This window comes from Vicugna pacos, chromosome 13, assembly GCF_048564905.1.
Source record: "Vicugna pacos chromosome 13, VicPac4, whole genome shotgun sequence".
Classification (NCBI taxonomy): Eukaryota; Metazoa; Chordata; class Mammalia; order Artiodactyla; family Camelidae; genus Vicugna; species Vicugna pacos.
In genome coordinates, this window is record NC_132999.1 from 2,351,513 (window position 1) to 2,423,601 (window position 72,089).

The 72,089-nt window shown below is 41.3% G+C and overlaps 1 long non-coding RNA gene and 1 other non-coding gene across 2 annotated transcripts; one reads left to right on the forward strand and one right to left on the reverse strand.

Annotated features, from left to right (window-relative positions):
* Window positions 1–5,640: 5,640 nt before the first annotated feature.
* LOC116281238 (U6 spliceosomal RNA) lies at window positions 5,641–5,746 on the forward strand. Its single transcript, XR_004190659.1, has one exon. It is a non-coding gene; the product is annotated as a U6 spliceosomal RNA (small nuclear RNA).
* Window positions 5,747–30,624: 24,878 nt separating this feature from the next.
* Window positions 30,625–34,979, reverse strand: LOC140700859 (uncharacterized). Its single transcript, XR_012079573.1, has 3 exons — window positions 34,914–34,979; window positions 33,942–34,101; window positions 30,625–30,750 (listed from the first exon to the last, which is right to left on the reverse strand). It is a non-coding gene; the product is annotated as an uncharacterized lncRNA (long non-coding RNA).
* Between the last annotated feature and the right edge of the window lie 37,110 nt (window positions 34,980–72,089).

Sequence of the window (72,089 nt, forward strand, 5' to 3'; positions counted from 1 at the left end):
GAAACCATAGAACTCAAAGGCATTAACTGACAAATTAAGCAAAGAGTAATGAAAACTCCGATGTGTTTGAATCATCATTCATTGAACTGTAACTGCCTTAGCAGCAGAAAATTAAATTGTAACAAGGAAGGGTCTTGACACTTCCCGCAATCTCTAAAAAAAAAACTTCGTGGATGCCACGGAGGACAAACCGCAGTCACATGAGATACTGGATGTGAGTCTTTTAATTAATTACTTTTATTTATTTGTTTTTTTGGAATCAACCATTCAATAAGATATACAAGGTTACTGCAACAGTCTGCTCTTTTGGATTCTTTAACATGGAAAAATTTTGGTCTGTCGCAGATAATGCAGTTTGTAAAAAGGTCAAGTTCAAGGCATGGGGCCTGTTGGTTTATGGAAACAAGTAGAAATGACTTCCCAATTATATACTCTCCTTCTCCCATATCCTGGGGGAGGCAGAAAAATCAGGAATAGGAGGAGATAATTGGTCAGATTTTGCCTTTACGGGTGTTATTTGGGGCTCTAATCAAAAGCATGTTAGTTTATTTGTGACTGGGCAAAGGAAGTAATGTCCACGTAGGAGGTTTTCCTTCTAAGTAAAACCATATCTTTATTTGTCATTATTTTTGTTGCTTTTAGGTGATATGAATATGGAAAAGAGTACAGGATACTCAAAGAAAATCTTTTTTTTTTTTTGTGGATATCCTATAAGAATAAAAACAGAATACACAAAATCCTTTAAAGCAAAATTTCGGATTAATTGAAAGTTACAGTTACAGTTACGGAACCCACAAGGACCGCCTGACCAACCTTTCCGTGGACTTGAGAGATTGTGAATCTCCTAGCAGATAATGCTTCAGCTCTGGGTGGGAAGCTGTGATGAACGTTTGAGTGAGAAAATATGTGTCTGAGCTAGAGCATCTGCTTTCATTACTTAGTTTTCAAGAGGACATTGCGAGTCAAGGAAATGAGTGGGTTTTATCCTGGAAAGCATCCAGGGGAAGCTAGATCTTCTTCAGAAGACAAAGGAAGAGCAGATTTCAGCAGCTCCGAGGAGGGAGCTGTGGGCGAGCTGCAGTGGGTAGACGGCTGGCTGTGCTGGTCAGGGATGAGCTCTGCTCATCTGGGGCTCTGCCTCCTTCATCAGTGGCGTGCAGATTTGTTCAAGGTGCAGGGTTTACCCATTCAAAACCTTCCCATTAAAATCATCCAGATGCCCTAAGAGAAGGTCTTTGGCTCAGAGAGCTGTGCTTAGCGCGGATTGCCTGGGGAGGTCTCTGCAGGACGTTCACAAAAGCTTGGAAAGAGGAGCGGGCGTGGAGAACAAAAAGGGGCTGTGCAGGTTCAAGTTCAGGGAAGAGTCTCCAAGTGGTGACTAAATCTCAGTGTCAAGTGCTGAGCGAGTCATAAACCATCCATGTCCAGAGAGACAGGAGGGGATTTGTTCATCATTCAAACAGTCTACATATTTCTATAGCATGAGAAACGAAATGGAGGACTCGGGGCCACAGTGATGACTGGGGTGTGTGTTAGTCTGCACATGAAACCCTGTCCCAGCGGCAGGGATAATCAGGCTAGTTTCTATCCCCTCTTCATCAGGGGCTACAGCTAAGGGTGGAGGGGTGGGTGGAGTGGAGATGAGCCAGAGAAAAGACTTTGACCTTGAATGCCTGGGACAGGATCTGGGGACTGCACACCTTCAGGAGCTTCTGGTATTGGTGACAGGTAGTGTCCTCTCTGGACAAGACCTCCTTCCCTAGGTGTCTTTGTCTCTTTAGCCAGCAGCATCTGCACAGCCAGGTTTAGACCTCCCAGCTTTCTGCTTACGATTTCCTTCAAACTCCAACGCTTGAGTTCTGTCACCATGGCCACCATAAGGCTAAAGTGTAAAGTGGACACAGTGGAATTCAAGGTTCTTTCATCCCATTTTACTGGATCTTTCTTCCTGATGAGCCTCCCCCCCATCACCTCCTTCAGGGAGCCTGATTGCAGCTGTCCTTTCCTGACTTCCCTCCCCCCTCAACCATCTTCTTCTTGGCCTCATCTAAATGTACAGGTTCTGTGCCCTGTGCTGTCAGTCCTTTGCTTTGTTTATTTACTCTTATCTTGTAAATAAAATTAAGTAAGATGCTATTAACTGATAAAGATTTTTGGACAACATTTGCTGTTGATAGAAGTTTTCATTTATTTGGGCCAAGAGACCCTGTGTTAAGACCAATAGGACAGGAGCATCCTTTGCTTTCTTTCTGTCGTAAGTTTAACTACTTTGCTTATAAGGATCTCTGGCCTTCTATTTAAAGTCCATGAGATTATGTGAGGACCCCAAACCTGTGCCTTCCTTAAAAAAAAAAAGGTGAAATAAATATCAATCTTTTAGCACATTCTCCCAAATAATGCTTGTTCAGAATCTGTGGGCTTACACAAGCCTAGTATGTTTCATAGAAATTAAATAGTAAGTCTAAGTAAAATTACCCTATAAAGTATCCAGCTCTACAGAAAAGCATAAACTCTCCTTGACTTCATGTTTCTGGCATTTATTTTAAGTTTTTAATGGATTCTGCTTTCAAAGACCCTGACTGTATTTGTTATAATATGCTCTCTGAAGACTTGACTTGAGAGAAACTCCATGCAAAAAGCTTTGTTTCATGGGGGAGGGAGTACATAATCTAATAATTTGCAAAATACTATACATGCTACTAAAATTTTGAAGATTTGCAGTGTGCATTGGTGTAGTAAAGGCTCTGAGAAGTCCTGTAGTAAAAAAGCCTCTTTGAACTTGTTTAACTCAGCATTTCCTAAATGTGTAATTCTTTTGTGCATGGCATTCTGGGGAACTTGTTTGCCAATTAACACAGTTGTGAAGGATGGGGCAGGGCACGATGCTGTAGACATCTGCCTATGCTCTAATTACTTTAGCAGAAAAAAAGGGAGAAAATGTTGTGTTGCAAGCTAATGCAGGCAGCAACGTAAACACACCCATTTTAAATTCACTCATCTGTGCGCTAAGGATATACTAAACACCAGCCATGCAAACCAAGACGGAATCAGGAACTGGGGACCCCCTCTCAGAAAACTTAGTCCTTTTTCGAGGTGTTTGTAGGATGCAGGGAAACACTTGGATGTTAAAGGCATCCCAGACTGCATGTACGTGACTAACTCAGCCATCAGTGGTGAGAAGATCTCTTCTGGTCTCCGAGTCTTGACGTTTTGGGATTTGCAGGGAGTATTCTGTGCTGGTGATCACCGCCTCTTCTAAACCACATTCTAAGCAGACATCCAGACTTAGGGAACAGACACCCAAACACAACATATCACTTCAAAGATCTTTCATCCCGTTAAAACCTTGTGCTCAAAGGAAGATATTCTTTCCCTGATATTGAAGAGAGCACAGAGCTTGGACTCAGAGGACTTCAGTTTGAATCTGCCTCTGCTATCATAGTCTTGTGGTTGGATGCATCCTTGACACTGAGGATCCAGTTCTGAACATATTATGAGGGGATCCTATAAGGATCTAATGAAAACAATTATGTTCTTTATAAAGTATAAAATTCTACACAAATGTTAGGTATGGTTTCTATTCTTGATTTTTATAATTCTTGGACTAATCAAAATAATAAATATGTGAATCATTGTCTAAAATGCTTCCATTTATTTTCTCCCTTAATCTTTACAACAAACCTAAGTGTTAAATAATATAATTATTCCATTTTATAGATGAGAAAACTGAGGCTGAAGAACTTAAATCATAACTTTAAGCAAAACACCCACACATTTTCAGTGTGCTAGATCTTTGCCACATTCCACAACTTTGGAATTCATTCTTTTATTCAACTAATATTAGTAAGCATGAGTTTACTATGTGCTGAGCATTGTTTCAAGTTCTGGGCATACAGAGATGAACAAAATGGACTAAAGTTTCTGTCCTTGTGGAGTTTAAATTGTAGTGAGAGAGAAAGACAGTAAACATGATAAATATGTAAACTGTGCAGAATGTGAGAAGGTGAGGAGAGCTACGGAGGGCAAACAGAACAGGACAAAGGGTACTGGAAGCGGGCGGAGGGGGTTGGACAAGGTTGCCTGTTGGGATGGTGACTGTGAAGAAGGGGAGGGGATGCGTCACGTGGCATCAGAGGGAAGAGAGCTCTGGTCAGAGGGGGCAAGCCGTGCGGAGGTCTTGAGGTGCGAACATGTTGGGTTTGGGTGTGTTTGGGAAGCAGTGTGTCCAGTGGGACTGGGGTGACATGAGCGGCGGCAGGGGTGGGGATGAAGTAGACCAGAGAGCCCGACTGTATAGACCGCAGACCGCTGCCGGGGCTCTGGCTCGCCCTGTTCTTAGGGAGACGTGGGGGTGTTTGGGGTAGAGGAGTCACGTGATCTGGTGTATAGTTTAAAAGGATCACTTTGTTGAGAATAGACTGTAGGGGTTAAAGGTGGAAGCAGGGAAATCAAAAACTGCTCATTCCTGGTACAGAAAGAAGTGAATTAGAACGTGATTCCAAATCTCATTTGGTGTACATTAAACTCGGTTAGTTCATTTTCCATATAGCAAAATGAGTAAACTGAGGAGGCCTGTTTGAACACCTATTTGTCTTGGCCAAATACTTTCTTCTTGCATCTAGAAGTCATTTATTTGGCCATGTTGGTGCTATAACCAAAATGAGTTTTTCTATAATAGAGACATAAATCCTGGAATTCCAATAGAAGACTGGATTAAATAGGACTTTTTTTTTTTTGGTGGGTGGTGTATTCCAACTGCTTCTTATCAAAACTGGTATAATTTCCAGTGTAGACTGGGTCGTGATTTGAAAACACTATCTATCCAGATTCTGTCTAAAAGCAAAATATCGATTAACAATGAAGTATCTGTAGAAGTCATGTTCTACCATGCATGTTAGGGTCAGAGCCATGACCTTTCAAAACCAAAACATGGAAAATGGACACGAAGGAAAGCTGAATTCATTTAACAACACTGCTATCCAGTCCCTAGCCTTCAGATCCACACAACTGAACACAGAGAAGGAATTTGATGCTGATAGAACTGGAAACCCCATAAACAGCCGTAAGCTCGTTTATGGATATTCAAGTAACTCTATGGACCATGCTTGGGTTAATGATAGGGCAGAAATGCCGTTAAAGCAGAACACTGCTAATCCACTGGTGCCATGCATTAGTGATACTTGAAAAGTTACATGGTAATGGGGGACTTTTGAAGTTTTAGCTCATCCCTCTATTAAGATTTTTAGGTCTTTTATATGAACGTATGATTCTTCCAAGCACCCTCAGCGTATGACCGGGGTCCCTTTAACCTGCCAGAAGACATGCTCAAGAAGGCTGTCTGTCAATGGAAAGTGACTACTTTGTTTTCTTTCAAAATGCAATGCAGTTTACAAGTCTACTGTGTGACCAGGAAGCATCCTCGGTTGAAATACAGATTTGCACCATTTACTGGGGATGTGAATTGTATTTTCTTTATTTACTCGAGTGTTTGGGATTGGGAGTAGAAGTGTGGCAAAGAGTAATCTGAGATTCTTCCTCATCACATCTGATTTATTTTTTGCCAAGAATTGACCAAAGCTCTCATGAAAGGTACGTTATGATGGCAATCACAGTCAGTTACCCATTAGACGTATCCGTGACGCTCACCTCAACAGCTCATGCACTAAAAACTGGAACCATACTGAGGAGACTAACAAGGCCCCTGTGCAAAGAAAACATGCAAATTCAAGAAGCATTCCCTATTTTTAAGCCAAACTTATTGTGATAATCATTTTGTAATAGATACATATATCAAATCATTAAACTTGTACAGTGTTATGTATCCATTACATTTCAATAAAACTGAAAACATTAGAAATATTTGTGTCCGGAGGCTGAAGGGAGAGCCAGAGTAAGGTAAGGAAGGCACACTCATCTTTGGAGGCTATGGTTAGGACTTTAGCAAGAAATTGAAAATGCAGAATGCTCTACTAAGCACATACGTGGTTACTGGAATCCGGCATTATTTTAAAGTGAAGTGGTTAAGAGGGTGTAAATGTTAGTATTCCGTTGCCATCCCTGCCACCACAAATCTACAGCCTACTATTTTCCTACCATACGTTTCCTAATGATGCTTCTGTTGATAGAAAGCCCCAGTCATTTTTTATTAATGGACGCTGTGACTTCTCCCCACTCTCTTTCCATTGGCACGGCATTTACTGATTAAAGATGCTGGGTGAGTCAGAATATTCCTTGCATAATGATTGGCTAGTTGGAATGGGTACCGGCTCTTCCTTTGTGATAAAGATAAAGAACAGTGTATATAAATAAGGGTAAGAGATTTTCTTGATGTTCAAGGTCTTTGGTCTCTGAGTTACAGACTATAAATTTCCTGGGCAACATTCTAGATGCAGAACTTCCACTGAAGTCAACAGAAGTTTTGTGACAAAATTAATGGCAGGAAAATGCACTATTGTTATTTATTATTATTTTTTGACTGCTCTGAAGATAATTTGATGCATAAAGTATTGAAGAAGTTTTGAGTTCTTCCTGTGACTCATTTTCATGCAAATATTTGTCACATTTCTGGATATTGTTTTCCTCTACCGTATATATTTCCATCTTCCATGGGCAAATTGACATCTTCATCCGTATTGCACATTCAGTGGATGTAAATTCAGCCTGTATTCTCATTAAACGTTATGAATATGTGATTTTCATTTATGATTTTAGCGGGTGTTCATGAAATTTCCACGGCAGCATCTGGCCAGGAAATGGTGTCTGTGAATCAGAATTACTACACCTAATTTTATTTTTCTTCCGTGTACTCATCTCTCTAAGTCTTTCCCAGCGAACAGGAGGCAATTTGGATTCTTTTCTACACTGATTCTCGGGTACCTCCCTCACGTTACAGACTTTAGGCTTGGTTTTGCTTTTCCTTTTATGCATGGTTCAGGGAACAACGGAAGCAACCCTTGAGTCCCCTCCCCTTCTCTCTGCCAACACTTACATCTAAGCCACCACCATGGTTTAACCTGAGCAGCATAGGAGCCTCCTAAGAGGTTTTTCACCATGTTCAATTTCAGTTCTTATTAACCTCTCCATGCTGTTGTCAGAATGATCTTTTAAGATGCAGAGATGGTTCTGTCTCTCCCTGCTTAAAACTCTTTTTATCGCCCTTAGCATGAAGACCAAATTCTTGAACACAGCTCGTGGGGCTCTACATCCTCTGGTCCCTCCTTGCCTCTCCAGACAACTGCTCCACCCTCTCCCTCACTCTACGCTCTGACCACAAGGACCTGCTTTCAGATCCCGCGTCATCACTATCTTTCATCTCCAGGTCTTTGAAATCTATCGCTGGGCTCCCTGCTCCACTCCACTTCACATGCCCCTGAGTATATCCTACTCGTCATTCAAGTCTCAGATTGAACTCCCCTCTTCTGAGTGGCTGTTCCTACTGCCATCGATAGACTTTGCCTTCCCACAGGACCCTGCACTTGACCTTCAAAAGAGCCATCACATCTGTGACTTTCTGTTTAACTTTTGTTTGCTAGCATGTCTCTTCCTCACTAGATTGCTATCTTTGTGAGGCTGGTGACCATATCTGTGGGTTTTTTTTTTTTTTTGTAACTTAATTTTGTAAGGATGAAAAATGAAACAGCTCAATAAATTTCCAAACTTTAGGAGTTATTTAAATTCCATGTAGCCTTTTAAATAATGTTTAGAATATTGGATGACACGAGGAAACACGGATGATTTTTTTTCAGTGAAAAATGGAGTATATGAAACAGTATATACAATATAATTTTAATTTGAAATACACAAACACACAGAGAATATATGTATAAGTTCAGAGCTATATAGCAAAAATGCCAACTATGGTCTTCCCCAGGCAGCTGGATTTCTAGTGGATGGAGGACACTGTGAGCGACTGACTCCGCAGCATCCATCCCATTACCTCCCCTGCCTCCACACCGTGTGCAGCAGCCAAGCAATTTGATAAGGCTGACCTTCACCTTTAGTTCTGCAGGTGGTCCACCACTGAGTGGGGCCAATCTGCACGATCCTTTTCCTCTAGTTACGGTTACTAGGTCAGAGGTAGACACATAATCCAGGCTCTAGCCATTTGGCACAAGTATTATCTTGACGCTAATGTCTGATTCGGTGACAGGCATATAATTTTATTTGATCCAACTAAAAAGAGTTGGAAGATTTCTTAGTTGGGTGGGAGATATCCATTCTCTCTCCCTTACTGTGACTAAGAAAACATAAAGTCCCAGGAGATACTAGAAGAAATTTTGTGACTCTAGGAGGAAGTTGGCCTTAATGTGAACTGACTCACAGAAGATGAAGCAGATATGTCATGAGACCTTGTATCTGGTGGCATTGTCACACTTCTGAATCAAAACAGGACTGAAGTCTGTCCTGATTTTAGAATGAGCTAGTATATTGCCTAATCATTTAAGCTAGATGGCACTGAGGTTTTCATTACATGAAAAAATTTTTAAAAAGTCAAAATTAAAGTGGCTTTTATTTTATTCTTTATGCTTTCCAGTATTTTAAAGATTTTCTGCACTGAACACATATTGCTTTTATAATTTAAAAAGGTTATCTATTTAAAAAAATGGTTATTAGCTAAAAATTGGCAAAGACCTATTAAATCAGTGTGTATTTTTCTCTCCTTACTCACTCTCCCCTTCTCTTGAACCTCCTAAGGTTCTCTTCCCCCAATTTCCGCAAGAGCCAGAGAAGCCAACAAACTGTCAAAATTTTGTCACTTCATTAATTAGGAGACTTGAATTGGGTAAGGCACAACCTACATTCTGTGAAATTGATTGGCAAGTGACTGGCAGAGCTACCCTCTTGCTAAAGGGGCCATGGCAGAAACAGGATTGATCACCGTTTATCACCATGTGGCTCATTCCAAACACATAGAAACCTGGGAAGATTCAGACACGGGTTGCCGCGTGCTGACCTGAAGCTCCAAAGCCAGGATCTGAAACGCCCTTGTCTAATTCAGCATTATGCTCAAAGGGAGAAACCCCACGAGCAATGTGAATTGCAAAGTTAGAAGTCAATTTAACCAAGCACATATTGACATCTAATGACTTAAGAGTCGTATCAGATTGGTGAGGCCTGATGAATGAGAGAGCATGTTTTTGAGGGAGGTGAGTCTGCAGCCTATGGTGAGGGTAGAGAGACATAGTTCAGAATTCTATTGAGAATGTGATTCAGAAATGGAACTAGAGAGGAGCCAGGGAGCCAGTGGCCACGCATCTTTACGATATCAAGTAGACAGCTGTCGTAAATACTGCCTTGGGGAAGAAGAATGCTTGCTGGCAAAATCTAATGATGGCACCCCATCTCCACGTCCCCACACCCAGTTGCTCCTGGTTCCAGATTATATGCACTGGGACTGCCGTTAACTAGACGTGAAATCTTAGGCCAGCCACTTCACCTCTCTGTCCTTGAATTTTCTCATCTGTAAAAGGGCTGAGAGTCAGACTCGAGGACCTCAAAGACGCTGTCCGCTTTGAAACTGTACAGCTCTGCAATTGGCCCACCCACCTGCCCGTCTGCCCCAGTCAGCCAATGAGGAGAGTCCCGGAAGCCGTGCGCCCCGGAGCGCAGTGCGGATCCCCTGCTGGGGAGGAAGGCAGCCTCTCAACTTGGTGCTCTGGGGCGCGGCGGCGGGGTGTGAAGTCGGCGCTGCTCGCCTTGCAGCTGCTCTGCGGAGGGGAGCAAACCTGGATTTTAAAGAAGCAAATGGTCTTTTTTTTTTTTTTTTTAAAACAAAATTAACTCACAGCTGCAAGCAGTACAATGAAAGCACATTTTAAAATAATCAGATGCTTTCGGGGCCTCCTTCAGCGGCGGGAGTGACTTCAGTCCGAGCTGCTGCCCGCTGCCTGTCAGGGCTGCAGCCTCCAGCGCCAGCGGTCCGGGGGCGAAGTGGAGCTGCAAGCTGCAGGTGTCAGAAAGGAGGCCGAAAGTTTTAAGATCTCGTGACCCTACAGGCCTCAGCTGTTTGTTTGTTTGTTCTGTTTTCATTAGGATGTTACATATTTTTGAAGGACATCTGACAACTAATAGGTTGTTTTTAAAGGGCCATTTCATTAAACACTTTAAAAAATGCTCAGCTATGTTCTAAATTCCATCTAATCAACTAATCTCTATTTTATTAACAGTAACAAAATGTGAGCCCAGGCGGTCGCTGAAGGGTGCTAGAGATGACCAAGGTCTGAAACCACGCTAGTGTCTGAATTTCTACCTACACGTAGATGAGGATGCTGTATACTTCGAGGGTTGTGTGAAATATTCTGTTCCACCACGAGGTATCTGCGTGTGAATTTCTGCATGTTGTTCAGGCTGCTGAGGTGACCTTAGAAGAAAAAGACATGTTGGAGTTGAATATTTTGAGAAAAGTCTCATAAAATACTTAACACGTTGGAGAGGCCAACTTTGTCTAAGAGAATTAAGACTCTTCACCTTGAGGAACTGAGGGCCAAGAAACACCTTGACCTCTGGGGCTGGTCATAGGGCCTTACAGTCAGGTGACCTCAAGGCAGAGCCCTTCGGGGCCACCTGTTAATGGTGTGACCCCGGGCAAGGCTGTGGGTTTCCCGATGCTTGCCTGCACAGCGGATATCATCACTGTGACCTGACCTAATGTCCTGAGGGCCACAGGGGAGCACGTATACAGTGAGCATCGTTCCGCTCCTGTCAAGCGTCCAGCCTGACAAACATTCATTGAGCACCTTCTGTGCTTTTGATAAATGTTTCTTTTTCTTTATTTTAAAGCACAGATTTAGCTATCAGATCTCAGGAGGACAAATGGGTTTAAAATCTTCTGAAGATTGAAAAAAATAGACATAGGACAAATGAAAAGCAATACTGGGTAGAAAAAGAAATGGATCTTTTCACCTCAAGATTGAAAGTAAAACTAAGTTCAAAAAAGTTTTTATATGTGAAAGGATGCTCTATATTTACTAGGCTTTAAAGGAAAACTGGGAAGCAAAGTTTGAAACAGGTCCAGCATTTTGAGATTACTGTTCTCAAAGTCAACCACATCTTAACATCAGAGTCAGGAACCTGGCTGTGATAGAGAGACACTTCCTTTGGCCTCATTGTAATCAATAGTGATAATTCTATATATTATTGTTATAATTAAGAGTATTGGATAGAACCACATCATGTTGTTAAGGCCTGAGCCTTTCTCTCTTTACGCTAACAATTGTAACAACAATGATAATAATAACGTCAAGGTTGTTCTAAACTCTGTGTGTATAATAACTCATTAGTACTCAGAACAACCTTTGTAGTAGTTACTGCTTCTTGCCCCCTTTTACAGATGAGGAAACTGAGACACAAAGAGGTTAAATGACTTGTCCAAGGTCCCACAGCTTAATGGTAGAGGCAGAATTTGAAGAAAAGCTATTGGCTCCAGAATCTGCACTTGATCCATTTATTATACATTTTCTTAACTGTGAGTTAAGTCTTGTCACAGCCGTCTTGAAACACAATAAGCCGTCTTAAATACCTAAAGTCTGGGCTATCTGTTATAGTTTGGAACAAATGTTTTCCTTGAAGTCTGAAGTGTTGTTTGCAATTGGTATCAAGAGGAAGATGCACTTAAGGACTTTAATACATTCTTCCATTAAGCATATGGGTTTATGGGCACAGTGTCTTTTATTTTGATGTAGCTGCTTGACTTCTTTCTTTGTAAGTTGGAGGAAAGTCCATGTCACAACATGTCAACCAATCATAAGTCAAAAATCCTTATCCCTAAGTATACCTGTTACATTGTGAACCCTGTGCAAGGTGCAATTTCAAGAGAATAACAAGAATTTCCATTTGACAAACATTCATTCCTGTCTTCTAGAAGCTTAAGGGCTAATCAGGTCATGTCATCTAAACATTGAAGGAAAAAAGAAACAGAAGACAGGAAAATTTGCCTGTGTATACCACAAATATAACCATTCTATTCCTAAATATCCTTTAAATCCACTTTCCCTAAGCAGCTGCTGCCCTTTGCTTCCCCAGTTCTGACTCAGATCCTTACCACTTGCCCGCACAGCCCTGCAGCAGCTTTCTACTTGGTCTCTCTTCCTCCCATGTCTCTCTTTCCAATCCATTTTCCACACCCCCTCCAGGTGACCTTGCTGAAACAGAAAACTGGCCTCAGTGCTGTTCTGCTGAGAACCCTCCCCTGACTCTTCATCACCACGGAATAAGCCTGAGCTCCTTAAGGTGACATATAAGGCCCTCCACAGAATCTTCGGCTTGTTTTATCCAGCCTCATCTTCCCTGATGCATTGTGCCCTTCATGCTTTGCTCTTTCAACCATTTGGAATGCCTTTGCTGCTCTTGTCTGCTAGAAGAAATCCAGTGAACTCTTTCAGACACAATTTAACCATCACCTCATTGGAGAATCTTCCTTTGACCTCTTTCTCACCAATCCCTTAGTCAGAAATAATTCTCTCACCTCTGTGCTCTCATAACACCTTATTTAAACCTTTATTATAGCCCTTCCCATGGTGTTGTGCAATTCTTGAACCACATGTTCATCTTCCTCAGCAGAGGGAGGGTCCTGTAAGCTAAGAATTGTGTCTGCACATTCTATCTGCAGTATCTAACACAGTATCTGACATAGAAAATGTGTTCTATAAAATGATTGTAGATTGAGGAATGAATGGACAAATGGGTGATGGAACAAATCATCTTACTCAAGTAAAGGGAGAATTTTGGAAGTTTTCTCTAAGCTTCTTTAATGAGCTCATGTAAATATAAGTTCAGTTGGTTTAGGGAGTATAACATGGACTAGATGGCACAGAGTCTCGGTCTAGTCCCAGACCATCACAACTTAGCCGCCCTGCGGCCTTGGACAGAACACCTAACCTATCAGTGCCTCAGTGTTTTCATCCAGAAGATGAGGGTACAGATACTTAAAGCACCCCCCACCCCCGCAAAGTTTCCATTAGAATTGAATAAAAATAATTCAAGGTCAAAATGCTTTTGAAAAATAAAAATAAGAAGGCATTTCAGCAAAGAATCTCATGCCCACGACTTTTATATCTAATCCTGTGTGAGCGAGGCATCACATACATGTCTCTCTGCTGCTCATCATCTCAGGGTCATCTGCTTGTCCTTCTTTTAATTGCTCTGGGTCATAAAGGAGGCTCTAGAAGGTTATTTTTAGTAGATCAGTATGTTCATAAGCAGACCCCGGAACTGCAAAGCGATTCTTGGAAAATATAAAAGATATTCAGCACAAGAAGAGCATGCCTGTATTATACCATCAAAAGTCAAAGGCATAATTTGAAGTGATGAACGTATCCATTTTAAGTTACACATCACTTCGCATAGTTAATATCACTGTAATTAGTCATAGTTCCTATAATTTATTGAAAAGATGCTCATCCCCTCCAGTGTACTACAGTGATGAATGTTGGGAGAGCAACTTTGGAGGCTGGAATCAAGAAAATGAGTAACAGTTGGAGAATTAGTATGTAAATCAATAAGACCCTTTCTTTTTACATTTTGAAACCAGGATTTTCATGACACACTGCGAAATCAGAGAGCTCCCACAAGTTAGAGCTGTCACCACACCTCACAGAACTAGGCAGTCTGCTTCAACCGTAGGAGATGTTTAAAATCCTCTCAAACATTTGAGTAAATCTCTAGTAAATATTTAAACTCCGTATAACTAGTCACAAATAAATTAAGCTGATTTTATGCAGTCTCTCTAATTAGAAGGGCACAGCATTTGTTGAAACGTGATTAGTATTATTCATTAAGCAAAAAATTCTCATTTGTATCTTATTATCACTATTCTGCATAAACCAACACAATTTGTCATGAACTCCCTCATTTGCTGTATCCTCAAAAAGCAGATTATGCTTATTTTTCATTTGGACAGTGGAAAATCAAGCCAGGTGTTTGGCAGCACCGGAGTGTTCAGGTGTAACTGTGCCAGTGATGGAACATTACGAGCAGCGTGGATGAAGAATGAGGCATGGAGGATCTTGGGACTGAGGTGCCTTGAGGCCCATCCCTTCTGAGTGACCCTGCTGATGAGACAGGTGTTGCACCGGGCTGCTGGGAGAGGAGAGGGAAACGGAAAAGAAACTTTTCTGTAATGTCAGATCTTTCCCCTCCCATCAGAGCCTGAATGCGCTTGCTCAGATTCCTGCGGCAGCGGAGCTACCGACATGTGTGATGTAAAACCACCACAGTGGTACCTCTGTTTAAAATATTTCCAAAGCATAAAAATTCAGCTCTGTGATTTGTCTAGGACCGTCTGTCTGTCTAGACACATAAGCACTGTATACAGCTTTCCGGACTTACAGATATTGACAGATAAGACAAAGCTGATATTATCTGGACGAAAGGGGATTGGGGCTGCTTTTCCTCCTTTGCAATCTGTTCGTTTTGTCTTTAAAATCTTCTTTGTTCTCTAGCTCAGGTTAGAGACTCCATTAGGGTATCTGACTGCAGCTGCTTTATAGTTCTGGCAGAAATAGGGATGCCAATGCAGTAGGGTCATTAAAATAGTGGCAAGACAATAGGAAATTATTTTTTGTTGTTAAGGTGGCTGGGGGCTTCAATATCCTACTGAGGATCCCGTGAATTCTTTTGAAAATTGAGAGCTGTGAAGGCCTGGATACCAACCATTGGGCTTGCGTGTCAGTTTCTTTTTTGTCTCTCTGTTCCCCTTTGTTACTTCACTGTCACCTCCTATTTTTGTAAACACTCTGCCTTTCCCATATGGGCCTTTCTTCCTACTACTTCTGATGCGGTTGGTTTTCTGAGAGGCTGATCATGTGGGGTAGTGTGGGGAAAACATCCAACAAGACAGTATTGGAGAGAATGGGGGTGTTTACCTAAAGACACACACAGCAAAGCGATGAGGTATGAGGGTGGCCTTCAAACGCCCACAGGTTGCTCAAGGTCAGAGCAGTATAATGGAGTGGCTGTAAAGCCAGCAGGTGGAAGTCACAGGGAGGAGGGTCAGGGCTTGACCTGAAGGAGCACCCTCTAACTGAGCTGTCCAGACATGGAATAGGCTGGCTTGTAAGGTGGTGAGTTCCCCATCACCAGGAGTAGTGAAGCAGAGTTTGGCCCGGGAGCTTGAACTACATGCGTTCCAAGTACTCGTCCACACTAATATGGATGATTTTCTCTTTTGGAAAGTGTGCTCAATTGTCTCCATAAGCAAGCTGGAGAATTCCCTTGATGATAGAATTTCACCATATTCAGGAATCTCAAGTCCTTGCTCTCCTGTATCTCACATTTTCCAAAGTCTGCAAAGCAGGCTTCCTGCTACTGCATGTAACCTGGCAAATGGTGGTGGTCATACTGGGAGACCAGTGTAATGCAAGGCACCTGCAAGTCTAGGTTCGGGTTCCTTGTCAAGGTTTCCTACAGACCCTGAGCAGAACCCTGGCCAGCAGACCGAGGGACTCCTGCTACTGCTACGGAGCCAGCGCTCGGCTGCAGAGAAGTGAAGGCCTGTCTGGAAGTGATCCTCAGCGTTCACGGCATTTCTGTGAACCAGGACTTATTCAGACACAGACTTTGGGTATCACATTTTGGATGTAAATATTTTATCTACTTTGGAGAATTTTACAAAGTTAAAAGATGTAGAGCGTGTATCTGTGTGAGGTGGAGTCCGTTACACATTAAAGGGACAATTACATTGTCTTCCCAAGTGGGACATCAGGGGTGAGCCTCGGCTACTGAACAGACGAAACGAAAATGATAAAAGTTTTCAAGGAAGTTTCTTAACTGTGGTCAGGGACCACCCACTTGTTGAAACACAGACTCCTGGGCCCAGCCCTGTATCTATTATGTTAGGTTTTTTTTTTTTTTTTATTGCTATGTAACAGATCACCACCAACTTAGCAGTGTAAAATGACAAGTCTCAAGTCCGGGCAGTGTGGCTGGGTTCTTTGCATAAGGTGTCACTAGTCCAGGTTCTTTACTGAAGGCTCTGGCGGAAAATCGAACCTAAGCTCCCCTGGGGTTCTGGCAAAATTCAGGTCCTTGTTGGCTGTCAGCTGGGGGCAGCTCTCTGCTCCTCGAGGCCACCTGCATTCCTTCCCACATGGCTCTTTCCATTTTCAAACCAGCAAAGGCATGCAGAGTCCTTCTCATGCTTTGAATATTTCTGACTTCTTTTGCTGTTACATGCCAGACAAAACTCTGCTTCTAAAGGGCTCAGATGATTAGAGTAGACCCAACGAGATAATTTTAAGGTGTACCTACTTGAGACCTTAATTACATCTACAAAATCCCTTCATAACCATACTTGGATTAGTGTTTGATTGAATAAACAGGGTACAGAGTTCTTGGGTTGGGGGCAGCTTTAGAATTCTGCCTACCACACTTGCTAAATCAGAATCTCTTCAGGGGAGCCAAAGAAATCTTTTTAACACCATTCCAAGCGATTCCAATGAATAATAAACTCTGAGAACTACTGGCTTAGAAGGATGATACAAAAGCAGTGGATGTTAGGTGTTATGTGAGTGATGTAGAAAACAGCTGTTTTAGGCGTTCCCCATGAGGGACCGACCACCGAAGACTGAAGATGCCAGTGATTGCAGGGATGCTCATGGAGAAGCTGGGCATTCAGAAAGGAACAGTGCAGGCTTTCCAGATGGGGCAGAGGTATGTGAGCAGGGATTTGAACATGGGAAACATACAGTTGACCTTTAAGAGTACAATTAAGTTGAATCTGATTGGAGTGGAGGTATGTAATTTTGATTTGGGGGAAAAGGTGTGGGATTTGGATTATATTAGCGTGTGGGGCCTTGATTGGGTCAAGGAGCTGAAATAAAGGGAAGCCACTGACAGTTTTTAAGAATATTTACAGTTAAAAAGCAATTCGATTTTATCCCCTTTACCCCATTTACTCACTGAATTTGTCTGCAGTTGAGGGTTATATTTTAATTCACTTTTAACAAAATCAAAGTCTTGATTGGATTCTTATGATAGCCAAACATTTTTATTATTTTTATTCTTGGGGATGAAGAAGGAAAAAATTTTCAAATTGTAAGAAGTGGGTTGGCATACGGGAAAGGGTGAAATGACGCAGGGTTCAGACTCTGTGGTTGAAGGAGCATGAATATGACAATCAGAGTCTCTTTTATAAGCACCTTTCTGTGTATTCTGACCTCCAAAATGTTTTCCACTTAACCATCCTCGAGGTGTAAATGTACCCCAAAGACTCAAAACCCTTAGTGGGGAGTACTTGTTGGGGGGACTATTAGTCACTACCCGTTGTTAGAGTTGAAAGATGAGAGTCAGCTCTGTAGCTAGGAACAGAAGGTGGGCTATCTTAGAGCCAGGCTCAATAGCTTAGAATACCAGACGAAGACTGCAGATACAGGAGGGTATCGCCTGGCAAGCATCTTAAGCGGATGGATGACAGAGTGGGTGCGCTGGAGAGTGTTGTTAATTTAATGACTCCAGATAATGCTTCTTTAAAATTGAAAGCAAGCCACTGGGAAACAGCCAACAAAGGTGTAACTGGTGACTTTCTGGTCCCCTGGTAGGTTTATATGAGGAAAAGCAGAGGGACATATGCAGTCTGGGCTCTGAAAAACTCAAATTGCTTCTCAAATTTAAATCAAATGTTCTTCCCAGCAAGGTGGGGGAATCACTGTATTTTAGTGGCAATTATAAATGCTGTGTTTAAAATATTAAGTGAATTATATAAAAAGCATACTCGGGCTCCTCCTTCCCTATCACTGATGTGGAAAATTTTTCCTAAATTCCTGCATCACTGAACCACACAATTTGGCCTTCAGTGATGCTTTACTTAGAATTGTGGACTATTGAGCCCCAGGAACTCTGACCCTTTAAAGCTCATTTAATCCCAACTTTTAAATTCATTATTTCACTTATTTATTTAATGATCAAAAATAGCTGCATCATGTTTTGTGAGGTTCTAGGAATATAAAGGTGAACTAAACACATCCCTGTCTTCATGGAGCTCATACTCCATTCCAGGAAACAACAAAAAGTGGGGTCCTGCTGCATGTGGAGCCTCCCAACCCCACTTGGAGTCAGTGAGGCTGAAGAAGGTGGCATGAGCTGGTATTAGCCAGCCCTAAGCTGCTGATCTCCTCGCTACCAGCTGGGCACAGTGGGGAGCTGAACTGAGCTTGCACCCCTACACAAAGGCAATGAGATGGTGTGAATCATGGCCCCACTTTAAGTAAGAAGGTGTCTTAGAGGCTGAAGAGGTAGCTAAACTTCCACTCCATCTATCTGCAATGAGGCAGCGTAAGTCGTTTTTTGCCTGGGGGATGTCAGGAGGCCCAGTAGGAAGTTGGACATGCACACTTACCTAGCCTTTATTCTATACGTCAACAGGGGGACTATCTACCAAAAAGATCAAATAGGATCTAAAGTTCATTAATACAATATTACAAAATGCCTAGATACAAATAAAAATTGCTTATTATCAAGAACCAAAAAATTATAACTTAAAAAAGAAATGATAATCAGCAGACATCAACACCAAGATGAATCAGATGTTGGAATTATCTGATAAGAATTCCAAGGCAGCCATTGAAAGAAAACTTCAACCACAATAACAAATCCTCTTGAATCAAATTATAAAAATTGAAAATCTCAGCAAAGAAATAGAAGTTATGAAAAACAACCAAATGAAAATTATAAAATTGAAAAATCATTAAAAACAAAATAAAATACTGAATGGGCTCAGAAGTAGAGTGAAGGTGACAGAGGACAGAATTGGTAAACTTCAGGACAGAGCAATAGAATTTACACAATTTGAGCAATAGAGAAAATATACTTAAAAAGGGAGAGGAAAGGGCAAGACAGATGGGATAAAAAATTTGAAGAAATTATGTTCAAAAACTTTCTAAATTTGATGAAATATTTAAATCTACATATTTAAGAATCTGAGCAAACCCTAAATGGGATAAACTCCCCTCAAATCTACTTCAAAATACAATAAATTAGACTTTGATAACTAAATACAAGGAAAAAAGTGAAAGTAGCTGGGGAGAAATGACACATTACTTATTAACTGAGATGAACACCAATATGAATTTAAAATCAATTCAGCTGACGGTGAATTTCTCATCTGAAACACAGAGAGCCAGGAAAAAGTGGCACAGAATTTTTGAAGTACTGAAAGAAAAGCAACAGTTAACCCAGACTTTTATGTCCAGCAAAAATATCCTTCAGGAAGGAAGACAAAATCAAGAGAATCTCAGACAAAGTAAAACTAAGACTGTGCTACTAAAAATAAAGCTACCCTTAAGGATGACTAAAGAACGCTCTCTAAATAGAAAGAAAATAACAACAGAGGAAGGTTTGGAACTTTAGAAAGGAAAGAACACCAGAATGGTGAAAAACCAGGGTAAATATAATAGACTCTTCTCAGGAATTTCTTAAATTAAATTTGATGGCTAAAGCAAAAACCAATACAACTTCTAATACAGTGCTTAATTAATATATGCAGAAGAAATATTTAGTAAATTATATTTAAAATGGGGAAAGTTAAGGGATCTAAATGGAAATAACATTCCTACACTTCACCTGAAGTGATAAAACTCTGAAACAAGTAAACTGTAATAAGCTTCGGTATGGAAGAAGAAAATATGTTTTCTTGAAACTAGAAATCTACTCATCAACCAGAACACCCTGGTGGACTGTACATTGCTAAGAAATACAGTTTTGCTGTGTTCACACACATGAAAGAGTCATTGTGGTACTTACTAGATTGCATTGGATCGGAGAGAGCTCCTTTGGCAATGCAAGTTGGAGATGGGAGTGGAAGCAATGGGGCTTGAAAAAATTGGATGAGTTCCAATGTCTGAATTCCTTCTTAAGTTTCGTGACAAACAGACTTCCAGCTCAAGTTTGAATTCATCTAAGGAGGACTGTCTCTGTCTTCCCTCAGCATTTTTGCTTTGGATTTGCTTTAGTAATATCCTTGAGGCATTCAAATCCAAGCGTAGTGTGGGTTCAGCACCACCAGGAGGCAGAAGCAGGAACCGATTTTGCTGCCATTGGATTGGTGTCTGGTTTCCAAATTGTAAGTCATAAATAAATACACCTCTAATAGATGGAAGCTTTCCATATTCCTTTGCCATGTTGTGTAATTACATATATCTGAATCCAGCCCACGGTAGCCAAGAGCCTAAATCCAGCCCAGGCATCCACTGTAACCCCATCAACTGGGTGCAATTTAAAACACAGTGTCACTTGAACAAACAAGTTTTTTTTTTTTTAATTGAAGTATAGTTGATTTACAGTGTTATATTAGTTTCAGGTATACAGCACAGTGATTCAATATGTTTATAGATTATACTCCATTTAAAGTTACCACAAAATATTGGCCTTATTTCCCTGTGTTGCACAATATATACTTATTGCTTACTTATTTTATACATAGTAATTTGTACCTCTTAATCCCATACCCCAACTTGCTCCTTACCCCTTCTGTCTCCCCACTGGTATCCACTAGTTTCTTCCTATATCTGTGAGTCCCTTTCAATTTTGTTATATGCATTCATTTGTTTTATTTTTTAGAGTTCCAGATACAAGTGATAACACACTATTTGTCTTTTTGTATCTATTTCACTAGTGTAATACTCTCTAGGTCCATCCATGTTGCTGCAAATGGCAGAATTTCATTCCTTTTTATGGATGAGCAATGTTCCAGTGTTTGTCTTCTTTATCCTTTCATCTGTTGATGGACACACTTTGGTTGCTCCACACCTTGGCTGTTGTAAATAATGCCTCTATGAACATTGCAGTGCTTGTATATTTTTGAGTTTGTGTTTTCATTTTATTGGATATATATCCAGGATGGAATTGCCAGATCGTATGGTAGTTTTATTTTTTTGTGGAACCTGCATACTGTTTTCAATAGTAGAGGCATCAATATACATTCCTACCAACAGTGAACAAGGATTCTCTTTTCTCCACATCCTCACCAACATTTTTTATGTGTGCACTTTTTGATGTTAGCCATTCTGACAGGTGTGAAGTGATACCTCATTGTGGTTTTCATTGGCATTTCTCTGAAGATTAATGATGTTGAGCATCTTATCATTTGTCTGTTGTCCATCTGTATGTCTTTGGCAAAATGTCTATTAATGCCTTCTTCCCATTTTTTGATTGGGTTTTTTTTGGTATTGAGTTATATGAGTTGTTTATATATTTTGGATATTAACCCCTTGTTGGTCATTCTATTTGCAAATATTTTCTCCCATTGTCTTTTTGCTTGATTCAGTTTCCTTTGCTGTGCAACACTTACATTTGATTAGGTCCTATTTGTTTATTTTTGTTGTAATTTCTTTTGCCTTAGGAAACATCCAAAAATACATTGCTACCATATATGTCAGTGAGTGCTGCCTATGCTCTCTTCTAGGAGTTTTATGGTTTCAGGTCTTACATTTAGGTCTTTACTCCTTTTTGAGTTTATTTTTGTTTATGAGGTGAGGAAATATTCTAATTTCATTCTTCTACATGTAGCTGTCCAGTTTTCCCAGTACCACTTATTGAAGAAGCTCTCCTTTCTCCATTGTATATTCTTGCCTCCTTTGCTGTAGATTAATTGACCATAAGCACATAACTTTATTTCTGAGCTCTCAGTTATGTTCCACTGATCTATGTGTCTGTTTTTGTATCAGTACCATGCTGTTTTCATTACTGTAGCTTTGTAGTATAGTCTGAAGTCAGGGAGTGCTATACCTTCAGCTTTATTCTTTTTTCTCAAGATTTCTTCAGCAATTTGGGGTCTTGTGTTTTCCATATAAATTTTAGGATTATTTGTTCTAGTCTCTGAAAAATGTCTTGGGTATTTTGATATTTTGATAAGGATCACATTAAATTTGTAGATTGCTTGGGGTAGTTGGGACATTTTAACAATATTAATTCTCCCAATCCAAGAGCTAAGGACATTTTTCCATTTCTTTGAATCATCTTCAATTTCCTTCATCAGTGTTTTATGGTTTTCAGAGTACAGATTGGTTAAGTTTACTCCTAGGTATTTTATTTTTTATAGTGTGATTTTAAATGGAATTTGTTTTGCATTCTCTTTCTGATAGTTCATTACTATGTGTATGGAAAAGCAACAGATTTCTGTATGTTAATCTTGTATTCTGTAACTTTACTGATTTCATTTATTCTAATAGTTTTTGGTGGAGACTTTTGGATATTCTTTGTATAGTATCATATCAGCTGCAAATAGTGGCAGTTTTACTTTTTCCCTCCTAATTTAGATGCTTTTTATTTATTTTTTCTTATCTGATTGCTGTGGCTAAGACTTTCAATACTATGTAAAACAGAAATGACAAGAGTGGACATCCTTGTCTTGTTCCTGAATTTAGAAGACAGGCTTTCAGCCTTTCACTGTTGAGTAGTATGTTAGCTGTGGGTTTGTCATAAATGCCATTTATTATTTTGAGTTATGTTCCCTCTACAGCAAATATAATTTGAATTTTTATCAAGAATTGATATTAAATTGTGTCAAATGCTTTTTCTGCATGTGTTGAGATAATCATGTGATCTTTATCTTTCCTTTGGTTGATGTGGTATATCACATTGATTGATTTGCGTATATTGAACCATCCTTGCATCCCTGGACAAAAACCCATTTGATTATGGTGCATGATCTTTTTATATATTTTGGGGTTCAATTTGCTAATATTTTATTGAGGATTTTTGCATATATACTCATTCAATATATTAGCTTGTAATTTTCTGTTTTTGGTAATGTCTTTGGTTTTAGTTTCAGTGTAGTGGTGGCCTCTTAGAATGAATTTGGGAATATTCTATCCTCTTCAATTTTTCAGAATAATTTGAGAAGAATAGATATTAGCTCATCTTTATATGTTTGGTAGGATCACCCTTTGAAGCCATCTAGTCCTGGACTTCTGTTTGCTGGGAGTTTTTTAAGTTACAAATTCAATTTCACTGTTAGTGATCAGTCTGTTCAGATTGTTCCATTCTGATTCAGTCTGGCATGTTGTATGTTTCTGAAAATTTGTTCTTTTCTTCTAGGTTGTCCAATTGGTTGGCATATTACTCTTTGCAGCAGTCTTATAATTTTTTGTGTCTCTGTGATATTGGTTGTTATTTCTCCGCTTTCATTTCTTATATTGTTTATTTGGGTCCGTTCTCTTTTCTTCTTGATAAGTGTGGCTAAAAGTTCATCAATTTTGATTATCTTTTCAAAAAAATAGCTCTTATTTTTATTAATATTTTTTATTTTTTGTCTCTATTTTATTTACTTCTTCTCTATCTTTATTATTTCCTTCCTTCTGCTGACTTTTGGTTTTGTTTGTTTTTCTTTTTATAATTTCTCTAGTTGGTAGATTAGGTTGTTTGAGATTTTCCTTGCTTATTGAAGAAGGCTTGTATTGCTATAAACTTCCCTCCCAGAACTGCTTTTGCTGAATTCCATAGTTTTTGAAAGTTGTATTTCCATTTTCGTTTGTCTTTGGGTATTTTCTGATTTCCTATTAAATTTCTTCACTGAAATTAAATGCCTTTAAAAAAATGCCCCCCCCCCCTTTTAGTAGCATGTTATTTAGTCTTCATGTGTTTGTGCTTTTCTCTTTTTTATTTCCATAGTTGATTTCTGCTTTCATACCGTTGTGGTCTGAAAAAAAATGCTTGATGTAATTTCTATCCTTTTAAATTTGTTAAAACTTGTTTTGTGACCTAGCATGTGATCTATCCTGAAGAATGTTTCATGTGAACTGGAAAAGAAAGTTTATTCTGCTGTTATTTGGTGGAATATCTTATAGGTATTTATTAAGTCCAGCTGTTCTATTGTGTCACTTAAGACCACTGTTGACTTACTGATTTTCTATCTGGATCATATGTCCATTGATACAAGTGAAGTGTTATGTCCTCAACTATTATTATGTTATTTTCAGTCTCTCCCTTTATGTATGTTAAATTTTGCTTTACATATTTAGGTGCTCCTGTATCAGGTACATGTATGTTAACAAGTGTAACATTCTTTACTTGTATTGATCCTTTCATCATTGTATAATGCCTTTCTTCATCTTTGTTATAGCCTTTGTTTTAAAGTCTTTTATGTCTGTTATGAGTATTACTAACCCTGCCATCTTGTCATGTAGTTTGCTTAAAATATCTTTTTTCATTTTCTTACTTTCAGCCTGTTTGCCTTCTAGCTCTTGTAAGCAGCATATGAATGGGTCTTGTTTTTTTAATCCAGTCTGTCACCCTGTGTCTTTTGACTGGAGCATTTAGTTCATTGGCATTTAAAGCAATTACTGATAGCTATGCACTTATCACCACTTTATCACTTGTTTTCCGGTTCTTTCTGTAATTCTTCTCTATTTGTTTGTTTGTTTCTTTCTTCTTTTGTTTCTTCCCTTGTGTTATTTTGATGACTTTCTTAGTAGTTCATTTTGTTCATCTCTTTCTAGTTTTTGTGTATTTATATGTAGTTTTTGATTTGTCATTTCCATGGGGTTTATATACGTTGATCCATAACTATATCTAGTTGTTTTAAGCCAGTAGTCATTTAAGTTCAAACACATTCTGAAAAGTTTGACTTTTTTACTTCCCCTCCACCACATTTTGTGCTTTTGACGTCATATTTTACATCTTTATGTTTATCCCTTAAGTGTTTATTGTAATTAGAACTTTTTTTTGCAATTTTTTTGTCTTAATCTTCCCACTAGCTTATGTAAGTGATTGATCCTCAGCTCTTACTATCTACTTGTCTTTTCTAGTGGAATTTTCCTTTTCCTATAGATTCTTAGTTCTTGCTGTAGCCTTTTCTTTTCAACTTGGAGAAGACTGTTTAACATTTCTTTTAGAATTGGTTTATTATTAATAACCTCCTTTAGTTTTTGCTTCTCTGAGAAGTTCTTATCTCTTCTTCAAGTCTAAATGATAATCTTGCTGTGTATCTGTGCTGTAGAGTATCCTAAGCTGCAAGTTTTTCCCCTTCCAGTACTTTGAATATATCATGCCAGTCCTTTCTGGCCTGTAAAGCTTCTGCAGAAAAATCAGCTGATAACTTTATGGGGATTCCTTCTTCTAGGCTCTTTCTTTTTCTTTTGCTGCCTTTAAAATTCTCTCTTTATCTTTAACCTTTGCCATTTTAATTATGATATATCTCTTTGTGGGTCTGTTTGAGTTCATCTTGTTTGGAACCCTCTGTACTTCTTATACTTGGACATCTGTTTCCTTCCTCAGCCATAATTTCATCAAATACATTTTTGACCCTCTCTCCTCCCTTCTCCTTCTGGAATCCTATAATGTAAGTGTTGGTACATTTGATGTAATTTCAGGATCTCTTAAACTGTTCTCATTTTTTAAAATTTGTTTTTCTTTTTCTTGCTCTGATTGGGTGATTTTCATTATTCTATCTTCCAGACCATTATGTATTCTTTTTTATCTCTTAATCTACTATTCATTCTTTCTGGTATGTTTTTCATTTCAATAATTGTATTCTCAGTTCTGACTGATTCTTTTTTATATTTTCTAGTTTTTTGGTCAAAATTCTCACTATGTTCACATATTCTTTTCCCCAATTTAGTTAGCATTGTATTATTAATGCTTTGAATTCTTTATTTTAAAATTTTGTTTCAATATTTATTTTTTCAGGGGTTTTTTCTTGCTCATTCAAATGAGACAAGTTCATTTATTTTTTAAAATTTTGCTTAGCTTTCTTTGTCTGTATGAATTTAGGTTTAACAGTTACCTATTGCAGTCTTGAAGGGCTGTCCTCATGTGGGAGTGTCTCTATAAAGTCTGTGTTCCTATTGATTTTGGTGGGAAAGCTGGCATTGACATGAATAAAAGTTACATCTTTCCTCAGGGTGTGCTAGTAACTGTCACCTTGAGAGGAGGTGGGAGCTGGAGATAGAGGGCTAGGACCAGAGCCATGTGTGAATCAAGGCTTCCCCTCTGTTATGTGGTCATCACCACCCTACCAGGGTTGGGGCTGGATCTCAAGTTGGTGGAGCAGAAGCCCTGAAGGTCAAGTCCAAGCTGGCTTTGTTTCCTTTAAGTATGTAGTCTCCTTTCTCCCAGCACTGTACCCTTGCCCCAGAAGGTAGCAGTCTTGGAGCAGAGGGGCCTGTGCAAGCTCATGGCTTGTGATGGGATGTAGGCTGCAATGGGCTGGCCACAGATACAGGTCTTGGCTGCCTAGATTTGCTGTCTGTGCTAGCACCAGCAATGACAGCCCCACTGCATCTAAGACTCCTTTGTCCCTTTTAGCAGTTCACCCCTCCCAGCCTCTGCTGTCTCAGCACTGTTGTGGAGCTGCATGGACTTTTGGCATGCATCTGTGCATCTGGGTGGGAGCTGTAGTGGCTTAGTCTTCCTCAGAGATTGGGACCATCCCTGATGCACTGCCTGTGTAAATGCAAGCAGTGGCCACCCCTGTTGTGCTAAGATACCACCCAGGTGCAAGTCATCTGTGTGTCCCATGGCTGATCTCTCTCTCTGGTTGTGGCAGTCCTTGTAGCAGTGGGGAGCTGTAAGGTGAAGTAAGAATGGCTGGAGCATTTGCTTGGCTCAGGCTGAGGTGTGCTGCCAAGGTGGTCGTAGGAAACCACCTCAGTCTACCCTCTCCACCCTACCTGGGGGAAAGCCAGTGCATGCTTGCTCCTCACGAGCAGAGTCCAGGCTTCCCACAGCTCTCCTGCTAGTCCTCATGGCCCTCCAACCAGCCAAAGGGGTATGTCTTCCCTGTGTTGGTCTCCAGGATGGGGCACCCAATATGTGGCTTGAACCACTCACTACACAGTGTGAATCTCAACCTGTGCATTTTCCCTTTTCCTCAGGGTTCCCTCCTGGAGTATAGGTTCCAACCTGATCCATTCTTTTCCCTGTGTATTCTATCCCATTTGGATCTTTCTTACAGCCTTGGTTGTACAAAGGCCTTTCTGTCAGCTTCCTGTTAGTTTTCAGTGAGGTTTGTTCCACACGTAGATGTGCTTTTGATGTGTTTGTTGGGGGGACTTTCATGTCCTCCTACTCTGACATCTTGATCAATCAAGCTGAGCAAACAAGTTTTAACTTTGGCCTTGGCTCTAAGGTCTGATTTGTCCTGTGTTTGTCAACCAGGCTACACTGCACATGGGCTACAAGGACTGCTTTTACTTTTCTGATCTGAAGTCCTTTACCCCCAAGTCACATATTATCATTATGGTCTTCAGGAGCTTGCCATTTTCAGAGTGAGAGAAGGATGAGATGGCAGCCTCCTAGGGTTTGAAACAGAACTGGCTAAAGGAATGTTTCCACTTTCCTAGGCCTTCCTGGTCCTTCTAGGCTTTGCAATTAGAACCAGCAAAGCAGGAACATTGAGGAAAATGGAAAAGAAGAGACGGATGTCAATTCATCCAAACAGGGACTCGGAGACATGGCAGAGAGACAGGGATGGCTCTTTAATTTTGGCTGTTCATACCCAAAGCTCATCCTCTGGTTATTGTGGTGCAACTGTGCATTTAGGGGGGACTTCATTATGTCCTTGGATTTTCTTTCTTGAAGGGGTGGAATGAGATGCAAAGGGCTAAAAACGATTACATGGCTGTGGTTTTCAAACTTCAGTGGAGCACTGTGCTGGGCATTCTGCTTGGAGTCAAGGAGGCTGACATTTCTTCAAAGAAATCTTACATAAATAAAACAAATAAGAAGCTACTCTTTGAACAAGGGATCTCAGATTCTTAATTTCTCAGCTTTCTCCTCATCAGTGTTCCAAGGAGATAACTACTTAGACCACCAGGGCTTCATAACGCAGCTGGAAGCCACTAAGTTAGAAGTAAGACAATATGGCGAACACAAAGGCCGTGTGTTCTGCCTTCTTCCCCGATAAGCTTTGTGAGCTGCCCTCCAGCTCCGGGCAGGACTGACTGCACCTCCGTTTTTGTTATTCTGCTGTGGACTGGAGTCCTGCTCCCGGTGACTGATCATTTGAGGGTGTGTAGTTGTTAACCTGACCTGTGTCATATTTCCACTGCTGTGCTCACCACCCTTGGATCTGAGTTGGCGTTTTGGCCTCCAGTTCTCAGTCCTGAAGGCTGCTAGTCAGTTTCTCCAGGTGTTAACCCAGTGGGTGCCCATGTCATTCTCTGCTCGGAGTGGTTTAGGCACGCTTTGTGTGTTTGAAACAGCCCATGTTGTAATAGCCCCTTTCATCCACAGACAGCTCTGATTTGGTAATTTATTCGTAATATTGAGGGAGAGCTTACAACCCAGTGGTCCTAATTCTGCTCCTTGAGGGTATCATAGGACAAGATTAATTTCTCTTCCACATGACAAACTTCATCTCTTCAAGTGTCTAAAGACAGAACTCATGTCTTCTCTGGTCTTTTCTTTTTCATATTATATATTATCTTTACAGGATGCATTTATTATTTCATTTTTAGTACTAAATAGTAAAACTTGTTTATCTGATCACCTGCAGAAATTATGTTTTTCTATTTAAAAAAAAATCCCCCATACACCAGAAATTGACAAATTGTAAACTGATATAACTCAAAAAAAAAATCCCCCAAAACTTCAAGAGTTGGGATTTTTGAGAAGTTCTATAGGAACTTCAGAGTAAGATAAATTTTCTTTGCACCACCATCCTCTGTTTTCTTATGTGGCTACTCTTCTGGACCTGGAGCAGTAATTGATCTCGATTGAGATGGACATTTCTGATCCCTGAGGGACTGGATACAGTACACGTATGGAAAGGGAAGGGTCAGTTGGCAGTGACAGCACACTGTCTGAGGTGGCACTTCTGCCCGTTCCCCCCCGACCGATGAACTGCTGATGGCTTCTGCCATCATGCCTGGGCTCCTTTCCCAGGTTCTGGAAGGAACATCTATTTATGTTTGTTCATCCAAATTCTCCTTGTGAGTGCATCTCTTTCCAAGTGAAATGACATTTTGTCTCCCCAGTATCCACACAGTGGCTAATAAAAAGTAGGCATTCAATTAATAGTTGGTGACTGAATGTAAAGATAAATAAGGAAAAGCCCCAAGGCCGTCCTGTGTGCTTCTCCTCCTCTTTCCTCTCTTCACCTCTGTGTCTCTGTGGGTCTGTCTCCTTGTCACACACACATACACTTACCTGGGGGGGCCAACCATGCACCAAGGCCCATGCACTAACCCCCCTCTCACCAGCTCAGGGTCTTGACTTCATGTCACCCTGTCTACTGGTTTCCTCTGACAGTGTGTGCTGATCACAGGACCTGAACTTTTCTGTCATTCTGAGTGGCCAAATCCATTTATTCCACTTGGAATAACTGATTCCTGTTTTGTGCCTCCCAACCCCTATCTGTCCCAACTTCTTGTCCCCAGCCAATTCTGAACAGGAGTGCTTTTGGTCTGAGCCCTGCTACCTACAGTTGGGCCTCCCTAACTATAGCTACCTAAGCTTCTGCTCATTGCCTCATATTTCATGCATTCATTCACTTTATTCATTTATTCACTGATAGAGTCAGTATTTACTGCATGCTTACTCTATTGCTGAGAAAACAATGATGGACAAAATATTGGTCTTTGCTCGGGAAGCATAGGATGTAATGAAACACCACTCCCCTGTGAATGCCTTCATCTGTTGTCTGCTGCTGGAATCTTCCTTGAGAGTCTACCCTGGTTTCTGCTGACTCTGCCTGTTCTCTGGGTCCTGGCCCCATCCTGCTTCCCCTTGGCACCATCCCACTGCTGCCGCCTTGGTCCTATACTTGAGCCCTGAGAGTCTGCCTTGGAAGCCTGTGCTCCTGAGGTCAGCAGTCAGCTTCCGTGGCCGCCCACCGACCCACTGGGAGCATCAGGACATCCCATGTAACTGACAAGTTCCCTACAAGCATGCACGTGCGCACGTGTGCATGCATACACACACACACGTGCACGTTCATAATGCTTGCTCTGTTGTATTCCACCGGAAATGAGGATTTTAGTTATGTCAGTTACCTCTTTGATTCTAAGACTTCTCGTTTGTTACATGCCCCTAAACATTTCTACTCACATTAACTAGGTACCTGGGGACTCTGATAGGATTTCCTGGAATGTATGGTGACAAGTACCCAAAGGGCCAAGCTCAGCTCCCTGTTTCTATATCTGAATATGAATCATGGGTGATAATGACACAATTTTCTTCTTTTTTCCCTAATTCTGTATTATCACATTGAATGTATCAGGGTAACATATTCATTGCTGCAGCCTTCTGGGTTGAAATTCTGTGCTCGTGCAGCATCAGGTAAGGAGAGGTGGGCCCCATCCTCATTTTGAAACTCAATGCACCTGAAACAAAGAATCTCTGATTCTGCTTACCATCTGCTAGAGGAAGAGAGGGCCTCCCACTGCTCCCTTTGCCACACTTCAATTGAAGGGTGCACTCCCAGCAGGCGGTCAAGAGCATGGACCACAGCCCAGGTGTGGCTTTCACCCTCAGATGCCCCAGATGAAGCTGTGTGGGAGTTCTTTGACTTTCCACATTAGGGAGTAGAGTAGAAGTTTAATTTCTGAGTAGGAGGACGGGTAAAGAAGAGTCAATGTTCTGTAAACCACAGAATAAAAGACAAAGACAAAAAGACAGAGAATAAGGATATGTTTTATTTAATAATATTCTCAGTAGTTTCAGTCATTTTTCTGTAATTTTTATGATGAATGCAAGCGATACTTTTCTGCATATCCGTAGTGTTGAGAAAACAGGCTGGGGAAATAATTTTTTAGTCAAATAGGAAGCTGCACATGATTCTAATACCTCGGAGGAGATTTCCTTCTGCTTTCCATTGTTCTGTAAACGAAAAGTAAATTATGCTTTGTTAAGAAACTTTCCATTGAATAGGTTTATAGCAAATGTTTCATTCACTTCAACAAATAAATGTACAATATTTTTTGAAAATTGAGACTCAGGCTTTGTAAAATTTAACTACTCCATCGAATTAGTCTCTCCGGTTCTTATTCTGCAATAGAAAATTATACTTCTTAACTTTCAGTTAAGTAGCACTTAAATAAAATGTCTAATTCACTTCCAAGCCTCTGTGAAGCATCAGACCTGAGATGCACAAAGGTAGTTAATGTTAGGATGCTAAAGGGTTTTTAATGATCAGGCTCCATTTGAATGAGAGGCACCACCTTAATGAGCAGCGGCTTGGCTGAGTGGATAGGATGCTGCTTTAGAAATCAGGCTTCTGGAAGCCTCCTCACAGGCCTTCTAACACATCACTTTGTGGCTCTTTGCTGACTCCTTAACCTCTCTGGGCATTTGCTTTTTCTTCTACAAAATGGAAATAATAAATGCTGATGACCACAAAGCTCTCAAGAATCCTTAAACAAGAGGATCTTTCTAAACAGAAGTGAGATAAGAAATCCTGGTGGGCCTGCCTAAAACCTACAAGGGACATTCAGCAGATTTGATTTGTGAGACCACTAATCCAAGTCAGAATTATTCTAGATTATGGGTTACTTTCTTTTTTCCATGTTTGTGATATTCTTACCTTGACTGATATTTTGGAACGGCCATGGGGGAAGAAAGAAAGAAGGAAGAACTGAATATATCGAAACAGTTAGGTTTGCTTCTAAATGTAGGATTGCATCTTAATCAAAATAGTACGTACAGTTCATGCACTGCCCAACATGATGTGCTACGAGAGGTCCAGAATCTTCACAAAACCCCAAGTCTGACCTTATGCTTAGAAAAAAAAATGTAGTTGCTACTTCATGTCTGTTTTGGCGCTGTTTTGGCACTGTTTTGGCACAGAGCAAGCACCCCTCTGTACCCTGCATTCTTACACAGCAACACACCAAAAACGGAGTAGGGATGTATTATCTTAAAAGCTGTGTACCCTGAAAACTACAGTCATGGTTGGGCAACCATGGCCAGTCAGCCAGTTGGGGGTGGGGTGGGGAGTCGGCACTGATTTCCTCACAAGTGGGGACGGGAGCTGTGGGAGCTGCTTTCTGGAAAGCCACATGCCTTCTAGTGGTATGGCCACGTCAAGCAAGGAGTTGGTTATGGTGGCTTGGGGAGATGGAAGAGATAGTTGGCAGTCATGGGGAATCTGGAGTGTTGCTTCTTGGAAGAACAGGAAGTAGGGAAGGAGGGGTTAGCATTGGTCAAAACTTTCAGTGGGCCCAGCTGGGCTTTGGTGTCAGAACTTGAGCTTCTTGCAGAATAGATTTTTGACGTTTTATGAGTCTAGGCCCACCCAAATCCTTGTTTCTTCACTAGCCAGTGTGATTTGGGAAAAGATTTATCACCCATCAGATTCTCAGTTTCTGCTTCTGTAAAATGAGTTGAATAATACTTTGCTGGATGATTCTTAGGAGATGAGAAAACAATGTTGGAAAAGGGTTGAGTCTAGTCCCCGACATTTATCAGTGTTGGAAGGCAAACTGTGGCTTCAGCCCAGGAAGATTGATGACCAGCCACCGAATATGCAGTCACTTACGTGTATGGTCAGAATGGATCCCGAGAACTGAGGCAGGTGGCAGTAATACATAGGTTTGAGCCTGGAGGTGGGTTCAAGACCCCAGCAGTAGTGAGTGTCACAGAGCCTGGGGAACAGACTGAGACCGACTGTGTGAGCTTTGTTGTGTATATGTGGTCAGGTTTCCATTCATCTCAAGAATGGGTTCCTGTCTTAGTCACCCTTGTATCTCCTGTACCTGCCACAGGGCCTAGCCCAATATGTAAATAATTATTTAACAAACCAAATAGAACAAAAATATGATATCTTAAGCGGGATTGCATATCTTCTGAGAAAGGTAGAGCCAGAACTCTCGCCTTCCTTATTTCAGTCTTAAAAAGGAACTTAGTTTAACCATTCAGTCCTGCTCTCTGACACAAAGCTCCAGCTTTGACTCGATATATTACAAGACTCTCAGATTAAGAAATGATCCCCAGAGTAGCATGGGAATATATGAGGGCATCAGGTAGGATCCCACAGGCTGTGTCTGCCTAGGTCCAGCAGACTATTAGCTTGTAGACAATAATGGATAATCCATCGTCTAGTGTTCAGCTGCTTCTCCCTAGAAATGTCATATCTTTTATACTTCTCTATAACTGGTAGGACTAAGTTTATACCCAAAATTATTCATGTAGTTATATGTTATTTTTCAGTATCTTTTATGTGCTCTTTCATACATATGGTGCACTTGATTCATTGGGCTGGTTTTATCGTAGGGGTAACAGGAGATATCAGAAGTATGTGTCCAGAACCTAGTTTGCAAGGAGGTCAGGACATTGTTTCGTTGGGCTCAGATAGAATACATTTGCATCTCATATGTTTCTAGGGGACTCAGCTCAAACGTATCAAGTTGTTCAAGGAGAATTTTATTCCCTGGTTGAAGCCAAATCAAAAGACATCATCAGGTGTTGAATGGCTTCTGGATCAAGGTGGAAATCTCTTGTGAATTCCTAGCCATGAGGGGGCACATTCACTCAGGGTTTGTCCCAGGGTCACCCAAAATTTGACTCAGATTTCTCTAACATAACGTGGCGTTCAATGAAATTAGATTGCTTTTAAACAAAATTCCCAAATGGACAATTTTGCCTGGAGTGTAAATGCAATGGGGAAATTTCTTAATTAAAATGATTTTTGGTCTTAGATAACATGTCTAAAGAAAGCTCACAAGCCAGATATGGGTCTTCAATATAGCAAGTGAAAAGACTGACCATCCTTGGTGCCTGTCTGTTTTCATTTTTCCTTTGAAATGATGGAGGTCTTGGGCATTGGAGTACCTGCCCAACTGGAGAATTATCTGGAGCATATTGCAGTTTGAGTGGCTAGGCAATATTGCCCTAATTTCATAGACAGGCCCAGGGTAGTGTCAGTCTATGTGTTCATGATTGCTTTGTAATCACCAGTTTCAACACATTTCAGAGACTTTGTGTTGCCAGACGTTTTTTGACTCTAGGTTTCAGAACCAGAGCACCTGCAGAAACCCAGTGCTTTGGAGTGAAGAGCTGACACGACATCTTACCTCCAATGCTTGACTTAGAAGACACTCAGGTATGCTTGGGGAACAGTCCATCAGCGTCCTCCACTGTGGTTTTTGCATTGCCTTCTGTCATTGCTGCTGCTTAAGAAGCTCGGTATTGACAACTGTCCTCAGTCCTGGGTCTGATGTTACTCTTGGTTACCTAATAAAGACTCAAACTGTAACAGCCTCAATTCAGTAACCATTCATGAGTCACTTAATAGGTATTATGAATAAATCTATAAGATACAATGCAGAGGACCATCTTCAGTTCGCCAGGAAATACACACAAGTACGAAATATAGTTCATGTTTCAGAAAAGCCTAGCATTCTAAGGAAAGGAACAGACATATTTGAGAAAGCATTTCAATTACAATATTCAACCTTAAATCAGAAGAACAAATCATGTGTTATTGGAAACCAGAGAAGGGAGAGGAAGAGAGGGTTACCTGGAGGAGTTGGAGCTTGGTCTGGGCATTGATGAGGACAGAGAGCTTGGATGGGGTGTAAGGGGTAAAGTATTGTACGTAGCTGATCTCCACAGGCCCTGCTGTTGGGAACTGGCCTTTTCTCTACGGAAGAACTCTAGGATCCTAGAAACCTCCCAAGGGAGATGGAATCACCTATGTGAGACTTTCCATTGAGACTAGTCATTTGCAGACTTGCTGTCAGTGTGGTTCAGAGAATCCAAATGGAAGCAGCCTTCACAGTTCACCGGGCTTTTCATGGACAGAACCAGAAGCCTCACTCCCCATCTTAGCTGTGCTCCATCCTCCCCAGCAGTATGGGCCATTGCCCCCATCACTCCCCTTCCGGAGGACCTCAGCGTCACATTAACCAGTTGTTAAACTGTTGATTCTAAAATTGTGATATTTCCTTTGGGATATTGGGGTTTCCAGAGGAACATCTTTCTCTCAGGCTATTTGGTGATACATACATGAACCCAAAGGGGCTCAGGTATTTCCTGTAGCGTACCAGCGGTGGCCTATTTGGTCAGCCAGACTGAGCAGCAGAGGTCCTTGACAGCTGGTCCACTACCAGGAGCATCACGTCAGGACCGCAGGGCAGAGAATCTAGGTGGTGCCATGGCGATGCTACATTGATTTGAGTGTTCCACACCAACAAAGTTTTGACTGTCCTAAAGAACTGTGAGTTAGTTCAAAAGAATAAGTAAGTCGAATGTGATGGCACACACTCAAACCAGGTATTTGTGCCATTTATATTCATAGATTGCTTTCTGGGTTTTATTACAAAGCTAACCCTGAACTTTTTTTTTTTCCTATGTGATTTACACATTTTCCCATATTGCTTTGTATTTTAAGTGTGTATATGTGTGTAATTGGTCTTTGTGTGTGTGTGTGTGTGTGTGCGTGTGCGCACACTGCTTTCTTCGCTAACCTATAAACTCCTTGAAGGTAAAAATTGCATCTTCTGAAATCACTCACAGTGCCTACTAGATGGATTTAGGCTCTAGTAAGAGCATAAATGTGGCCTACTTTAATTCACAGAGAATTTGTGTCTGATTCCTCACTTTACTACATCTAGCATTCAAACTCTAGTTTATCTCCTTCAAAAGCTTTCTGTTTCTTCCCTGTGTTTCATTTCATGCTCTGTGTATATATGTATAACCAGCCAACTTCATCTCACTTCTTTTTATTTCCTTGTGTGGGAGCCATTTTAATAGTATTTGTTTCAAGTGAAGGTCTGTTATTCAAAGTAAACACAGAACTTGGCCAGGGAAAACCATTTGAATAATACTCAGGTGGCAATAAAACCCTGAAAATGTAAATATAAAATACAATATCCATGGTTGGTAATGTTATTCCCATACTTTACGAAGTGCTTCTGGGATAGAATATAGCTAATCGTAGAAGAATCATTGTCTATACTCCATAGAAACTTCTTTCATCTGAGGAACTTGAAGAATTTTTACTGAAGATAATGATAATATTTATTCATAATAACCATTCTTTTCTCGACAATTTTTAATGTCAAAACAGAGATGGGTTGAATATGCAATTAAGTTTGTGTCTGAGGACTCCACATTTTTTTTTAATCCTAAAATATAGGTAAGGTGTGTGGGAAGGCGCGACCTCCTTTTGGGTTAATATGGAAATTCAGCCTCGCTCTGTTTCTGTGAGCGAGCTACTCAGGACAGCCAGAGGAAAGAGCTGTGTTTCTCCCCTTGGCAGTCCTAGCGGAGAAGCCAGGAAGCTGTTTTCCCTCCCGGGGAAGCTATTTTGAGTGCCAGAGCACTGTGAAACCACTAGACCATGGAGGGTAATGACTGTGGACTTACGGTCCAGGAGGGGAACGGGCACGAGAATCCTAGGGAAGGGATTACTCATCTTGTTAAAGATGACAAACAGATTGCGTGGAGAGTGCGTATTGAGTGACTGTCTCTCACAGGAAGAGCACTGAAGTTAGAGTCCAAAGGCTGGAATCTGGAGCCCGTGCTTGAGCTGTGCCATGTTCTAGCCATGTGACTGAGGGGGTGATAATGATCACAAATATAATAAAAGTTGTGCTTTATGAAGTGGTTTCTGTTTACCAAGCACTTTGCATCTGCCGTTCTAATCCTCACTACGCCACCAAGTGGTAGGTATTATCTCCTCTGTGTTACAGATGGGCAATTAGTCTCAGAGAGGTTCCGTAAGTTTCTAAAGGTACATTGGCAAAGCTGGAATTTAAAATAAGGTCTATTCAAGGCCAAAGTCCAGGCTCTATCAGACCATGATGCCAATAAGGCATGTCCAAGTCACCGTGCTTTAAACACTTACTATAAACCAGTCAACCTAAGTGCTTAACGTATATTATTTCATTTAATCTATAGAAAAATACAAAAATGCCATGGTATTATTTTACAGATTGGTAAGCTGAGAATGAGAGGAAAAGTGCCTTACTCAAATTCATAAATCTAGTACATGGCAGAGATAAACTAATTTAAAAATATCGTCCAATTACGTTGCTTTTTGTAAGTTACAGTTCCTTTCGTTAACCTATGGTGTCCCATTTGACATTGATATCTCTCCTGGAGTGGTAGTCAGGGCTGGAATTTTTCCTTCCATTTTAAAGATAAGGAAAAGGGCTCCCAAGGACATTCCTCTGGGTTTCTCCTGACTGCTAGCTTCTCTCCCATGTCCCCTGGTTATTCCTCTCAATATCGAAGCCTTGTCTCCAACCCTCTTCTCTGTTCTAACTTGGTCTACTATATTTTCCCAAGGAAATTCTTCTAGTCCCATTTTACTGCCTGCATTGATGACTCCACACTGATGACTTATTAAATCTACTTTTATGACTTTTAACTTGATGACTTTCAGATCTCTACATTGATGACTCCGTCTAAGTTTGAGACGTCTGCTCAGCGTCTCCACTTGAAAGTCTTCAAGGCGTCTCCAACTTAATATGAGCAAGAACAAATGATTGTTTTTCCAAATATCTGTCCAAACCAAGACCCCCTCACTGTTCCTTGACTCAGCGAAAGGGACCACCTCCACCTAATTGCTCAGGGCAAAACATAGGAGACATCCTAATTCTTCCCATTGCTTCATCTTCCACATCCAAGCCTTTTCCAACTTTTGATAGCTGCGCTATTGAATTCAGACTACTTATTGCTCTCACCATTATGTCCTTGGTCAAATCCTCGTTATCTCTTACTGTGGGGCTGCAATGTTCTCCTGACTGGTTCCCTGTTATCACTCTTGTCCACCTATATAATTCGTTCCATGCTGAGACCAAGATACGTAAGTCATATCATATAAATCTCCTCCCTAAAACCTTCCAATAACTTCCCATTGTATTTAGGAGAAAAATCCAGGCACCTGTCCAGGCCCCCCCAGTTTGTCCCTACCTGCTTCAATGACCTGATTTTGTACCACTCTTCTGTTGCTCACATGCTCTGAGCACACGACCTTCTTGTTTCTTCTCAAACATGCCAGCCTTGTTCTCCCCTCATGGCCTTTGAACTTGTACAGTATTCTCCCTCATATTTGTGAATGACTGGCTCTTTCTTTTCACTCACCTCTGACTTAATCATCATTTTTCCTGACCACCTCTATTAAGTAGGCTCCCTCACCCCCACCCAGTCATTCTGTGTTTTGTTACTCATTCCACCCTGTTCATAGGGCTAGTCACTACTTGAGTAATTCTCTCTCTCTCTTTTGTTAATATGCTCATTTACTGGCTTATTGTCTATGTAATCATTAGAATGTAAGTACCCAAAGACAGGTACTTCTGCCTTGCTCACTGTAGATCAGTGCCCGGTAAGTAGCAGACACACAATTAATATTTACTGATGATACTGTCATGAATGGATAAAAAACAGGAGACAGTAAAGGGCGGAGGGAACAAACCATGACTTTGGATCAGGCTGATCTGGCTTTCAGTCCAGGCTTTGCTTACTAGCTTCACCTTGGCCAGTTTTCTCTTTGTAAAGTGGGAATATTAACAGTAATTGCCTTATGGTTTTGAGGATTCAATATTAAAGTTGAAGTACTTATCTGGCATCCAGCAAGGCTCCTGTGCTGCTGGGCTTTCCTATGAAAGGCATCTTATTCCTAGGATACGGGAACTTCATACCCCACCTCCTATTGGATCTGGCCCTGTGATAAGCAGTGAGAAAGAAGTTTGAAGAACATTAGACGTAACTGGGAAAGGTGCAGGTCCAAAGGCGACTGATAGTTTATACCATATTATTTGCATCCACACAGACCTTCTGCATACAGCCCACTCTGTACACTGCTCAATTTGGAGGGTGCCGTTGATTTAGACTATGATGTAAAGGGCTTCCCTGAAGTAGTGCAGTGAGTTGACCCTATTCCATGTTTTCTTATTTATTTGTTCCAACGAGGGGTAAAGAAATTTATTTAATGTCATCGAAAATTTCACGATTCTTGGTTATCTTTTATCACCAAGGACATTTCAGTTCCATGCAATCTTTCCTTTAAAAGTACAAGAAATCTTCCCCTACTTCAAATCTTTACATCCTAAATGCCACATGCTGAAATTTCAGCAGCTCCCGTTTTACAGGTTCTTTAAGAGTATGCAGTGCCTCTAATGAATTAAGAGGCAGGACATGTTGTCTGACAATGGAACAGAATATTTGGGAAAAGACACGTCCTGGACTCCTGTCTGTGGGATCATTACTGCTGTGAATGTCAGGGGAGCCGGATGGTTCTCATGTATCCTGCCTTCTCTGCCCTGTGTTACACATGCGATTACAGGTGCTCAATAAATGTGCACTACGTGATTGAACTTCCGACTCTCTGTCTTCCACTTTGTGTGAGAAGATGGGACTGGCACCTCCCGAGGCAGTCCTGACATGAGAAAGCTCACAGTGGTGGAAGGGAAAAACAGCTGCCCTGAGTTGGTGGTACAGAAGGCAAAGCACCACTGTGACCTTGGTCCTGGCCTAATTTGAGACGCTGACTGTGCGGTTCTGCATTTAGGCAATCTGACCAGAGCAGTTGCAGTTTCACACCAGATGTTTTTAGGCCCCACACGGAGTCTGAGGGTTGTTGGTTCAAAGTCCCGAATGGCGCAAATCGGTCTCGACACATCGCTTGGAGCTCCTGAGTGAGAAGGGTCGGCTCTGTCCTGAACTTGCTCATATTCTCAGCCCGCTTGGTTTCTGTAGCTCTGCTGACATTGTGTGCGCCTGATTTCCACCTTCTTAGGCTTCGCAACCTAGATCCTCTCCTGTAAAGGCCCCAGCATAGGAGTCGTTGTTCTTAATTACTTCTGTTGTTCCTTGCCTCTCAGCAGGCACAGGACACGGACGTATTGTAGATCCTGGGGCGTTGGACTCCTGCTCCTGATCAATTTCCGCAAGTTAATGACGGAATTAAAAATACACGCACTTCTTCTCTGACCTCTAATGGTTTTGCCTGTCTTCTTTCTAACACAGCTTCTATCTATAAAATTTATAAATAAGCAAACAAAGGTGGGAGCGGAGCTTTATCACCTGTGGAGGCTCTTTATTTCCCATCTCCACAAAGAAACCTATTTACTCTTCTGCAGGGAGTGTATGGGATTATTTCAGAGCTCATTAAAATAGTGAAGTTGGTTTTGGGTTTCTCTAGGTGACTTCTGTGCATCCCCCCAACCCTATCCTCCCAGATTGAGGGTGAACTTCAGCATCCAAAGGGGCTTCTTCCTGTTACAGTAACTTTACTCTATATTTAGAAAAAAAATCTTTTAGAGGCAAGATTAATCACACTACTGAAGGCAAATTCACAATAGTTAAACTAGGTCATTAGGAATTCATTCAGGTGTGGCTCCTGTAAATTGACTTCCAAATTTACAAAGGAAAATGGGAATGCTTAGTTCTAAGGACAAAGATCCATCCAAAAATAATATCATATATCAGGAAGGATTATAGGCTGCTAAGGGCTGTCAAATCTCAAAAAAATCAATTTCTGCTTGAAGAATTTGGTGAAAATTTAGAGACTAACCTACAATAAGCCTGGATAAATATCTTGCTCAATTAAAAAGGGACAACACTGTTAGCTGCTCTTTGATTGTATGTTCCTTGAGGGCAGAGGGCACATCCTGGTCAACTTTCCAGCCCTTTTTTAGTATCTTACACGATATCTTGCACAAAAAAGACGTTTAGTACTTTGACTTTTGAATGAAATTGGATGTTTGGACTTGGTTTTTTTTGTGTTTATACTTGTACAAAGAGTTAAGTTATGAAGGAAAAGTGTAGCTTTTCTTTCTAGACCACTTGCTGGGCCGTATGGTATATGGAAAATAACGGCAACCTGAGATGCAAGAGGCTTGGGTTCTGACTTGGCTTTGCCATTAACTAGCTACACGCCTTCGGTTGGCAACCTCCACCAGCCTTAATTTGCCTTAACTTCAAACTGAGGATGTGGGAGCTAAGTGCCTATTAGCTCTAAAATATGATCATTGGAATTTTTATTTTACTCTTATTCTAGGTCTAATTTTTACTCATGTTGCTTATCTAAATAAAGATATCAGGTTACTCCTAACTTCAGACACTGCATTTTCTATCATACAACCAACCCACCTTCCCGTTTTCTCAGCCCGGGGAGATCTTCCTTGATTGCAACCATCAGATCCACACTGAGTACATGGAGTTCTGAAAACTTACTTTGAGAACTTACAAAATCAGGACAGAGTAAAGACACAAATGACTGTCCTTGCTAGACCCAGCTGAAGTTTATAGTATTATAATTACACTGGACCTGCACCTTTGGTGAGCTGGAGTAATTAAACTATTCAGTGGGAGCAAATCATTACCCATACGAGATGCATTTGCCCTTCTAGGATGCTGATTAGAGCCCTGAAAGGGGAAATTTACTTAATAGTGCCTGCAAAAGTCAAGGGCATTTTGTTTCCAGAAAGTTGCTTGTTCACATAAAATCAAGTCTGATACTGTCTGTTTTACTGTGATCATTTTGTAATCACTTCAGTTTTGATGGATAATTTAGAGCTACATTAGCGGAATGGAAGGGTGGCCTCAGGATAGGTGAGAAGAAACACAAAGAGAAGAGTGAAGACCTTTCTCTGGGGTGGAGAGGGAGGCTGCTTTTGTTCCATCAAGAACCCCATCAACAAAAGCACACGTTGGGCAGGTCAGAAGAAATCCTAGAACAGGGGAGGGAAGAAGCCATAACCCATAGTTGTAGACAGAGGACTCCCTGATTGCAGTGAGACTTTCCTCTTTCTTACTTAAAACTAGAGTAATCGCAGAGAATACAGACTTGTGTTTACCAGGGGGGTAGAGGGTGGGAAGGGATAGACTGGGATTTCAAAATTGTAGAATAGATAAACAAGATTACACTGTATAGCACAGGGAAATATACACAAAATGTTATGATAAATCACAGAGAAAAAAATGTGACAATGAGTGTGTATATGTCCATGAATGACTGAAAAATTGTGCTGAACACTGGAATTTGACACAACATTGTAAAATGATTATAAATCAATAAAAAATGTTAAAAAAACTAGAGTAATCACTCTTCTTTTTATTGAAGTAAAAAATAGTTGATTTAAAAATAGAGCAATGCTCTTGACTCCTCCCATCAGTCTTAATGGGTTGGGGATCCGGACCTCGTTTTGCAAGGAGAGGAGACGATTTAAAAAAAAATTTTTATTGAGTGTAGTTGATTTACAATGTTAGCTTCAGGTGCACAGCAAAGTGGTTCACTTATACATATACATACATATATATATTTTTTCCTTTCAGAGTCTTTTCCATTATATGTTATTACAAGAAATTGAGTATAGTTCCCTGTGCTCTACAGTGAGTCCTTGTTGGAGAGGAGGTGACTCTTGACGTGATTTGCTATCAGTAAGTAGGCCGTCTTCTAGAGAAGCTCTCCTCCGGTGTCAAATCAGAAAGGAAACTCCCGGGATCCTTCCAGTAACACTGACAGGGCCCCCAGAGAGAGTGGGTGCTCTGGGACCAGGAGGGGCCATCCTGCCAGCAGCACTGGGAAAAGGTACACAGCCAACTGTGGCAGCTGCTCCTGCCAGCAAAGCCTGCTACCGAGATGACTCTCCACTCATTACTGAAAAGTAAGAGACTGTGGGATTTAAGGCACTATGATTTGCCTCTTGCAGAACAGATGACGTTTATCGATTTTTAAAATTCTACTTATAGAACATTAGAAAATGTGCTTGTGAGTTGGAAAGTTGATGTCAGCTAATTAAGAGCTTCAGTGGAAAGAGCTGCTCATGTTTAAGACTGGTCCTCAGACCAAGAGGAATGTGAAGTGGTGCCAGTCTGAGGCCTGTCGGGCCCTGGGATCTAGGACTACTGGGTCAAGCATGCATTAGAAACGGGGCGGTTCTAACTAAACTGCACGTGGTGTGGAAGAGCACAGGCTTGGGAGTCACACAGAACTGGAATCAAGATCAACACCTAAATTTGGGAGTAAAAGCACCATCCTCACAGCCTTGCCATGAGGAGTCAGCGTGAGTGAATGCTCGACGTTCAACAACGAAGAGGCCCGGGACCTGGTTGGTCATAGCACTGCCGGCCACAGGGCAGGAGCAGGGTCCCAGTGGCTCCCCTGCAGGGCTGCTTTAGCTGCTGTATTGTGGCGTAGTCCTGGGGCGGGGTCTGGGGAAGGGGCTGGGACTGCCAGAGTGGTGGGGGCTCCCTGGAGGGGCTGAAGTAACAGCTATTCACTAACTGGAACAGAGGACGTCCAGTCCCTGTGAGAGTACACAGGCGAGCTGAGCAGTCGTGAGGCGGAAGGAAATTGCGTTAGATAAAGTGACAGCTCAGTGCCTGCCACTTAGTAAGTACTCAGCTAACACTGCTATTATTAATATTCCCACTACTGTTATCTCCTCCTCTTCTCCTCCTGCGCCTACTTCTCCTTCCCCTCCTCTCCTTCCCTTTTCCCTCCCTATTATATTGTATAATCTAAGAACAAATATATGCCCTACAACTTTGAATTTAAAGCTTGTTTTCCATCCAAGCCTTGGACCATTCTTTTTTTTTAATTTTATTTTATTGAGTTGCAGTCAGTTTACAATGTTGTGTCAATTTCCAATGTAGAGCGCAAATTTTCAGTCATACATGAACATACATATATTCATTGTCACATTCTTTTCCACCATGAGCTACCACAAGATCTTGATATATTTCCCTGTGCTGTACAGTATAATCTTGTTTATCTATTCTGCATATGCCTGTCAGTATCTACAAATTTCGAACTCCCAGTCTGTCCCTTCCCACCCCCTCCCCGCAACAACCACAAGTTTGTATTCTATGTCTATGAGTCTGTTTCTGTTTTGTATTTATGTTCATTTGTCTTTTCCTTTTCTTTTAAAAATTATTTTTAGATTCCACATATAAGCGATCTCATATGGTATTTTTCTCTTTCTCTTTCTGGCTTACTTCACTTAGAATGACATTCTCAAGGGACATCCATGTTGCTGCAAATGGCGTTATGTTGTCATTTTTTACAGCTGAATAGTGTTTCATTGTATAAATATACCACATCCTCTTTATCCAGTCATCTGTCAATGGACATTTAGGCTGTTTCCATGCAAGCCTTGGACCATTCTTGAAATTAAACCAGTGCTCCCTAAACTTTCTCGCAATGACTCCTGGTGTCTCAGTGATTTTTCTGTTCATTAAGTATATGAGCCCAAATAACTTAGTATTTATGCTGTAATGTAACATTTGGAAAAAAGTAACATACAGAAATTGAAACACAAAATCATATTTTTGTTTTATTCCTAAATAAACACAGTTACTTACTAATTGTAGATGGAAAATGCATGCCTGTTGTATACTTTACAACTTTTTAAACTCTGGAATCAGGCTAGATATTGTCTCCTTCACTTCTTATTGCACAGTGAAATTTGTGTTTCTTAGTTTTGATCATAGCAATGATCAAAAACCCATCTCTGCAAATATTCAATGTCACTGAAAGGAATGTAGCAAGACTTAAAATTGAAACCATGCTAACAGTTCAAGGGAGGCCTGAGAAAGCTGCTGTGTGTCCCTTGAAATGCCAAAGTATCCCTGTGCCCTGTGAATTTGCTGCAAATATTCCATGGTGCCTTGGCACCCAGTTTGGAAACCATGGGATTAACTAGACGGACTTTTAGAAATAATAAATGCTAACAGCTTGGGTCAGTTAAAGATGGATGCAGTCGCAACTCAAGGCATCTGGTGAGCACGAACTTCGTATGGTTGTGCTTCGACTGTGGGACTCCTAGCATAAATGGTGGCTTGGGCTGACTGCCAGCGAACCGAAGCCTGCCCAAGCTTATCTAATTTGTTGATTTTGAACTTTCAAGAGAAATGAGAACACCTTGAAAGGAGAATCACATCCCTTACTTTTAGTCATCCTAATGGCCTTTGTCTGCCTGCAAACTTAATTATTTGCTCAAAGCCGTACAGTGTATCGTGCTAGTTTTTCATAGAATCAATGCTTGGATTATTGGATTAGCAAAATTAATTTTTTTCTAAAATTGGATTTTTCTCTCTCGGATCCTTCATTGGCCTTTCCTGGATTGCATTTAGAGCTGTACTTGGGGTGTGATGTTGGCTTATCTTCTGTTTTGGAGGCGAGGACATTGATTCTCGTAGAATTATGGAATCTAGGACAAGAAAGAAATTTTAAGTCACCTGCCAGCACCTTCACATTTTGATGAAGAGGAGCCAGGTGACTTGCCCAGGGACACTCCTCACTGTGGGGCAAGGCAGGACTGGAACCCAGTTTCTGGCCTCCTACCGCAGCCTCCTATTTGGCTGTCCCTTTCTGCACAGCACCTGCAGAATTCATGGCACTTCACGATGTCAGAGCACTTCATTGTAAACGAACTCTCCTGGACCGTCCGTCCCTGCCTCCTGTTGACTTACTTGGTGCTGACTTCAGTCCCACACACAGAACAACATTTAGTCACAACTTCTAACATCACGCTGATACGCTGCAAGGTGTGGGGAAAGTTCTTTCTAGTATTTTTAGTTTCTCATGGTCGTTTTGTTAAATCAGTGGTTTCTAAATCCCTTTAGAATTACAAAGCTTTGGAGCTCAGTGAAAGCTGATGACCCTGTCATGAAAAGGCACACGTACACACACAACTGCACACGTCCTGGGGGGCCCTGAACTCCTCTCATCGCTGGGTTAAGAACCTCTGCGGGACGTAATAGGAAGCGTTTAGAGCATTATTTACTACAAATAATTATTTGGCTCTGCTTTTTTTTTTTCCTGATACATGTAAATCTCATGTCTTTAGTCTTTAATTTGATTTACTTTTTGGCTCTTTCCCCAATAAAAGGAAGAGTAAAAATTATTAATAGTTTGTTTCTGAGATTATGACAAATTATAGCCAAAATCTCTTTTGAAATGAGAGATTGTCTATGAGTGGTTTCCAAATCCAGATGTCCTTCATGGGGGTGGGGAGTGGCCTTTTAAAAATAGATATGCCTGCCCTATACCCACATTGGCCCCATCTGAAGATTCTGACCCATATGTGACAATGATACTGATGAGCAAACGCATGAACCACTGCAAATCCAAAATTCTTATTTCCTAGAGACCTCAAGGCTATTGAGCTGCCAAAATCAGTGACATAGCTGAGAATTTATATAAAACTCCTGGCTCCTTGGATCCAAATTGCTTTTTTTAAACAATATTTTCATTAGGAAATATTACTACTATACAGAAAGTTCTAGAGAGCAATAAAACAAAGCAATATTCAGCTTGATCAAATGTTAACATGTTGCCATATATGCTTATAATTAAAAAATGTATAGCTAGACCAACTTATTCTGATTTCTGATCTCACCACTGTTTCTTAATTCCTATGAATTTCTTCTGTGTTAATTTGTATTTTTCTGATATTTCCTGGTTTCTTTATTTTAGCCGTCCTGTTAATTTGTTTTAGATGTATCTAGTAAGCAATGCAGTGCTATTGGTCTTTTGTTCTCATTCTATTCTGATAGTCTCTCTTTTCTATTTTCATTTATTGAGAATACTATTATATTTGGGCCTATATCTATGATCTTATTTTGGATTTCTCTTTGTGTTTTCCTTTTTTTAAAATTAACTTTTGGATTGATCATTTTCAGCAGCCTCTGAACACCTTCTCTCCCTCCCCCCAACACATACAAAATGCTTGTTATTATGGCAGTTTTAACCTTGCTTTGTCTTAAATGTGTGTACACACAAATATTGCTTTCAGAGTTGATCATTGACTACATTTATAGACAGACATTATCAATTTGTGGTCTCCCCATTGTTCCTTCATTTCTGCAACTTCCTTCTTGGCTAATTTGTCAATTTCCTGAAGCACATTCTTTAATAAGTCTTTGAGTGAAAGTATGTGAGTAGTAAAATTCCTTAGCATTTTTTTCATATCTGAAAACACTTCCATTTTGCTTCCCTCCCTGAAAAATTTCCCTGAGAGCTTTTAAAATATCTGTTCATTCTTCTGTGACATTTATTTACTACTGACAAGTCTACTATCAGCATAATTGTCATTGAAATCTCTCTGCTTTGTTCCCTGTTAGGTTTTTTTTATTCTTAATATCTTCAGGATTAGACGTCTTTTGGCTAGATTATCATTATTTATCCTTTTCAATACACAGAAAAATACTCAGATCTAAGTATTCATGTCTTTTTTTTTTTAGTTCTACAGAATTAATAGTTATTAATTCTTCAAATAAGACCTCATCATAATATTTCCACTTTTCCTTAGCATTCAGTAGACATAAATTAGATCTTGTTATCTATTGTTTATGTCTTATGTCTAATAGTTTATATTTAAAAAAACCCTCTTTGTCTCAATCTGCTTCATTCTGGGTAAACTTCAGTTCTGTTTTCCAATTCTCTAATTCTTTCTACAACCATTTTCAGTCCAGGGTTTATCATGCTGTTCATATACTTTTTTCTTTCCTGTAAAAATCTTTCTTCCTTCCCAGTTCTTTTTCTTGTCCATCTGTTTTTATTTTATATTATATATTTTTATTATATATTATATATATTTCATATTTCTTTTAAAAACTAATTTCTTGTTCATTTTTAATCAAGGTTATTTCTTCATTTATCTCCCTAAGCATCCTCAAATTACATATTATTAAAGTTTTTGTCAGACTGCTCAGTAAAATTAATTTCTTTAGAGTGATTGCTATTTTGAATGTTTATTTTGTTAGCTATCTTTCTTTCCACTGTGTTTCTTAACTAGTTTTGTAATTTTGGTTTAATAACTCATTTTGAGAGAGAGTTTTTGTTGTTGTTTTTGTTGCTGTGATGTGATTTTTTCTTTCTCCAATCTCTGCATTCCTCCCCATTCTTTGTGACTGCTACCTCTATCCCTTTCCAAATCCATGTCTTCTCATGCCATTTCTGGTTTTATGTTTTACAGTGGTGCTGGGGATGCCATAGATGTGTTTATTGAGCCAGTGGAGGGCTTGATTCAATCCCAGACTGTGTTGGCTAGCAAAATAGTTTTGCTTGTTAAGCTATACTATGCTGTGTTGTTATGTTTTGTTTTAAGCCGTCTTTATAGGGCAGGTTAACTATTGTCACCTTCTGCCATCGAGCAGGAGGCCAAGCTCTCATTTCTCTTCCATTACCATGTCCTATCCCTTCACCCCAAACCCCAGTCTCATTTGGAACACTTTAATTCCCACTTTTCCCCCAGGAGCTAGATCCCCAAACTCCATTGCTGCCTCCAGACTTGAAACTCAGTAGCTGTACAGCTTCAGCTCAGCACACGTCTTTGCATTTTTGTTCCTTTTGGAGTCCAAAGACCTAACCTTGGTTTTAAGTTTGAGCAGATCTTTTGCTTTTCTATTCGTGTATTATGCACTGTTTGTAGAAGAGGGGATTTGACAAGCATGTGTTTCATTCTATCACAATGCCTTCTGCTTTCAGAGGCATAAAATCCAACGTAGGCAAGATTCAGACCGAGATTCCTAAACATGTTCTTCATAATAAGAAGACTTTCTTTCATGTTTTTATAGAAATGTGGTCTTTCTGTTACTAAAAATAATATATAAGCCTTACTACATGATCAGAATAATATGAACCTTTCTATTTTAAATAAAGATTTAGATGAGAAACACTACAGGTGGCTTGGAGACGATGTACTATGCATACAGTTGTCTCCTGGGGTGTTATTGTCTCCTCTGTTATTTTCTATGATGTCCAAAGTTTTATGAAAGATTCTGCACATATCCAACACAGCACTGGCTGGACCCTTTTGGTGCTTTTGTCCAAAGCAGGTATATTGCCTAAAGCTAGTGACTAATGTCTTGCAATGTAATGTCTGCTTATTTATGTTACCTTGATCACTTCCATCTGCTGGCATTTCTAATACAGAGAGTTTTATGATTTTTTAAGATGCCTTCTTTCTGTGTATTTATCTGATTCAGAGGAACTTCCGTTCTCTGTGTCTTGTTACATTATAGCATGTAGCACACTTACATTGATAATGTATCTGAATTTAACATATGTGGGACTCAAAAAGTAATACAACAGAACTTTTTTTTCAATATCTGTATATAATTGTACACAATATTAGTCTGAATTTTATGAATATGGAAATAACACTTTTGGTACTTTTACAAAACATTAAAAGATATACATGTCATATAACCAGACCATAAAGATGTTTCTTCCAGAGCTGAAGACTAACAAGGCTGCCTCATCTTCATCCCTTTCAGGGATTTGGCCAGATTTATCACATTCAGGAATATCAATACAACCTTCTTTGGGATTTTTTTTTTTTGGTGGATATACTTTTAGTTTCCTGGAGCGATTTTAAATGTTTAAGTGTAGAAAATAGATTTTCTGTGATGAAGCTGATTGATGGAACCTATGACATGACTCTGATGTGTTATAATTGCACTAAACTCTAAATTCCTTGAGTGATTAGGCACTCAGCTTGGCACAGGGTCTAGTGCATCCTTAGGCCCCTCTGCTATTGCTCATGGCTCCATTTTTCCATGGCCCACCCTACTAGTCCGTTCATTTGAATTGTAACCACCACTATGAAGCCTTCAGTAGCTCCTCTTGCCTGTGTTAGTAGCTTTCCTACATGCACGTTTAACCCCCTACAGAGTATATCCTTGCATCAGGCTACTCTGCCATCCCAGGAACATTATCCTTCCTACCACTGGACTTTAAGAATCACAGGAGAAGAGCCTGCACCTTCAACTCTACACAGAGCCTGGAGGAAGTTCTAAATACAGGCTTTTGAACAAATGTACTCACTACATCTCTAAAGGGTGTTAAAATAAAAGTAGGATTTCCATTAGTGTTGTGGTTTTCAGTCGAATCCTACCATATGGGAGATATAACAGTGTCCCCACTTGCAATGGTCAAAATCTCAGGGGTTTCACACAATCAAAGAGCTTTCTTCCTGATATCTTGACTCCACACAGTCATTCAGCACCAGGGTCACTCCATCATGAGGCCCTGCCATCTTCTCGTGTATGGGGAATGAGAAAGAACAAGAAAGCCTGATGGCGCACATGTAACTTCTACCGTATTGTCCTGGCCAGAACTCAGTCCCATGACGCCAACTAGCTGGAAGGAAGGTTTCGAAATATAATCCAGTTATGTGCCAGGAGAGTAATAAAATGCAGTTTGGTCAACCTAGCCTCGTAACCAGCACACTGGCATCCAGGAAGCGCAGCGCCTGGCTGCCCTGCCGTACAGTAGGGCGTACATCACAACACGGCGGCCGTCAGCTGCTTGAGACTTAATTGGAAACATGTTCCTGGGCTTTTAGTGCCACATTTATTATTCTCTCTTGATGTGAACAGAAGCTGGTAGGAATATTTGATTGACAAATGTATTTTTTTCTTAATTTGAGAAGTAACTTTGTACCTTGATGACAGACATGAGACATATTGCTGAAAAAATTATAATGCAGAAAAATATTTTTAAGGATGAAATTACCTGCCTGAGTCCACACCTTAGCTAGGAACACTTGTCTATCAAAGATTATTTTTCTCTAGCTTTAGTCGAATGGGTATTTATAAGGTTCTTACAATAGAAATCATTTGAGAGAAATGACATCATTCCTTTTTCACTAAGTGCATCTTTTTTTTTTCTGTAGGACCCATTTCTTCTCTGTCACTAATCTTTCAACTACTAACTGGTCTGGGATGTGTTCTTTTAAATGAAACAAACCAAAGTAGGCACAATTAACTCACAATATCTAGAGGCAATTCAAATGTTTTTCTTTTTTTAATTGTAAGCAAATCTGCTTTAGCAATTCCTAAGAAGTGACCAATTTAGCACTTGCTTTGAAGTGTGTTTAAATATGAGTTTCAATATGAAAACGACTATTCCTTGAGTTTTGTGTATGGTAAATAAGGAAATTGAATTTTCCTTTGGAGCGCTATTTCTTCTGTTTCAAAGGAAGGAGTCACGATTTGGTAAATAAGGTATATGCCTCCATTTACAGGTTTTCTTTGATTTCCCAAGCCTAAGTCATCAGCAGAAAGGCTTCATTCAAATCAGAGATAGAAGGCTTACTATATAATGTGCAATATAATTTTTTTCAACTTACATCTACCACTGAGAAATTTATAAGTTGAGATTTAAGAGGGCAGGCGTGAGGACTGACTGGCCTCCTATAGTTTCTCTGAAACCTGCAAGATTATTATATCAAAAGTCAGCGTTTCATGGCCCCCCTATATCCATAAAGAAAATTAAAATCATATGCCGCACAGCAAGCTTAAACCATTCAGAATGCTCATAAACATATTTAAAGCCAAAATTACAGCTGTTTCTCGACTCTCGGTACCACGTACAGCTCTAGATATGGTTCTTACATTGCTGTGCACACACTGTAACAGTAATTACTGTATTTTATTCTCCAAGAGCATTCTTTGGTGGTGATACAGCAGCCTGATGACAAAGAGCCCCTCCTGAACACCGCAACCACCTTCACAAGGGAAGCACTGTGAGTCCTTAAGGTTCCGCCAGACCTCTGCCTTCTTTTGTTAGGAAAGGTGACCACAGGCCTTCTCAGATATAGACCCAAAGGAAGCATTTTACTGAACTGCAGTTTGGTAACTCACTGGCAGCTTTTTCTTTCTGTACTTTTGATGCAGTTTCAAATTGGTGACTTAATAGATTGCATTATCAGTTTAAGGGAAGGACTAACTGGTGGTAGCTCCAAACTGGTGTGCACACCTTTTCCTGCCACTGGGCTCTGAAACAGGGGTGAATCAACAGTCAAACAGGAGTTCTAATTAACTTCCACTTGAACGTAGCATATGTTATACAGAGATGTATGGAGTGTGAGATCTTGTGCCAAATGGAAACATCTAAGACTCTTGACAAAGTGAGAGCACATTTATTATTATGATTTAATCCTCATTACTATTATTTTGTGTTTTTATTGTTTCCTTTGGCCCCACTTTCAGAATTTGAGGTAACTGGTTTCACAACTCTCCAATGAGGAAGGCAAAATGTCCACTGAAGCGATGCTGGACGACGCAATGCGAGATAACACTCACTTTTAGAAACTACTCACCGTCTGGCTGGTGTCTTGTGTTCACTTGGTCCCAGCTATGTTTGTATAACCGCCTGTCTAACAGGATGCCTGGCAGAAAGGGAGCCTACAAAGCATGTCATGGCCTTCCCTTGCCACCAGTGTAAAATGCATGCCTAGCCCTGATGGCGAGGGCACTTGTGAATAAAGCAGAACTTGGCAACTCAGCGTTTAACAGTCTGGGCTGAGGACCCTCGTCTGGTGATATTTTTGCAAGGATGTTTAGGTTACATCTCAGCTCACTGATTTTCAAAACAAATTAGCTGTTACCCACTAGGTATTCTGGGTTTTTTTAGGGGGAAGGAAAATAAACATAGATTATTTGTATATTCGTTTCTATTCCTGAGAAGGAATCCAGATGAAGTCTGCTGAAAGCCCCGAGTCCAGCTTCTAGGTCTACTTCTAAGAGGCCTAGAAAGAGACAAAGCAGGGCTGGGCCCAGTGTTTGAAAGGTTGCTGGCAGAATCATTGCTCGGGACAGAGACATTTGCTGAAGATTACAACTACAGGAGCAAGATGGTTCAGTAGAAGGAGCCTCCTCTCCCTTCTGGCCCCCAGAGTCAGTCTCACCTCTCTGGTACCATTCTCCCTCGAACGAGATGAATACTCTGTCTTTGCGCAGAGGAGACCCGCCTACAGGCAAAGTCACACACACACTTCTTTTATGTGACATCAATAAAACTAGAGTCACTTTAGGTAAGGAAGGAAGCTGAAGAACAGAACCTCCTTCCAACTCAACCTTCACATCTTGGCTTCCCCAAGACGTCCCCCCTTGGAAACCTCAAGAAACCGAGAGCTTCTCAGAGCACAATCTGAAAATCAGCGATGCTAAGCAGCTCAGGCTCCCTGGGGCTCATTTCCCCTGCCCTGAAGAGTAGCCAGTCTCTGCTCTCTATTTTGTCTGATGGAATAAAGAGAAATATTGGCAACTCCACGTTTCAATGTGCAAGATATTTTATAATATCGATTCCCCCAAAGACAGTAGATTTTCTGTTTATATACAACAATAACTAGCAACACACACATATTTCCAAATATGGGAAGGGAAACTATGAACACACATATGTGTATGTTTATAGGATCAGTTATGCTTATGCAGAATAAGTAGGTGCCTATGCTGTGTGATTAGAAAAAGCCTCCTCAGACAAAACACACTTCTCACTGACCCTGTTGCAGGCGTTGGGTCTCCCATCACTTACTCCTTTGGATAGAGGAAATTGTTGAAAAAGAAGGATCAGCTGGGTTATGGCATATAGTTTGCCATGGGTGACTTTTAATATTTTATTTTCAACCAAGCCTGCAGAAAGGAAAATCAGGGGAGTTTGTGAAATACGGGACTGAAAAGATTCAAAGGCAGTGAAAGGTACAGAGAAGGAGCTGAGTTTGGGGGAATGTTATTTCGGCTGGATTTGGAAAGGAGAGACCGACCAGCTGCAGTGTGACACAGGTTACCCGAGGCAGCCGTACAGTTAAAAGCCAGAACTGTCCAGAAAGGAGGACAGATGTGCTGAGGATACCTTTGTCACTTTTGCATTTTTTTTAACTACTTAGGGTTTGTGTGACTGTAACCTGTACATAAAATTAGTAATCAGTTGGCATTTTTATATGACGGTCAGTGAGAGGGAGACTGACTGGACGGCCTGAGTTGTACTCAAAACTGTCCCATTGGGTTGACTCCATTCCTCACAAGTCTCTTTACTTTTAATCTCCTGACTTCTTCCTGAAATATCCAGGTCCTCTTCCTCAAAGGCAGCTTGAGAAAAGCATGCCTCGTAGACTGTTGGCTGTTTTGTTGCACCTAGAAATGTCTAGGATGGAGAGATTTCTGTATGTGCTATGTGCTTCATAGCCAGGGGTGGGGGGCGATGGGAATGAAGGCAGTGGGTCCTTTTGTGACACTGAGAGTTGAACAGCAGAGAGACAGGGTCTACAGGTGCTGCATCCAGTGGACAGTCAGTTAACTATGACAATAGTGGATGTGGAGTTACCAAAACTACGAGATAAAACAACTGCTTTGCGGCAGATGAATTTTATCTGCATACTTGAAATGTGGATCTTCTGTGAGAATTCAGAGGAGGGGAAGGGCTTAAAAATAAAGAAAGAAATAAAGCCAGATGAAAAAGAAGCCTACGATGAATGATAAATTGCGAAGTTTTAAATGGCCATTAAACTTGAGCAAGTCAAATGGCTACCAAATGGAGTTTCATTTCTCATTTTATTTATAAACATTCCCATAAAATTGCAAGGAGAAAAAAGGGAAAAATCCTTGAACTCCTGTGAAAGACATTTTGTGCCGCGTATGTTGAATTACTATTAAGTATTCACCTGTCTTAAATGGGCTTTTCCTCCAGCCTCTGCATCATACATCTTAATGTCAGTAACATCTGCAACGGAATGGTAATGTGGACCAGTGGAGATAATCACCAGTTAATAAGAGCTTCAGATCGTGCTTTGGCTAGTGTACACCCTTTAATGTATTTCTTTGGGTAATTTACCAGTACAATTTTATTTAATGCTTAAAGCCTGATCAAAAAGTGCTTGTGTATGAAATTAGCCGCAAATCTGAATTTTAAAGAAATTACCAGCACAGTGGTCCTTTCGCATCATGCAGCCCTTCCTTCCTTTTTAGTTCTCTTTTGAGCTTCGATCGCAAAAGTCATCATTTAAAAATCATTCCTGGTTTCTATTCAAGTACATTGGTGATGCGGATGTAACCTTGCCATCTCTCCCTAGCTCCACACACCACACAGGTGAAAAGAGGAAAGGCGGAGGACCTGGGTCTTTCCCTCGTGGATACCTCTTAAGCGCATTGGGTCTTGCACAGAAACGTTGACCTTTAGCATTTCTGGTTTTGTTGCTCTTTATTTATTTTGCTTCCGAAGGCGATTGGTCATGAAAAATAACCCAGGGGCGATGCGGTGGGTGGTGGAGGGGAGACGGAGGAGTGACCTGGTTTTGATTAGTTAATTCAGATTAGGGAGTAAATTCTGATTTCACAGCTGCTGTTCAAGCTCAGTGGCACCACCAATTTTTCCATTTCAAGTTCCCATATATAAAGCTGACAGTTTCCTCGGCTAGAACCCTTTTTAATGTTCCTCTTTGGCACAGGCTCTGCCTTTCCCCCCATGATTTTCAGTAGCCTTCCTCCCCCATGCAGCTTTGCCAGAGCGACTCAGTTGTGGGCTTCAAATCTCCTGTAATTCCAGTCCTAGCAGGCCCTTAAAATGTAGCAATGCACAGATGTGCTGTGAAAATTTTAAAATGTGCACTTTCTTTTAGGAATATGAACACTGAATATCACATAAACCTCTGATGTTCCCCCTGCCACCTTCCAGAGCTAAGCTAACACTTCCTTCTGTGTTTATGTTCGTGGCTCTTAGGTACGTGGTCGGCCCCGGCTTTCAGTTCTTGTGATTTCCCATCTCTTTCCTTCTGTGCCAAATGGCTTACTGGTTTTATGATGTGGGCAGGGGCTGATGAGGGAGGGAGTAGCTGGAGTCCACAGCCTCCACTTTCATTCACGGCCTGGGCTGGGTTTTAATACAGACCTTGCTTAGAGACACGTCTAGTTCTCCACAAAGCTCCCTTTTACAGTTTGAATAAAGAAATGATAAACATCAAAAGAGCAACAGTTTTCCAAAGAAGCCAATATGTAATGGCCATGCCCAGGAGCACTGTTACAACTGAAAACCTTACAATGAGCGCTGAATTGTAGCTTTGTTCCCATTTGCTTTTCCTCCCCTAAAATAGGGTCCCTTAAAAAGAAAGGGGAATGAAAGGAGGGAGGGAAGTTTGGGAACTGAGACTGGAATGAGTCTGATCATTCAGACGTAATGAAGCAAAGAAACAATCTTCAGTTCCGGGGGGCCTTTTGTGGTCGTCCTCGGGGTGGGTGTAGATACACTGAAAAACAGCTCCGTGCAAGCCAACTGCCAAATAAGTCCGGTCCTGTGAGTCTGTACTGACTGAAGCAGGTGAAGTGAGCGTTCTGTGGGTGCAGTGTGGGGTGGGCCGACGGAAGACCCTCTCCTGGGGTGGGCTCCACACCCTTTGAAATAGCAGGCAGTGATGGCTCTGATATTTTGCTCTTGTTAGAAAAAAAGCATTTGTGGTGAGTGTGCCTTGTCCTAGCTTCCTCATTCCAGAGTATTTATGGAGATAGGGTTTTTCCTGTTCTAAAAGATGGGCGATCAGCCTTCAAATTACAGAATGAAACCCTCCTGCATTTCAGGGTTGTTGGGTCTTTAAAATGCCATCTCGTCTAAGAGGCATCCGTAAAACGAGGGATTCTGACAATGAGGCTGGGTTAAATAGCGCCCTGTGAGCAGACGGGTTAACGGGCGTGGAGCAGGGCTAAGTGCACAGGCACTGTTCGGGGTCTGGCTTAGCTGGTGAACTCTAGGGGGGGCTTTGTACACACAGGTCAGCTGGGGGGCTGCCTGTCACCATCCAGAAGTGGTCATTGCTTCTAGGATGCTGAGTGTAGAGTTCCTTTACTCTCTGCTACCTCCAGGGTCTGTGAATACTGAGTGTTTATCTGAGGTTGAGAGTTAACCCATGATTAAACGGACGAAGGGCTTGAAAAGCCTGAATAGAAGACACTGTAAGTTTGCAACAGTGAAAACAAAGAAGGAAGATGAGGACTGCTCTGCAGAAAATCCAAGCTGATGCCTTCCTGTGTGACTACAGAGCAAAGGCAAACAGACGGTTCAAACCCAAACAGGCCAGCCTGCTGGCATCACGGCTGAAGAGGACACATGTTGGGCCAATATTTAGGACTCTGGTCTGAAGTCAGGAAATGTAGTTCCAATTCCAGTTTTAGTGCCGCCCTCTCTGTTAAAGCATTCCCCTCAAAAGCCACAAGTCAGCGGGAAAAAGAGCCATTTTCATGTTTTGTACCTTATGTTTGCTGTGAAATAGGGAAGATGACATTCTCTGCAGTTCCTTTCCTCATTGGGGACTTGGTTAGATGGATGAGATGATGTGGGTGGATGGGCCTTCAGTTCTTCCATGGAAAGGTGCTCTGGAAATACCAGCCAGCGCGTGTAGCTGGAAAGGATCGATAACCTGCCACGGCGTGGACGGCTGTCAGCAAGCTGCCGCCACCGCCCCCGCCCCCCGGCCCGAATCCGAGCATCCTCCAGCTTGGCCAAAAGGCGACATGTGGCATCACGGTGGAGAACCAGTTCAGGGATTGACACCTTCAAGTAAGATCCACTTAAATACAAGGTGAAAAACTGCTCTCTTTTTTTTTTTCTTCCCACATAGTCTAAGTCTTCCACTCGTACAAATGAAAATAAGGAGATTTATGAAATGGCAATGCAAATCTTCACGCTAATCAGCAGAGTTGAGAAAAGAATCAGCCAGGAGCCCTGAACATGCCCAAGGCAAGCGTACGGCTTCAGCCTGCAAGAGATAAAGCACACTGGTGCCTATCAGTTAGCCTAATTTATTCAGAGTCATCGCCGTATCACAACCTTGTGTTTGATTTTCTTATAAACTAATAATTTCTTGAATGAGCTAATACTGCTGCAGCCACTAGCACCTCCACCTTGTAGGAGTTTTTTATTGTTGTGTATGCAACTAAATTGAAATATCTTTCACTTGAAATATTGACTTTAATATCTCATTTGAAAAATTCATGAAGCCTTTGATGTTAAATCCATACTCAATTTAGCCAAATGCCATTAGAATATGCAATACGCCTGAATACAGAAAGCATTATTGTCTGTGTTTCTGCAGAAGAATTACATTTTATGACTGTAACGTCAGGATCTTTTTTGGATTTGTGCATGAGGGAAAGAAAGGGAAAGGCAGCACGTTAGATGCGAAATGAAAAGTGGTATTGATTAGGGTCTCATTTACCCAGTCTCTGCCTCGTTCCCTAAATGCATGGAAATAAGGGTTGTGCCACTGCAACTAACAATGCTCTGTAATGAATGGAACAATCTTTGGGAAATTAGCGTGAGCATGTAGGCTAGTGCACAGATGTCGCTCCGAGTAACTGTCATACATTTCTTTTACATCTCCATTTACATAAGTCTCTTTATTTCCTAATAGTATCATAATAGAAACATGACAATAGTTAATGATTTCATAAAACATGTAATGTAAAGGCTGTCAGAAAGGTAGAACGTTAATTGAAACCTAAAGCTATATAGAATTACATTTCCTAAATGGCTCCCGTTAAAAAATCCATTTCGAACAGAGAAGGACAAAGAGAGGTATTTTTTTTTAAAGCAAAACAAAACAAAACTCAAGATTTCAGCAAATTAAAAAATTTCCCCCTCAGTAAAACCCAGACTGACAAATACTGCAAAATCCACAGTGTGCTAATAGAAGGTTTTTTGCCTTTAGTGATTTATGGGCACTCTCCCCCACCCCCATCTATCGATCACATTTAAAAAAGTAAACTGCATTAACATTTGAGACGACAATGGCTCCAGAAAATGTTTGGTTTTTATCACTCCTAAAACATCGTCATGCCGTGCGCTTTCCTTCGCCAGTGCGGGAAGCAGGCTACGTCTTTTTTTTTTTTTAAGACTACAAAGAACACACTTATGAAACTGAAAAAAAGAAAAAAGAGAAGAAAAGAAAAAGGAGAAGGAGATGGGGAAAGGAGAAGCCCTTACTCAATGGGATAACTGGCCAGAAGACATCCTTTGGAGAGAGTCGGGGACGAGTTCAGCCCCGGTGGCTGCCTGCTCTGTAGCACCATCTGCTGGTCAGCCTGGGAACTCCGTCCTTCCGGGTGGGAAAGACGCGTGTTCTGCTCCAGACAAAGGTCACTGGTGACTTCAGTTTTAACACACAGCTTGGGAAATGCGCTTTACACCAAATAATGGGGGTGGGGGGTGGGGGCGGGAACCAAAGTCACGTTACAGAATGCTAAACGGAACTGGAAGGGCCACCTATTCTATATATGAAAAAGTAGCTGCTCACGTCTCTTTTATAGAAGGAAAGAAAGCAAAGCCTTGTTCTTATGGAGTGAGAAGTATTAAGAATCCCAGGGATTTTTTTGAACAAGACTAAACCATCTGTGCAAGAAAATTTATTCTCACCTTGATCCTTCAACATCTTGTGTATCTTCCATTCTATTAAATTAAGGCATTACTGAAATATGTTTAAAATTGAGCACCATCCATCACAGAGACTGAGTTGGAATATCTACATAATATTTACACATCTCAACAGGAAAAGTCATTTTTCTTTTCAGTAGTTATCATTTTTGAAACCCCAAGTTGGCTTGTAAGCCACCGTCTGTCTCATCCTTTACTAAGCATTTCCTCAGCTGATGCATTTCGCTGATTTGATCTCACTGATAGGGTAATAAAATCATTGGTCACTCAGACACACGGAGCCTGGTAGCCATGTGTTGAATCACCTGCTGTTAATTCAGAGAGAGGTATACAGATGGGACTCGGGGACCCAAATGTGTTAATCTGAGAAATCCCTTGGCAATATCCCATGGATTACAATATTGCTGAAATATCCGGTATATTACTGCAAGTTAAATACTTCTAGAATTAATTATTAAAAGTGTATTTACCAAGGTTTAGCAACTATTTAATATGTGTTGCTTCCCAATGGGGGATTAGCCTATCTGAGGGCTGTGGAATCCTGGGGCCTTTGGAATTTATTTAACAAATGATAAGCACCTGATTAAAAATAAATTAAATGCTAGTTAAAGTATTTAGAGAGCTCATTTAAAGTGTTTCATTAGTAGGGAGTTTCCCCATCCCATCTTTATTGTTTTAGAATTGCTAACTTTATACACTGGAGTGGGAGACAAGATGGCTGCCAGAGAAGAACTGAATGAATAACTATATTTCTTGATTAATTTTTTTCTCTTTTGAGAGTTTTATTTTTTTAAAGGAGAGTTCTATGATTTTTTTTTACCCTGTGAAAATAGGTATCTTAATGCTATAGCAGTGGGAAGAAAGGATTTGACATCAAGTTTACCAGTTACAGGTGGTTCTTGTAAGATGTGCCTGGATTTCTGTTTTTTTCCTCTTGGATTACATGCGTAAGTGTCCCTGACTTTGTTTTCCAAGTTTCTTCTGGAGCTAGAATTTCTATAGTTAATGAAAGAAAAAAAAATCATTCTGTCTTGGGAGTCCTTCGTAGAAAAAAATGTAAATCATAATTTACGACAAAATGGTTTGGATTCACCTTTCAGACGTGTTGAGTGCTTGTTACTATTATTTGTCAGCCATTGTACTAGGCTCACTCACATACCTGCTTTTTGAGGTCAGTTTTTAAGGAATTGTCGCACTTACAGATTTATGTGCATGACATCCCCAATGCCAGTCTGCTTAAGTTTGAATCAGAAAAGTGCGGGAGCTCTGATGGACACAGATTCTTCCTTCTGCAGAGCTTTTGGAGAAAACAGAATTGGTTTGAAGCCGATCCAGGAAAGCAGTGGGAGTTCTACATCAGAACAGACCTGAAGACATGTTTATAGATGAAACTGTATATTTTGTTTTGATACTTCAATTATGTTTCATGTGTTTGGAATCAATTTCTTTGCATCTAAGCTGTTTTTGTGTTTTTCAAAGTGAACGCTCCTTGGGACTAGGGTCTCCTCTTTATGTAATTAAAAGACGCCCTGACTCTTAGTATGTTATGCTTGATACAAAAACGTCAAAGGTCTTGATGGGTTCTGAATGTGGATCTCATTCACACCAGTGTCCAACAGCTGTGGGTTTGGAGGAAGTGGAGAAGCAGTGGGGGTTTGGAGGCGGGGTATAGAGCCCAGAATCTGGTGGAGAAGGGCTGCTTTGATAATGAGGCCCTGCCTGCTCCTTGTTACTTGTCAGTGACGTCACGGTAGAGAAGGCCTCTGAGCTGGACACCAGGTGTAGGTCTTCCAAACCAAAGAGAACTTTGCAGGGGCACGTCTTATAAAAAATGTGGCAGATACACCAGCTTTATTCAGACAGGACCTTCCTGCTATTGACCAAGTATAGGCCAAACAGGGAAGAGAGATTCTAATAGGACTCAGCCTTGGACTTTTGGTAACAGAAATCTGTCCGGAACCACAGCCTAGATAAAGTGCCGCTTAACAGGAAAACCTGATCACGACGCAGAGTCAGAAGACTGGTGTGGGCTGTGGCTGGGAGCTGAAAGTCAATGATAATAGCTGAGTCAGTTCATCTTAAGGATCAGGGATAATCAACCTAAAAGATAAAAAAGGACTCCCCTTCTTCATTTATCAACCACATCTTGAAACCAGAGGACACACCTGCTAAAGGTTCCTGCATTAGGCAACTCCAAAGAAAAATGTAGCATTTCTACAAATCCTGGATAAATGCATGTAAAATGAACTTTCTGGAGTCAGTATGGGTAGATTTACCACCATGAGGAGAGTGAATGAAATCAAGGAAGAACAGAACGCATCTTGGCTGTGCTCTTTGGCCACAGCCAGTGGCCCGGCAGCAGACGTGGGCTTTATGTGACTAGCAAAGGCTTTGAAACCTCTCCTGGATCACCTCCCACCCTCGTGGCTCCCTGAGCAATGCCGATAACAACTAGCCAAGCGACTGATCGTGCTGCTGAAATTACCTCTGTGATCTCACACAGAGCCATCCTCCGTCCACGGAGAGCCGCCAGCAGGTCTGCTGAGATGGCACCTTCGGGGCCGAACGCATCCCATTGTATGTCGGGGGTGCGTCATTTATTCCATGGGAAGGATGTCCAATGATGTTTCTGCTGCCAGGCAGTGCTGGTGAATGCTGGGCAGGTTTGCCTGGAGGCGAGATTCTTAGAAGTCGCCTTCTGTGCAGCAGAAGTTCTCGGTTTATGACAGCAGAAGACACTGGTGCTGAGTACCTGTTTGTGGTTACTGTATATGTGCGTGTGTAATTACCATGATGTTTGAGCCCAGAATTGTGGAGAAAGCGACATGCTGAGTATACGTCTACGGGATCTAGCTCACAGTGAAACTGCTCTTAGGTTAATGTCAAATAAAAACTCTCTGGGGCATGAGCCCCAGGGCCAATCCAGTCCTAATCCCTGAAGCTAAAAGTGATAAAACTGGCTGCTTTCTGAGGCAGAAGGTACTTGTTTTAAGACACGGGGGGAGGTGGAATTGGGCTCAAAGCGTATGGCTTTCCTCTGACGGCTGCTCGTCTCTCTCGGGACTCTTTACATGCCTTGCTTGTTGCCTCAGAAGGACCCGGTGAAAAGGGCTGCTCAGTGTAGACAGTCCAAGGCTGAGTGGATTATTTGTAGGTGGGTTATTGAGAAAACATGAAATAATAATTGACGATGGCTACCTTTACTGAGTACTTCCCACGTGCTACGCATGGTACTGCGTTCTTGCGTACATGACCTACTTTATTACTTCCAACCATCTTTGAAGCAGACACTGTTACTTCTGTATGTTTTTCAGATGAATAAAACCAGCGCTTAGAGTGGAGAGGGAAATTGCCTGACCGAGTGAGGAACAGAGCTGGTTTGGACTTTGGCTTGCCCGACTCCAGGGCTCAGTCTCTTTACCTTGAGTGTTTAGGTAATGAAAGGGCTGGTGTCACAGGGCACTGGAGGCATTAGGGTAAAAAAAAATATTATAAACTATGCTTAAGACTCTCAAAAGACTGGCGATAATCAAGCACCACCTCCCCACTCCCCCAGCCTGAGACCCAGAGCGTGCCTTCCAGGAGAGGACACCCTCCCTGATGCCACTGCCTCACCCGCCTCGATCTGGGAACCACGGTCATCAATCTGGTTGGTGCGTTTCTTTCTACAAACATATTTATCCTTAAACAATGTACCTTGTCATTCTGCATTGCTTTTAATTAAGTCCTGATTCGAGGGTTTCTTTGGAAATTGGAAAGAAAGAGCCTACAGAGAAGAGGGCAAGCATGGAGCTCACCTCCCGGGGGAGTGCGCCGTGCAGCGGTGATCCTGGTTCACAGATTGTTGTACTTCCTCAGGACTGTATTCAAGATCTGAGTGATTTTTTTTTTTTTTGACAGCATATTTTCCAGGGAAACGTTTCTGAACCACAAGCACACAAAACAGATCTTGAAATAGTCACCCTTTCCTGTAACTAGGGGCAGAATCGGATGTGCCCTCTTGTCCGCACTGTGTGATTGTCAGCATGGCTAATTTTCTTTGATTCTGCATTTTCTGGCACTTGGAAAATGTACCCCAAGAAGTTAAAATCATCATCCTTGCTCGGTGCTTGGTGGCAGCTGCCTGCCTGGTGGCTTCTGGTAGTTCTGTGAAACGTGTGGGCAGAGGAACAGAAGGGCTGAGGAAGGAAATAGAGTGACTGGAATAGCACGTGCCGGCAGAAGGTTTGGAGCTGAAGGTGGAGCCCATCCAGAGGACACTGTTAGGAATATTTTAAAACCACAGGTGCACTTGTGCTCCCTGTCATTTAAAGGCACGCTGCAAATGCAGTTTGTGTAACTGTTTCGCAGAGGAGCTGCATGGCTTCCTTCTTTCTAAGATGGGGTTCTTGTGGGCCCTCCCCAGGCGAAGGGGAGATGAGCTGTGTCTACTGCTTCCAGGAATGAATGAATTTTAAAACAACTCCTCTTCTCCAGAATCTGGAGGAGAGTCTGCAGGATCTCAAGGAAGAGCTTTTGAAAAAAAATGATTAACTAGCAATGTCTTTTCAACTTGAGGCTAATCGCTGACCCCGTTGTTGCTCTCATATCTGTTAGCCCCACCACACTTGCCTTGTCCAGCTTTAAGGTGGGACAAGTGCTAAGGACTGCCTTACACGTAGGTGGATTCTGAGCACACTTTTCATTTCAGAGGTGAAAGGAAAGACCTTCCTGTGCCCACATCTTTCATTTATTTACTAAAATCTGAACTTCCACCTAAAGAATTTTGCTGAAAGGAATAGAAGAAGGAAATAAAAGTGAAACTCCTAAAAGTGGTAGTCTAATGGTCTAAAATTACACATCACATCAATAAACTTTTTTAGAGCACTTACCCCCAATATGCATATTTATTGATTTATAAATTATATATGCACTATTGCATGAATATATTCATACATAATAGAACATAGGCAAACATTTTAACTGGAGGAGACAAAAGTGAAATAAAATATTTTATTTAGTCATGGTACAAAGTCCTTTGCTTTCACAAAACTTAGTATTATTATGACTATGATTAGTTATCATTCAAAAATTTTTATCATCTTCATTGAATATTTTGTGATGTCACTTGGTCTGGCTCTAAGTTCAGCTTATGTAAAAATTTCATTTTAATGTCTATTATAGCTAAAAGGAGTATTTCACTGAAGTATGTAGGTGAAATGAAACTAGGCATCGTGGCTGCATTTACCAGTTTGGGACACTCAGCTTTTAATTTTCTCCACCAGTATTCAGGCCTTTGTGTTGCTCCTTGGCAAGGAAGTGTCCACCTTTCTTGATGCTGATTAGTTGTCTTTGCAAACTAATTAGAAGGTGTACATTTTAATATTTTTCACAAATGGATTTAAATTTCTCTAAGAGTTTTGACCTGGAGGATTTTTAAACAAGTTACAATATTCTATTTTCAAGTTGTTAAGAAGTATGGAGGTATGAGAGCTTTTTACAGGTGGCAGACATCAGTTTCAGTAGTAAAATCATATTAAAATGGAAGTGATTCTAAACACCAATTTTTAAAAATTCTTCCCATAGCCTAAGTTTTAGTTTTGCTTTTGTTTTTGTTTTTGTTTTTGTTTTTAATGCAGAGTTTCTCATCCATGGCGGAAACATCCAGTTAAATATTAAAGACCAGGTCAAGTGTGCTTTCTTTCCAAAAAAATTCAGCAAATTTATACTTTTTGTAAAAGAAAAATAAAAACATATACAAGTGTCTCAAGATTTTCTAATACTTGGCCATGAGATAATTAGCTCGCTTCTGTGTGGCACAAAATATTTTTACAAGCCCTTTCTATCCCATTGTAGGGAATTATAAATATTTTGTTCTATTTTAAAGGCTTTGTGGTTGTCATGGCTGTTGTTAATCCCATAGGACTTTGACACTTTTAGCTTCAACTTTTTGCTGTAACAGCTTGTGAATGATGCCAACGAAAAGGTTTTTTTTTGCATAAATTTTAAAATCTTCTCATCCATTTTGTGTGGCTTAGATTAGTTACAACTTGATAACAGAATGCACACATACTTAAGGAAGCTGAGCAAGCTGCACCATCTCTCATGCCGAGGCCCCGCGGCCCCTCGTTGACCCTCTACACTGGCTTCCTGTTCTTTCCTCAGGGAACCTCGCGTAACTTACAGGACACGTGACCACTTGAAAGGCAGATGGATTGGGGGTGCTGGGGTCAATCTATATTAGATATTAGTAAACTTTTAAATTTTTTTACATGAAAAATCCATATAAATAGAAGAACGAGTATTTTCCTTTCCTACCTCAGTATATCACTATACACCCCAGATTAGAAACTGCCTTGATAGCGCTGACCGTGTTGTAGTGCACATCTCCCTGGCTGATGGAAATACCTGAAGAAATCATGTCACTCAGTATTGATCAGTTCGACTTTTTTGAAGATAGGTTTTGATAGGATGAGTGAAGTGAAGAGGCTTGGCCCTTGGTGGTGGTAGGTGGTTACTGGTCTTCAAGGAGAGACGGAGAAGCTAAGGCACAAAGCTGGGAGGCTGGGAGAGTGAAGCATACATTCTGGGGTTTCACAGCAGTCAGCTCTTTCTACTTTCGCGAGAATTCAGACCGGCAGCGCGGGGCAAAGCAGGGCCCGCAGCCGTCCTCCTGTGCTCCAGCTCAGAGTGTGGCTCCGTAAGGGTCCACCAGGAGGAAGGGCGTTGGGTCAAGGCATGGCCACGACTCGACCCCAAGCCCGGACCTGGCCCCCAGCTGTGGCCCAGGTGTTTGGCCAAAGCACAGGTGATTTGAACCCAAAGGATGGCACTGTCTCATGGGTGGTGGGTTGCCCTGCTCTGAATTGTGAATACGGCCTGGCATTCGTTCTGAGGTCCAAAAGCTAAGTGCTCCAGGAGCTTTTCTGGGCTATTTCATCTTCTGGTAGGGGAGTTGGCGGTGGCTGTTTAGTCCAGTTGTGGGACAGTAGGTCCCATGCCAGGTTAGTGGCAAAACCAGTATTTTCAGACTCTATAAATCCTCTCAGGAAAACTACAGGAGTTGGTGACTTTCCTTCTCTTATTCTGTCTTGAGCCTGACAGCGGAAGTCGGGGGCTTTACTTTGTCCCTGCGTCATTTTAGTTCCTGGGGTGCCTGGGCCATCGCCTCACCTCTTCCCCCCGTTTCCTCCTTGCTTTCCCTCACCTGGAACCCACCACCGGAGACAGGAGGGCACTGGCAGGGCGTCTTTGTGGTGTTCGCCGCCACAAATGGTCACCCTCGGATGACGTTATTAGATCACGGCCCCTGTACACCTGACACCGAGAGGAGCAAGACAGGCATTTCATCACATGACAGTTTAGAGTTATGTGTCTTTTAACATCACCTGCTCTCTGGAGAAAACATGTTCTCCCTTGATGAGTAAAAATGCATTTATTTTCTGTAAATCCTGAATGCCGCATCAGCTTATGTTACAGTCCATGAGATGAAAAAACCCCTCAGTGGGGCACGTGTAAGATGAAGTCTGTACTCTGTGCTGAGTCTGATGCTGACGGATGAAAACTTATTAGAGGAAGGCACTCAACATGCTTGGAGACTTTGCTGTTAACAGTTTTCCATAGCTCATTTTTCTAATGCGAGCCTTATTTCAGAGAATTCAGACGAGATGATTAAAGACAGGGTAAAAATTCTACAAAAAAAGTCCCCAAACTTGTACACTTTTCAGATTGATGTGACTCATAGGTGAAAGTGGGTGGTGGAGAGGAACACAGAACAGTCCATTATCCAGTCGTCTTTCTCTAAAGAATCCAAATAAGCAACTCTGATTACAGTGGCCCTGAACCAGTTACAAGGAGCTCGTGAGACGCAGAAATACATTCTATACAATACTGTTAACTGGGCGAACTGGTCTCAGTAAAAGTTCTGGAGTATGGAACTTTGAATCCGTATATACCTAGTGTTTTAAATATCATAGCACTGTACTCATGGAGAACCCAGGTGTCCAGCAGATTTAGTTATCAAGACTAGATCCCAGAATTTAAGTGGACATGGAAAAGGTCTTACTGACAGTGCAGGAAAGAACCTTCCAGAAAGAGCATGTAGCGCACTTCATACAAGAGCACTGCGTCACTCACAGAACCTCGTCTGGACCACTGTGTATGCAATAAGGCGCTTTATGAGAAAGACCCGGGACATACTGGTGGCAGACATGAACAGCAATGAGGAGAGGGAGAAGACAAACTACCAAAGGCCGATATAAACAGCAGCATTTGACGTGACTTAATAAAGGAAAAAGCGATCCCCTAAAACATAATAGAATTATTTTCATGATGATGACTTTGAATAAATAAGAACAGGTTAAATTATGCTCAGAGTATTCTGTTTGCTAAGGCAGATAACTGTGCCATGTATTTTTCTAAGTTCTTTCAAAACGGACTAAATTATAGTAATTTGTACTCACTGACCATCTACTATAGAACAGACGTTGATCTAAACAGTTTTTATGGATCAACTCGTTCAAATCCTCAGAACACCCTTAAGAAGAGTTAGCATTATTATCCCCATTTCACAGATGAGGAACTGAGGCAGAAAAGCCTTCACTAGCCCAAGGTGGAGGCAGAAATAGATTCAGCCTCCAGTTCCCGCACCTCCCTAATTAAAATAAATAAATACTGCTGCTTGAAGTCAAAATCGCAGCTGTCTGGAAGTTTTACTGATATGAATTCCTGATAATGCAATATAAATGAGACATTTATGCATATATTAAAATAGCTTTAATTACAACTAGGCTCCAATTATGTTACCTAGTAAAGTCTTTCTCAGACTTTCTTCAGCGGTAGATAAGGATGTTTGCACAACGAAAGCTCTGCGTGTTTTCTGTAGTTGGAGGTTTACATACAGCACAAAGACAGCTTCAAGGTTGACAGCTTGCTGTCGAGACGCCTGGGAGCCTGCTGCAGCTACCCTAAAACTTGAGATTCACAGAATCATTAAGCCTTGTTTATGTTACTCCTTTGCTTTGCAAAAATATTTTTTTACAGACAGTACAAAGGTAAACTTGAGCTTTACTCCTGTCAGAATTATCTAATTTCTAATTAGGGGAGCCTGATTTAATGAGACTTTCCTAAGTACTTTGGATAAGCCTTGGATGACTGACTTAAGTAAGTGATGTGTTTTTTTTTTAACTAGTTAATCATTTGTCGCTCTCGTAATTGATCAGTCCAGCGTTTCTCGTAGAGCTGGGTAATTAGGCATTTTTTATAGGCACTATGGGACTCTGAGAGGAGAGATGAGAAAGAAGAGCCCCCAGTTAACACGCTGCTGTGGTCCCTCACCCCTCTGCAGGCAAAGGGGCAGGGACGTTGCAGCAACCAGAGCCGGAGGCCCATCCGTGACACTGGTTCCCGCTCACTGCTTCTGCTAAATGTTGGAGCTGGCTCACTAGTTAGTGTTAGCCATTTGGTGAAGTTAGAGCTAAAACCAGCTGCCGGGGCAACTGCATTTCTCCACAATCTCTTCTTATGTACACAAGACTATTGGAAATCACTAAAAATTAAGGAGGAGACAGCTATCTCAAAATCTGTTGGTCATCGTATGATTTCGAGATGATGACAGGAACCACAGAGCAGAAGATCACAGTGTGTATCACAGTTTATCCGAATGGGTGAAGCTCCACCAACCGCTCTGAAAGTTACCGTAGAGCAACCAACCAAAGTGACAGGGTTAGCTCCCAAGTAGTTGATTTGACCTTAATTATTTCACCTGAAATATGTATTAGTCACATTCCTGAATTTTAATACACATACTTCTAGAAAGTGAATGTGCTTTGGGTTTTCCATGCTCCACGCATCCATGGAGTGCACCAGATTCAAGAGGCAATGCCTTTAGGGAGAGCCGGGTTTGGCAGCTTGGAGACCTTACTGTGAACAGACAAAGACAGCCTCGCACAAAGGGCAGCTCCGCCCTCACACGTATGAACACGTGCCCCCATAACCCGTTTCTTTTAATGAGTAATGAATTACCTCCCCTGTTTTCCTGAACTTCAGCCTTTCTCCAAAGGGCTATGCAGAAAAGTGCACTGGTGCAGAACAACCAGGTAAGATGAGACAGTCTGTTCAACCCATGTTATTAAAGAAATTGGTTCACCTTTTTGATTCTGTCATTGTAGTTTCAGCCATTCATTTGTTCAATAAGCAGTTTGGTATGTTCTGGGAAATAATGAATATTGATCAGAAAATCGATCACTTATTAAGAAACAGACTAAGGGAAATTGTTTATCCAGTCAATTGTAATTTTTGATTTGTTATTTATATTTTCCAATTTCGTCCACCCCTCCCTGAGGCTGTCCTCTGCTCTCAGGAACACCAAACGAAAGGCATGTAGACACTGGCGGCTGAAACTTCTGAAAGAGCACAAAACCCAATACATTCATTATAGATCGTGCCGGCTGAAATAGCCCATAATAAAAGGGAGTGCGACTGAGAATTGCAGACACGCTGCCTCATGCACCTGTAGCTATGGGGCTGAAACTTTATATAGTCATAGGATTCGCTCAAAAGGCTGTGTGCTTACAGTTCACGAGGTGTGAGCTAGCTGCGTCGTGCTTAGAAGACAAAAACACTTGCACCCAATTGAAATGTCTGTAGGAGCTAACAAAGATTTGGAGTGAGCCTGGAAAGAGGAGTTGATTATTTTGGATCTGTATATTGTTTTACTTGAAGCGCTCCTATTTTTCTAAATTGTTTTTGGTTACAATAGAAATGAGATTCACCACTCGTAGAATTTTCTGAAGCTGTAACAATGAAAATGTGCCCAGCTAGGGCAGGTTTGAGATAAGTAACTGATGCAATGTGTAGACGGATCCTCCGGGGATATAGGGGGTGGGAGGAAGACACTCGTACCCTTCACAGGTCCTGGGGAAAGGGACCACCGTCCTCTTGTGCAAAATATTGATGAGCACTTTGCTGAACCCTCTGGGGAGAGATAGAGTGAGTCCTGCTGTGAAACCGCAGGTCCCATCTGCATCCTAGACATCCTTGTTAAAACGAGCGAGTCAGGTGCAATCTCGGAGCACATGTGTTTTTAGTTGCATTTTTCACTTGTGTGGAAAACCAGGGCTTGAGACCGATGAATAAACTAATCTCATTCCGAGTGGAAGTGATTCCAACTTTGTGCCCTTTTCGCACAGTGTAGTTGCAGGTAGAGGAAATGTACCTGCATCCCCAAGTGGCTAATTAACCTTCCCCGGGATCTGTGAGCACCAGGTGAACACACGGCTCATGCTCATACTTCAGCGGAAATGTGATTTGGAATATCCCTCTAGCTGGCTGCAGACACTGATGAAAACTGCCTCTTTCTCCCTCCCTCTTTCTCTCTTTTTTCCACCTTGTTTTCCAACCTCTTTAAGATCAGAGCCCTTCATCCTCAGCATGTGGTAGTGGGTCTAATTTCCAACCGAAGTCGCAAACTCAGATGCTTAGTGGCCATCCTAATGGCTCCAGAAGCTGGGAGCCCCTCGTTAAAGAACTAAAAGGGTTGTCAATTTTATGTGACTAGCTGGACGTTCCACTTGCTTTATCTTTAGACTTGACTCTTTGGTCTTTCGCCTGCTGTTACCTATTACCTTTGAAACTTTCCTCTGTGAACTCGTCTTCAATTTAGTTGGTTCAAACGCCTCTTTGCTGTAAACCTGCTTTCAGTACAGGAGCGGGAACTACTCATGTGCGATGTGGCAGCAGTCTCAGGAGCATTGTGTCACACTGAGTCGCCATGACCGTCTCCTTAAAGTGATTCGTTCGATTAATCTGCTTCAAGTCTTCTTATTTCCTCCTCCTTTTTTTTTCCCCCTTTTCTGTCACCCGACTTCTCACAGAACCAACCATCATTTGTCTCTTGCACCTTCAAGAACTCAAATCTCCCTTTTGCCTACAAACCCTGGGTCTCCCTGTCCTTGCAAACCTGGTTTACCAGCCCACGCTCGCTGTCCACCCTGCCTCTGCCCTACAAGCTAAGGTCCTAGCTCTCAACTTTCCTTCCCTGAAAAACTCCACGAACAGGTAACTAGCTCTTACCCGTTACTCCTCAGGGTACTTCTGTCTGTTTTTGGAAAGTGGACCTCATCTTCCCTGCTTTCAGTTCCTAACCTTCATTCTTTAACCATCTATACTCTGGATTCTGACCTTGACTGTGCTTTTGGAAAGAAGGAATGATCATTTAATTCCCAAATCTTGTAACCCCTTTTTAATCTCTAAGTTATTTGACTTACCTGTAGCATGTGATATTTCTGGGCCACACCCCCCTCTTTTGTTCCTCAAACACTGATTATTCTTATTTTAAGCATTTTCAGGTATCCATGAGCAAAGCGAATAAAAATTTCAGTCCTTATATTCTAAAGGAAGAATCCAGACAGTAAATATTGATATACAGAATGCGAGCATGTTATCTATCGTGAGACACACAGGGCCAGGACTCGGGTGAGGCAAGTGACATGCCTCAACACAAGGTGGCACTCGCTCTCAGGATGGTACTTGTGTTACTTTACCTCTTTGAATTTGTGCCCTAGACGTCTCACTTGAACATTTCAGGAAAGGGGGACAGCCAGTGCAGAGACTAAAATGCAGGCGTGGGCTCACTAGGTTCTAGAAGGTGCCCGAGGCCAGTGATGACATGAGGAGAGTGAGCTTGGGCAAGCAGTGGAAGGTGAGATTGGAGAGGTAACGCATGGAGAGATCACGTGGGGACTTGTAGGTGTCGGTCATCGTACGGTCTCTTTGGCTTTGGAAGACTGGGGAGCAAGTGAAGCGCTGACGGCAGAGAACCGATGAGATCTGCCCCCCGTTTTAACAGTCTCACTCCAGCTGACCTGTCGGGTTGAGAGCATCAGGGAAGGGGGCTTGGGGGCGAGGGGAGAAGCAGGGGTGATTGTTCAGTCTCAGGCAGGAGGAGACGGGAGCTTGGAGGGGGCTGGTAGAAATGAGAAGGGGGAGAAGTGGTCGGACCGAACAGAACTGGAAGGTTGGGTCAAGCAGATTCGCTGACGGACTGGCTGCAGGGTCTGAGGAAGTCAGGAGAGGAAGCCAT